This window comes from Triturus cristatus, chromosome 2_1 (assembly GCF_964204655.1).
Source record: "Triturus cristatus chromosome 2_1, aTriCri1.1, whole genome shotgun sequence".
Classification (NCBI taxonomy): Eukaryota; Metazoa; Chordata; class Amphibia; order Caudata; family Salamandridae; genus Triturus; species Triturus cristatus.
The window spans coordinates 326,783,509-326,855,597 of record NC_140581.1 but is presented as its reverse complement, the minus strand read 5'-3'; positions in this window follow the sequence as shown (position 1 = coordinate 326,855,597).

Below are 72,089 nucleotides of genomic sequence, written 5' to 3'. Positions count from 1 at the left end.
ACATCCTTAGCAGAGTCGGAAAAAGGGAAAAAAATAATTAGAAAGACCGTGTGTGCAGCAGTTTGTGTGTAATTTTGTAACACATAAAAAGAGAGATATAGTCACATGAGAAGATAGCATAAAGCCTCATCATTTTCAAACCAGGACCATCGATCTTTTTGATGCTGTTACATCATAAATCAGCTGCATTTCTCTCCAGAGGGACATGATGTACCTGGATGCTGGTATTTTGATATCAACCATGACAGCTGATGATTTTTTATTGACTATATATTTCGGGACAAAATACATATGTACCTAAAAATAGCCTGCTTCCTCTTTAACTGCAGCTGTTTGAGTATGAATGCAAGCATCTCGAGCAAAGCTTCAACACGGCTGCTGCTTTGAGTGGCAAGTGGTCCACGAAAGAGGAAACATGCAGCCTAACTCCCATGTGACTGGTGACTTGAATGTCAGACCTTGGATAATGTCAGAATTTGGCAAGAAGATTCTATTGTCCTTCACGTTCTTGTTAGTGAATATTAATCAATTGTTTTGGATTTTCACGCAAATTAGTGTAATTTAAAATTAAGTAAATATCAAAGGAGGGAGTGGAGAGAGGAGGTGTCCGGAGGGACACTGGGAGTGGATTCAATCTCCCCTGACTATAATTACTAAACAAGTAGAATCCACCCACAAGAATTCAAGGTATGACAAGATGTGTGGTCTTGCGGGTGATGTGTTTCCTACAGTGGTAGGAAGTACATTGTGTTTCTTTAAATACCCCTCACACAACAAAAGGGCCATTGGTGTCATGCTTCATCATAGGGGTCTTCGCACCCCTCTACGGAGCGCGGCGTGCTACTAACCAACGGATACGCGGGAGCACTTGATGTAACCTCTATGTGTAGTGTGTGAGGGTGTGAGTGGTAGGGTCAGCAGTGATAAGAGAGTGGATATTAAAAAATACCTGGCCAGTGGGGACTAGAAAGATTTTTATTAAACCCCCTTGCTGGTATTGTTAAAAACAGTGATATGGAGGTCTAACGTATTAATGTACAACACCTCCTGTGTGTCTGTGTCAACATGTTTCGAAGCCAAATGCTTCTTCTTCAGGATGGGTACACAGATCCCTACCCTACTCACAAAGGACAGTGAAATACCGTCCAGAACATAGGTAATGCTATGTGTAAATTATATGTATAGTGTGCCTATTATGCTCAATTGGTTTGGTGACAAAGTAATATCTCTATCTCCTCTTGCTATCTAGAAGTCCAAGGCCTCATGAGCCTTCTGAGAAAACGCAGGGGACTCTGTGCTATTGAGCACTATGCGTGAGGATACTACCTCACCCGACCGTCCCCTCCGTGGTTCCGTGGATGTCCACGGATGTCCAAGGGACCTTGATCACATGACAATGCCATCAGTGTCGATAGACCATTTAAATTGCTACACTTTTGCACGGGATTGATGATGTATAGTGAAAATAGAAGAAATATTCACATACTTTCATTGTCAGAAACAGAACTCCGTTTTTTCTCTTAAACAGCACAAGTAATTACCATTCATTTTGGATGTAACTTGCCCAAAATTATATTTCCAAATCAAAAAGGAAATAGTCACAATTTGACAAATGGTTAATAAATAACCTTAAATAAAGTTCAACATTAAATAATTAAAATGTCTTATGAGCCATTTAAAAACGTTTTTGAATATTGTAAAAACATTCATAAATATAGAGATCTTTAAATGGCATTATTTTCCTTATAGGAACATACGAAGATATTAGTTAAGTGTAAACAATGTCAGGATCAATCCTAGACTTAGACGGAATCATCCTTGAATGAGTGCAAAACATCATAAATAGTAATTGAAAGTATGCAGCCTTCAGTTTAGAATAAATGTAATAAAGTGCTTTGTGCTACCTAAAATATATAATAATTCACCCAACATCCTATTCATCTAAAAAATAAATAAAAAACCTTATGTGCTAAAACATGAAGTGCATCTTAGTGTAGTGCAATAAAAAAAAACATTATGTTAACTGGTTCGGGTGATTTGGTAGCCTCAATTTACGTCATAAGTGTGTGTCCCATTGGTTTCAATAAAAAAGCTTTTCAGTTGGAAACACAGATAGATTTGCTATAGGACAACGTAAATATAGTAAATAGAGCTAAGTAGATTTAATATGAAGGCTAGAAAATACTACAAGTTCTCAGCTTGGTAAAAGGACGCGCGGTGTCTGGGAACAAATCAAGCCAATTCATAAACAAGTGTATAAATCTTCAGTGTTGTTAAGCCCTCCTGGAGACTTGCTGTTCGTATTGAAGATATAGCGAGTTTCGAGTTTTCCCAGCAGGTATTCCCTGTCACCACTTCTTTTAGTCTTGGGTATGGCATCTATCACATAGTATGAGAAGTCCTTTAGATTGTTCTTATGGACTTCAAGAAAATGCCTGGCGACAGTTTAAGTGGGGTCCCTGATGTGTTGCAAGATTCTTTTGCTCACTGGTAATTTAGTACTACCTATTAATTTGAATGGGCATGTGCATTCAAGTACGTATATAGCAAATTCCGTCTTACAGTGGAGAGGTTTGTTGATTTTTACCTCTTGCTCACTGAAAGCAGTGCAATAACCTTTTTTTATTCGTACCATATTGACATGCCTTGCAAGACTTGCACTTGGTGAATCCATTGGGGACAATCAACCAGTTAGTAGAGTTGGATGATTTGGGACTGCTGGAAACTAGACTGTTATACATTGAGGGAGCCCTTTTATAAGTGATACTAGGTTTCATTAGAAGCTCATGACCTATAACAGGATCGCTTTGACAAGAGCCCAATTCTTGTATACATTTTTTTAATGGATTTTTCTTGGGCGCTATAGGTTGTAATGAGTCTCAAGTCATCAGGGCTGGGATTTTTGGTTTGAATCTCTCTTCTGGATTTTTTGGGAATTAGAAGTTCATTTCTGACCAAGTTATGGGTTTTATTAATAGCATCGTGTATGGTCTTGAGGGGAACCCTCTGGACAAAAATCTCTTCTTTCTTTGCTGTTGGGCTTGGACCAGGTCTTTTTGGTTACTGCAGATTCTTTTTAAACTTAACATTTCCCCATAGGGGATCCTGTGCACAAGATGTCGGGGATGGAAACTAGAAAAATGTACACATATATACATATATATGATCTACTGGCGGTCGCCAGTAGATAGTTATAGTTAGGACCTAGTTTCCATAGGAAAAGCATTTTTTCTTTTCCCAATAACTTTAGCACCGGTTGACGAATCTTCGCGAATGTTTCAAAACTAGTGGGCCGCTCCGGTCAGCTCCTATCCCAAAAGTTTCGGGGTGATTTGCCAAGCGGGGGCCGAGAAAAAAGGGGGCTCCCAAAACGTGTTTTCTCCATGTTATTTTCCATAGGAAACTTTAGACACGGCTACAGCCCGAACTGCTGAACGGAATTACACCAAATTTGGCAAAAAGGTAGCCCTTGGTTCAGAAAGATCCCTTTTTAGGTCGCGCCTAGTGACGCAGCGCATGCGCACTGCTCGCCTTGGCGAGATCTATTGTTGTCGGTTTCTTGGCCGAAGGGGGACAGGACATGTACGCGCCTGGACAGGCGATGTGCACGCGCACGTCGTCTCGCCGCGTCTCTTCCACTAGCCAAATGCAAATCATTTAGCCCTTACATTGTCCATAAAAGGACAGTCCAAAACTTTACATTGTGTCTGAAACTTGTTCGGTGGAGCTCGTGTTCTAAGGGTGTAGCCCCAGTGCAGATTTGCATGTGTTTGTTTGCACCTGATCCCGGTACGCTGAGTTTTCCAACATATTTCACGTGGACTCTCCCCCTCGCATATTTTGCAAGGTAATACTTTAGAAGATTTACACTGGAAACTCGTGCGGAATTGAGGAGGGGACTCAAAACAAGTGCGCTGCCCCCCATTCCGAGCTTAACAAGTGCGACAAACGCACCTCCGTGAAAAACAACTTCGGTCCAGTAGCGTGTTAAAATATTATTTCTCCCTACAAACTGCAGTTTTAGAATGAGAGCTTGATTTCGGAGGTTATTTGTGTCCTTCTTTTAATCTCCGGTTTGCGATCAATATTATGGTGAATCCCTTTTGTGTATGCATTGCAGAGGTGAGGTAGTCCGCAGGGCCGTGGTTCTGGCGCCAGACTTTAGGCATTGCAGTGCTGTTGTCATGACTTGCCCCTCACTGAGGGAGAATTATTAGCTCCATAGTAAGGCGTTTCGTTACTTGAACGTAGGTTGATTGTGGGCTCTCTTTATCTAAACCCCTCCTTTGCACTCCCACAATGTTTCCCTGAGTCATCATCCCGATCTCTACTTTACCTCACGCGTCGATACCTCGATCTCACCCGTCCCTTTCAGTTCCTCCCTCACCATCTCGCTTTTCCTCACTTCCCCTCCTTTCTCCTCCCAAACAAACCCTTTTCTCTCGCATTTACCTCCAATCTCCACCCTGCCACCTCGTTTCTCATCCTATGAAACCCCGGATTTACCTTTTCCTTGTATTATCCCTCCCATCAAAGTGCCCTGCATCTGACTCATCCATATTTCCGCCTCACGGTCTCCGAGCACAAGTCTTCTTTCTCTCTGTTCTCACGTTCCCTCCACCCCTATTTCAAGTGCCCTCTTTTTGCCATAACCAGTGCCTTCTATATCGCTGTCCTTTTCCCACTTTCTTACTTCCTCTGTACCTAATTTCTAACGGTCTCCTTTCCCGAGTCACCAATACAATATAGACTACGTTCGTTTCTATTCCTTTCCTTCGCCCCGTTACCACTTCTCTCTTGTCTGTCTGTGCTCTCCCCCTTGGGCCCCAACGGCATGTCCCTTACTCCTCTTGTGCAGAAATTCTCCCTAAAGAATCTTTCCCAGCGTTTTTGTTGTATTCTACTCCTACAAAATTAATTGTCCTGCTAGAACAAAAGAACAAGATTTGCAATGCAATACGTCTTGCCTTTGCGATAATTTAAGCTATTGGCATTGTTAATGACAATACCTTTTATTTATCTGTTTTGATATTTAACACATAAATAAAAGGCATTGTCATTTACAATGCCAATAGCTCAAACTCGGGTAAATGCGAGACCTATTGCATTGCAAATGCTTGTTGTTAAATGGTGTAAATCCGTTCAGTAATTCCTGAGAAATTTTTTTAAAAAGAGGTCAGAAAATCATTTTCCCATAGGAAACTTTAGACACGGCTACAGCTCAAACTGCTGAACGGAATTACACCAAATTTGGCAAAAAGGTAGTGCTTGGTTCAGAAAGCGCCCTTTTTTTAAAATGGTGTAAATCAAAAAATAAAAGTTTCGATATCTAGAGGCGCGGTGGATCCGCAGACCCTCACGACCACAAGCTTTATTCTAATTGGCTGTCAACACTCCAAACCAGGAAGTGTTGGCAGCCATCTTGTGACTCGGTAGAACCGAGTCACAAAAAAACAGGGAAACAAAGGTAAAAAAAAGAAAAGGTGGCAGGGTAGAAATACCCTGACCCCTAGGCCTGCTCAGGGGGTCCCACAAGGACCCCCAGGGCCAAAAAAAGCATTTTTTTTAAAACAAAATCAGTGAGATTCGTGCACCCAGTTCTTCGTTATTATTTAGCCCCCGGGTGGGTCAAGTCCCAGGGGCATCCAATATTGTAATTGCGGGGGCCCAAGGAGGCCCCCGCAGCCCCGGGGACCGCCACCCCCGGGGCTTGTTTTTTCTAATGTGTGGGGGGTCTCCAAGGCCCACCCAAGCCCCGGTGACCGCCACCCCCGGGGCTTTTAAAAAATATTTGCGGGGGGCACATGGCCTCCCCGCAGCCCCGGGGACTGCCACCCCTGAGACTTGTTTTTCAAAAAAAAGAACCTGTGTGGGGGGGCTCGAGCCTCCCCACACGCCCCGGGGACCGCCACCTCTCCAAGGTACTAAGTATGTAAATGTGGGTGTCCGTACCGGACCCCCGAGCCCCAGGGACCACCACCTCCCCAAGGCTGTGCACATGTTGGTAGGGGGGCCGCAAGGCCCCCCTCCTGGAGCCCTTGATGGCCCTGGGGACCGCTACCCCCCAGGGCCGGCTCTTGCAGTGTCCCGGGGTGCCTCAGTGTCCCGGGGTGCCTCAGTGAAGCAAAGCAGAATTGCTTTTCCACAAGGGAAGCTGCATGTCAGCAGCTCCCCATGTGGAAAAGCAATGCCAGCTCCTGTAGGACTCAGGGAGCCCGCGGGACCATGGGGGCATTGGGGCTACCCCCACGGTCCCCAACGGATAGGGCCTGCCCGAGGGATGCGGTCCCCGGGGCTAGCAGTGGCCCGGGAGGGGGCCACGCGGCCCCCCTCACCAAAAATAAAAAAATAAAGTCCAGCCCCGGGGATGGGGTCCCCGGGGCCAATAGAGGCCTCAGGAGGGGGGCCACACAACCCCCCTCCATAAAAAAGATGTGGCCATACCCCGGGGATGAGGTCCCCAGGGCCGGAATTGGCCACGGGAGGGGGTCCCACGCGGCCCCCTTCCCGTTCATATTATTTATTTATTTTTAAAGAAGGGGTCAGGCCCTGGGATATGGGGTCCCCAGGGCCCAAAAAAAGGAAAAAAAAGGGGGGCTTCACAGCCCTCCTTTTAAAAAATCTTTTTTTTTAAAAGACAGCGATCGTGCCGGAGGCCCCGCCCCCTCCCAGCAACACTCTGCAAACGCTCCTTGTGGTGCGTTTTAAATTGGGGAATAAATTCCCCTTCAATCCTGAGGGCCCCTGGGGGCCAACTAGCCCACCAGGTACCTCCAGTAAGCACCACAGGCCTGCGTTGCAGAGAGGTGGTCCAGACCACGTCCCTTTTTACACCTCTATGCAAAGCAGCTCTTTGGCACTTACTGGAGGTACCTGGTGGGCTAGTTGGACCCCAGGGACCCTCAGGATTCACGGGGACTTAATCCCCCAACTTACAACGCGCCAGCGCAGTAAGCCGAGGTGTTGCCTCTTCGGCACCAGACGTGGCATCGGTGGAGCCATCCGTCCTTCCTCCTGCTTTTCGTGCATAGTAACATAATGTTGGGGGGTAATGGAGAGTTTTTCCAGCCTGTTTCTGATACCGTTCAAACTCCTGTATATATCAATGCCTTGAAAACATCAACGGAAATGACTGAGTTGCAGAGCTTTTTCAGGTCGCAAATGGGCATGTGTACATCAAAAATACTAAGTTTATCATGTTTAAACTGTCCAAGACTTATCAGAAAAGAAGCACGCGATGTGGCACTGCGTCAAGTACCGCAAGAGCATCAAGCATGCTGCGTGTGTGCAAACGTGCCCTGCAAGTGGGTGACTTTTGTATGCCCAGAATGGATCTGGCTGGCAAAAATGAGCACAGCTACAAATCACACGCTTGCTTCTTTGGTTTGACTTGGTTTTCTTATTTAGTGATTCGCTAATTGGTAAGTACCCCAATCGCAGACTCCTCGTCCACCCTACACGCGTCGGATTGTTCACGTGAACACGTTTTTGAGGGATGCCTGTCAGAAGTGTGCAAAAGTACAATGTTGTTATTTTGATTTGTGTGAAAGCATTTCCCCTGCATAAATCCGCACCATAACACATGAGGGAATAATCACTCCCGTGCAGCAAGGGAAATCTCGAACTTTTACTTTTTACATGTGCGTGATTTCAGGGGGTAAATACGTGAATATCGAAATCTGAATCAGCCCGAGCAAAAATGTTCAAATTAGCTCGTCCCACGCTTCAGGAGTCCGAGACAAGAATGGGCTAGGACTGTGAGGGTGTTGGCTCGTGGCTGCAAAGCCTCCTCTACAAGTAGCCCCCTAGTCTGCAGTCTCAGGATGGCCGAGATTGGCATAATAGCCAGCCTGGCCCAGGCACACCTACGAGCTTATGGGCATTCGCCAGACTTTCCACGACAGCCCTCATATTCCTAAAATGCCCTCCATACCCCGGCAAAGTCACTACAATTCCAGTTGCGATCATTTCAACCCATGGCAGGTTCTCTGAGTGCCTGTGTTTCTAGATTTGATATGTGAGTAGAAATTTGGATAGGTCCTGATTGTGCAAAGGCTTAGAACACGTATGTTACGCTTCCGTGAACAAACAAGTGAACAAACAACTGGTGAATTTCGGTCGAACGTGAATGGGAGGAAACATGAAGGGAGAGGCCTGCGGAACTCGAAGACCATCTCATTTGCATGTGCCCTGGGTGCGCCCCCACAGTAGACTGGCTACAACGCACATTAGACCAGCACACACAGTGGAGCAATGGAGGTCTCCCCAAACGTGGTTACGAGGGGGACCCCAACCATGACTTCTTAGTGAGTCGTGCCATGCCCTATTAACCTTCAAATGATTTAGAAGTGAATGCGCGCTTTTAATTTCTGGTGATTTGGGGTTGTATTCACACTGCCCTGCTGCAGTGCACTATCGCGTGTGATTTATGGAAAGGCGATGATCACTACTACTTGAAAATTAGTGTTATGAGGAATCTAGTTTTTTAATCTTCAACACATGTTACCAACACGTATGTTTGCTAACACGTAAACGTCCCCCGTCCCCCCTAACTCACGCAGACTTGCACACAATCACGCACTTATTCACACATCCCCTCAAAAATCCTCACACTTACACAGTCACCCATTAGAAACTCGGGTACACTTCTTTCCACTCGCACACGGATTGGCTCACACACTCCATCAGGCCTAATTAGTCACATATTAACCTACCTATAATTCCCTCTCACTCACACTTGTTCACCCACACACTCACACACTGCCTTAGACATTCTCGATCTCACACTTCCACTCTCATTAATAGATCTGGTTACTTTGACCCCGGCTTTTACGGTAGCTCAGGGCTTGGAGAAAAAAAGCCTTTATATGTTAGATCCGAGGGTCCACTATGAAATAGGTCTTTACAGGTAGAATCTGATTTACAGCCTGATCCCCCTTAATATTATTTGTTGTTTGCAGGGGTGTGGCCCCGAGATATCAGAGCTCCGAGAAGCCAAGGGCCCAGTGTCCAGGTCGGGCTCCGCTGCATTAATCGTGAACCATGGGTTCTCGCAGAAGGGGTTTATGTCCTCCACGGGGCGCTTTTACACATCTCCGTCCACAAGGCTTGAAGTATTTGCCCGGGTTCGGGAAGCAGAAGTATGGAATGGTACCCCCGGGGTACAGGAGAGGGAAGGAGACCGGCAGCAAGCACCTGCTCAGGAAAGAGCTGTCCTTGTACATCCCCGGGACTGACCCTGCTTGCACCATCTCGGCAACATGGTCCGCAGAGCCTGGGCCCTCCATCTCCGCGGACATCTGTCTCTTGAGCTTGTTCCTAGGGTTCTGGAACCAGATCTTGACCTGGGTCTCGGTGAGCTGCAGAGAGCTGGCCAGGCAGGCCCGCTCGGCGCTGCTCAGGTACTAGGGTGACCAGACGTCCCCGTTTTCCCAGGACGGTCCCCGTTTTTGGGGAAGTGTCCCCGTGTCCTGACACTTTTCTCCAAGTGACTCAAATGTCCCTGTTTTCAAACAGTGTCCCCGTTAAACACAGAAATGTCCCTGTTTTTCATTGTTCCGGTTAAGCATGCGCGCGCATGCTCTCTTGCACTGTTTATGGTATGTGTCGTCACTGAGGTGAGCGCTGTAGCAAGAAGGGAAATCCTTTGAAGAGAGACATTTTACACGCAGCGCCACCTACGTCATCGTCACCTTCGACATGAAGGGGTACCTGACAGGTACCCCTTCATGTCGAAGGTGGACTCCAGCTGGAAGATCTGGCTCTTGGAGAAGTTGGTCCGCGTCTTCTTTTTGGTGACCACGCTGCCCGGTGTGGCGGCGTCGCAGGCTGGGGGTGCATCATCCAGGCTGTCGGGGCTGCCGGCCCTGAAGCCCAGCAGGCTTCCATTGGGAGCGAAGTCTCTGGTAGTGTCGAGGCCTTGATCCAAGCGTGTGAAGCAGAGTCCGCGGCCTGCAGGGGGACAAAGACATCAGCTTAGGCCACAGTGATGCACCCGTAGATTACCCCAATCATGCACACACACAGATGCACCGACCTGGCAGTGTGGCCTTTACAACTGTACGTAACATCCCAGCATCCCTGTGCCTTAGCAGAAACACGTCCAGCAACATCATACAGTTGACAAGCTTCCCCATTCTATGTTTCACACATTCAACATCGCCTTTTAGATAACGGTACATTGCGCGCGGCCAGGGACTTACAGACTCGCCTTTGCTAACACGAGCACGTGTTTAAAAGCAGCAGCATGCACATTTGATGGTGGCTAAAATGTCAGGGCTGCCTGAACGTGACGTATGACACACAGTCACTGCATGTACATTATATGGCAAAGAGCACAGTGAGACCCGACTTCGGATGCACTTCTTCACAATGCCGCATAATAGGTGCAAATATAGTGGCAGAAGAAATGGAAATGTAAGGAACACATTACAAAACGAACGCGAGTGGAGAGTACAAATCATGGACTGAGCCTAAGACATGGAAATATAAAATGACACATGCGTGGGACTGTGAGTTAAGAGATCGCTGCTGAAATCTGGCGTGCTCTGCAGGTCACGACGAGGTATCCGAGCATCCATGCGAGGTCGGTAAATTGAGTACCACAACAGGCTGCTAGTAAATCTAGGGGGTGGATTGCAAGAGCGCAAACATTCGTGCGCTACACGTAATCCGGCGCTGTTATTTACATCAGTAAACAACTGCATACGAAGCGCTAGATGGAAGGAAAGGCTATTAGAATATTTGAGATTGCATCTGTAATGAATCAGCATGAAAGACAGATCTCATAAAACCACTGTGTTTCATGAATATAAATATTATATTATAATATTATATTTAACCAAGCCCCCGGGACTTGACCGACCCGGGGGCTAAATAATAACGAAGCGCGGGAGCCCGCTCTTTTTTTTTTCAGCTGGATTTGCGCACCCAGCGTGAATTCGGCCTATTTTCAAAGAAAAAAATGCTTTTTTTTGGCCCTGGGGGTCCTTGTAGGACCCCCTGAGAAGGCCTAGGGGGTCAGGGCGTTTCTACCCTGCCCCCTTTTCTTTTTTCACCTTTGCTTCCCTGTTTTCTTGTGCCTCGCTTACCGAGGCACAAGATGGCAGCCAACAATTCCTGGTTTGGAGTGTTGACAGCCAATTAGAATAAAGCTCGTGGCCGGGAGGGTGCGCGGATACACCGCGCCTCTATATATCGAAACTTTTTTATTTTTTGATTTCCTCTACTGAACGGATTTACACCATTTAAAAAAAAGGGCGCTTTCTGAATCAAGCACTAACCTTTTGCCAAATTTGGTGTAATTCGATTCAGCAGTTCGAGCTGTAGCCGTGTCTAAAGTTTCCTATGGGAAATTGATTTTCCGACCTCTATTTTTTGAATTTCTCAGGAACTACTGAACGGATTTACACCATTTAACAAAAAGGTCTCTTTCTGAACCAAGGGCTACATTTTTGCCAAATTTGGTGTAATTCCGTTCAGCAGTTCGGGCTGTAGCCGTATCTAAAGTTTCCTATGGGAATTAACATGGAGAAAACATGTTTTGGGACCCCCTTTTTTTCTCAGGCCCGCTTTCTGAATCACCCCGAAACTTCCAGGATAGAAGCTCTTCCACGTGTTTTGAAACTTTCACGAAGATTCGTCAACCAGCGCCAAAGTTATTAGGAAAACAAAAAACGCTTTTCCTATGGAAGCTAGGTCCTAACTATATAGGTAATATATATATATATATTCACCTAAAAAACCATAGGTTTCACACATGTTATAGTTAGGTGGATATTTCACTTGTAAAAAACCAATGAAATTCCCCCATTATAGTTAGTTCAGATAACTATAACTAGCGCACCCGCAATCCTGCTCATGATGTCACGTATTACATCACTCATGACATGGTCAGTGGCATCACTCACGACATCACTGATGACATCATCCTTGTGATAGAGTGGTGGTCGCACAAGTTATAGTTATCTGAACTAACTATTACGGGGGAATTTCATTGGTTTTTTACGAGTGAAATATCCACCTAACTATAACATGTGTGAAACCTATGGTTTTTTAAGTGAATTTTGCAAGGTTTTTTAAATGCCAATTCCTAACTATAACGTGTGTGAAACCTATTGTTTTTTCAGTGAATTTGTACGGTTTTAAGTATGTATTTTTTTTTAATATATTCATTTTACAATAAACTACGTATTGAAAATGTATTTATTTGGTTTTTCACCGTGCACGCACGGTGCGCGCACACCTGTGATTTAAAAAAAAAAAAAAATTTAAATGTTTTTTTCTGCCTTCGGGGTCCTTCAGGGACCCCCTGACAAAGGCTAGGGGGTCAGGAACTCTCTACCCTGCCCCTTTTTCACGTTCGCCACCTTCCTTTTTCACTCTCGCACTGAAAACAAACAAAATGGCGGCTGACACTTCCTGATTTCGACCGATTCGAACGTTGACTGACATGTAACCACCAATCAGAATTACGCTCGCGCACGTTAGGGTGCGCGCATGGTGCGCGCACGGTGCGCGGCTATAGATATTTATGTGCTTTAACAGATTGACTCCATATATGCAAAAGGCACATCCCTGACCTGAGGACTACCTCTCTGCCAAATTTCAAGTAAATCTTTTCAGCCGTTCGGGCTGTACCTTCGACTAAAGGTCCTATGCATGGGGAAAACGCGTTTTGGGACCCCCTTTTTTCTCGGCCTCCACTTGACGAATCCCCCCGAGACTTTTAGGGTAGGGGCTGAGCGGAGCACCCCATTAGTTTTGAAAATTTCGTGAAGATTCGTCAACCGGCGCCAAAGTTATTCAAAATAGAATTTTTAGATTTCCTATGGAAACACGGTCCTAACTATAACTATATATATATATATATATATATATATATATTACCTACTGGCAGTCGCCAGTAGGTAGTTATAGTTAGGACCACGTTTCCATAGGAAATCCGCAACATTCTATTTTGAATAACTTTGGCGCCGGTCGACGAATCCTCGCGAATTTTTCAAAATAGGTGGGGCGCTACGCTCCGCTCCTACCCTGAAAATCTCGGGGGGATTCGTCAAGCGGGGGCTGAGATAAAAGGGGGGTCCCAAAACGCGTTTTTCCCATGCATTTTCTATAGGACCTTTAGACAGGGCTACAGCCCGAACGGCTGAACAGAATTACTAGAAATTTGGCAGAGAGGTAGTCCTCAGGTCAAGGAAGTGCCTTTTGTAGGTTTGGTGTAAATCTGTTCAGTAGATTCTGAGAAAATAGCCTTTAAATCAATATATATATCTGAGCCAGCTTACGGTGCGCTTACGGTACGCTTACCGTACGCGTACGGTGGCGTGCGCGAGCGCGATTCTGATTGGCTCTTAGATCTAAGTAAACATTCGAATCGGCCCAAGAGTGTCCACCAAGTTTCAAGGGCCACAGAAAGGCAGCACACCAAAGCAGCAAATCCAGGTCAGTTTTAGTCAGTTTGCTCAATTCATTTATTTTGGTTTCCTTCTTTCTTTTCTTATTTACAAAAGACAAAGTGTAGGATGCATCAGGGAACAAGTAAAGCGACCTACGCATTTCGGCCATGGGCCTTCGTCCGGGTCATGTGATAGACAGTGAGGGGTGTTTAAAAAGAGGTTGGTTTGACCCGCCCCCAATTTCACCAAAAAAAACACCCAAATTCTTTTAAAGAAAAGGTGCAGCCCACGGGGAAAGTAATTAAGGTAATTGTTTTGAAATACAAACATTTTTCGAGATGCGGCATAAATGCAAAAATAAACATGTAAAGTACTCAGTTCTGATTACATTATGTGGCATCTGTATTACTCATTGCAACGGAAAAAGGGAGAAAAAGTAAAAGGTAAAAGGAAAGGCATCTCATGAAGTCAAGATTGCAAACATGAGACATCGCGTCAGTTCTAAGCACAGTATAACAAAACTAAAGTGTATCAGAGACATTATAATGACTATGTAGGATTCTAGCTATAAAGTATAATAGTTGTTTAGTAATCCAAAGGTGGATGGTGGTAGTGAAAATATTGGATTCTATTTATGAAGTATAGTAATGTTTGGTCATCCACGGGTAAGTGGTACGTGGAATTTATAATTACCCAAAATGGTCCAATTGTGGTAAAGTACCAATATATATATATATATATATATATATATATATATATATATATTCACTGAAAAAACCATAGGTTTCACACATGTTATAGTTAGCGGAAATTTTACTGATAAAAAACCAATGAAATTCCCCCGTTATAGTTAGTGCAGGCAACTATAACTCACGCGACCGCAATCTTCTGCTGATGACATATGTGTCTTTATGAAAAAAAAATATTTGTAATATATGTATAGCTAAAAATGTATGGAAGAAGACATGGGCAAATAAGTGTCTAAATACAGTATTAGCATCAGCAGAGGATTGCGGTCGCGTGAGTTATAGTTGCCTGCACTAACTATAACGGGGGAATTTCATTGGTTTTTTATCAGTAAAATTTCCGCTAACTATAACATGTGTGAAACCTATGGTTTTTTCAGTGAATTTGCAAGGTTTTTTAAATGCTAATTCCTAACTATAACGTGTCTGAAACCTATGGTTTTTTCAGTGAATTTGTACGTTTTTTTAAATGCTAAGTTATGTATTTATTAATATATTTTTTTAAACAAAACTTTTTGAAGCGCGCACGGTGCGCTTCGAGCACCGTGCGCGCGCGGTGGGCACGCGCGCCCTCTTTACGCAGTTCGTGCCTTGCGCGCATGGAGCGCTTCGCGCACCGTGTGCACGCGGTGGGCACACAGTGCGCTTCGCGCACCGCTCCGCCACTTATCAAAGTTTGTACCGTGCGCACACGGAGCGCTTCGCCCCCAAGGGCCAAATACGCGCGAACTTCGCAGAATTTTTTCCGTTTGGGTGGTGCGCGCAGGGTGCGCGCACTCGTCGATTTTTCGATAAAAATAAAAATTGTTTTTTGGCCCTTGGGGGTCCTTCTGGGACCCCCTGACCACGGCTAGGGAGTCAGGAACTGTCCACCCTGCCCCCTTTTCACGTTCTCCACATTTGTTTTTCACCCCCTCAGAGTGCGAGAGACAAAATGGCGGCAGACACTTCCTGGTTTCGACCGATTCGAATGTTCTCTAAGATCTAACAACCAATCAGAATTGCGCTCGCGCACGGCAAGGTGCGCGCACCCAGCGCGCACGCTGCGCGCGTACAGATATATATATTGATCTAAATGCTATTTTCTCTGGAAATACTGGACAGATTTACACCAAACCTGCAAAAGGCACTTCATGGACCTTATGGCTACCTCTCTGCCAAATTTCACGTAATTCTGTTCAGCCGTTCGGGCTGTAGCTGCGACTAAAGTCCCTATGGAAAAATCCATGGGGAAAACGCGTTTTGGGACCCCCCCTTTTTCTCAGCCCCCGCTTGACAAATCACCCCGAGACTTTCAGGGTAGGAGCAGAGCGGAGCGCCCCATTAGTTTTGAAAATTTCGCGAGGCTTCGTCAATCGGCGCCAAAGTTATTCAAAATAGAATTTTGAGATTTCCTATGGAAACTCGGTCCTAACTATAACTATCTACTGGCGACCGCCAGTAGATAATTCACTGAAAAAACCATTGGTTTCAGGGGCGTTATAATTAGTTGGACATTTCACTCGTACAAAACTATAGAAATTCCCCCATTATAGTTAGTTCAGCTAACTATAACTCGTGCACCCGCAGTGCACTGCTGATGACGTCACATATTACATCACTCATGACATGGTCAGTGACATCACTCATGACATCACTGATGACATCTCAAATCACATCACTGATGACATCATCCAGTGAATGTGTGTTGTTTCTGAAAATTAAATATGTTTTATATTTTTTTTCAAATTCAAATTTCTTTATTCGATAAAAAGTTTTATCATAAAAGAAGACAATAAGCAATACAATACAATAAAATATACAGAACAGGGAAACATCGGTATAAAATACATCCATCAACTCCCATTACACCATAAATGAATAGAATATGAAGACAATAAGAACAATGTCGGGCAGGGTGGAAGTCCTAACCATTGTCTTTACACTGTTGGATGGAAGTGGGGGAGGCTTTACAACGCCTCATGCGTGACCGCCAAGCAATACCCAAAAATTTTGCGACTCCGCAAACCATAGCAATAGAAGAAGTATCAGTGCTGAGTATCCGCAGAGCCATTCGGTGGCATCTAAGGCCCATCCCCTTACATAGCGGTTTTAACCAGGTCCTCCTGGCTACCCTATATGCTGGGCAGGCAAAAAAGGAATGCGCCACGGACTTTGTAGGTGCTGCTCAACCAGGACATGAGTTCGATCGGCCACTCTGCTTTTTCCATCCCGAAGTGAAATCGTTGACTGGGAGGATCCCAAACCTAACCTTCAGATAAAGAGCTCTGTCCAAGGGTAACTCAATATAGTCCAGGAACGGTTCAAAACTCCTACCCCATTTGAATGACAAGAATCGCTCTGTTAGAGAACTCCCTAAACTACTGGAGAGGGTCTCCTTCTGAACTAGATCCCAATACAGCTGTTTAATCACTAACTTGGGTGGTGGTGTTTGACTTTCCCAAGAGTCACCTAAACCCAAAAGGACAACCATCCGCTTCAGATTACTCAGCCACTTAATCCTATTGTTAGAATTGAGCAGGATTAGTTCGTCTAAGGCGGCGGCATATGTCTGTAGCTCCCTAGTCCTTCGCAAGCGGACCCAAAAGAGTAACAGGCGCAAGCGCACTAGGGCCTTAAGAGGACGCCTGCCCATATCTGCCCGTAAGGGGATTAACGGGGTGGAGGCCGGAAGGGCAACCGCGTCTCTCAGGAACTTATTTTCCGACTTATCTAGCTCTGTGGTGTTTTCAAACCCCCATAATTCAGAGCCATATAAAGCAGATGGAAGAACTTGGCCCTCATAGATAGCAAGGAGCGGTGCTAAGGGCTTGCTCTTGGATTTCCGATGTTCTCTCAAGACCGCCCCTGAGACTCTTTTATGATTTAGCAGCATTTTGGCCAGATGGTCTTTCCAACTCATGCAATTATTAACCCTAATGCCCAAATAATCGAAGGAATCTACCAACTCCAAGGGCTCCCCGTTAAGCAGGAAATTATTCCTGAATCTAGTGGAAGGTGCTAAGGCCATAAGCTTTGTTTTTAAAGTATTGATAATAAGGCCTCTATCTCTACAAAATGAGCTAAAACGATTCAGAAGCTTTTGGAGACCTGCCGGGGACTTGGAGATCAAGATGGTGTCATCCGCGAAGAGGAGAGTGGGGATTTTTTCACCTGCCAGGGATGGAGCATCAGCCGGATCCCCTCTCAGATGGTCCACCACTCCATTCACAAAAAGAGAAAACAGCGTTGGAGCCATAACACATCCCTGGCACACACCCCTCTTCACGGGTATCTTCTCGGTCAATTGACCTTGGGTACCCCACCTGATCCTAGCATAGTTCCCCTCGTGGAGTTGCACAATGAAGCCCAGAAGGGAACCTGGGAAACCCATTTGCTTCAAAACTACCCATAGCCTATCGCGAGGGACCAGGTCGAAGGCCATCCTGAGATCTATGAATGCCAGGTATAAACTACCTTTCTTGATGGTAACTGTCTTCCAATAGATCGCAAAAAAGCGAAAGACCTGGTCCATCATGCCCACCTTTTGGCGGAACCCAGCTTGGAGATGGGACAAAACATGCTTCTCTTCCATCCAGGTGCCTACCCTCATAATGATGACCCTGCCGACCACCTTCTGTAACACATCAATCAAACTGATTGGTCTGTAGTTGGCAGGGTCATCTCTGGCACCCTTCTTAAAGATCGTGATTACCTCTGCTCCCTTCCATGAGTCTGGGACGGGGAATCCCCTGGAGATCAGGTTCATTATTTTTGCAATGAGTTTGGCCCATAACTCCGGATCTTCCAGAAGGAGGTCTCCTGGTAACCCATCTGGGCCAGCAGCTTTTTTCGGAGTCAGGTGTCTGATAGCCAGCACCACCTCAAAAGGCAAAAAGGGGTCCTTAACCGGTTGTAAGGGAGGGGCCCTGGAAACATGGTCAGGGGAGGAAAAGGGCACTTCTGACCCACCATATAATGCAGAAAAATGAGAATGTCATTGCTGACTGGTTATGTGGCTATCTAGGGGGTGAGAGCTACTCAACTTAGCTTTGTTAATCAGGTCCCAAAACAGGATCGAATTCTTCCTTTTAGAAGCTGCTTTGAGATCCTGCCAGTGTTGTTCCTCCCACTCACGTTTGGCCTGCTCCAGAGCCCTTGCGTATTCTTTCCTGGCTACGCTGACCAGGGGTTGACTCTTTTTACGCAGGGTAATTCTAATCTCATTTCGTTTTGCCTTACAGTGAGCCGAGTACCATGGATTACTTGCTATTGTCATATTATTTTTCCTAATATCTCCCCTGCCCTTTTTGTTTTCAGTTAAAAAGAAATTCCCAACTTCCTCAACCGTGTTGTTATACGCCTGTATAAAAGACATACCCTGGGCGGTCGCTGGTTCCTGGTCGAGCGCCGCCAATTCTGTGGTCAAATCTTTGACATGCGCTCTAATCCTTGCCAAATTGTAAACCTGCGATTGAACTTTATCCCATTTCAACCTGCGGTTACCCTGAGTTGGTACCACCTCTTTGGTGGACCTCGGGTGCAATAACCTCCGGTTGACATTACGCTTCCCCCATCTCAACGTCATACATAAAGAGTTGTGATCACTATCCTGTGAAGGGATCACCTCCATATCTATTAAGTCGCACCACAGTGTCACATCTATTAAGATGTAATCAATTCTTGATGGACTACTGAGCCTATTAAAGGTCATCGCACCATCGGGGTCGGAGGGAGTCCTACCGTTAAGAGCTCTAAGGTTATAGTCCACGGTGAGGGAGTTGATCTGTATAACCTTTGTTGACCATTTTTTAATTGGGGCCAAGGACAGGGCCGGAATAGACCATCTGGAGTCCGCCTCCTCGGTACCCAAAGGGTCAGCACCATCTAGGGGTTCAAAGGTGCAATTAAAATCCCCTCCCACAATGATTTTAGAGTTGGGGGGACAGTTGGCTAGTGCCTGATCTAAGATCGATACAGTGCTTAAATTTGTAGCCCCTGTGTTCCCTCTTACATAAATATTAAATAACTCTATCCTGCTGCCCTTGTTTGATCCCTCCAATGAAATGTGTTGAATATCCCAACACCCAGAATCATGAGTAATTATTACCCAGTTCAGAGAGATCTTTATCCATACATGTAAACCCCCGGCTGGTCTACCCCTTCCACTACTCTGGGCTGGTAGAAAAAAAGTGGTGTATCCAGATTTATGTATTGGAAGAGTGTTCCAAGTTTCTTGGAACATGCATACATCGAATTTCTCGATGAAGGAGTTCCATTCAGGGAGTGCCAACTTTCTTTGCAGCCCGGCCACATTCCATGAGACCAGATGTACAACCTTATTATCTGCTAAATGCAAATTGGAAGAGACCCCCACATTCATATCCAGAGCTTGCGGAGTAAGGGAATTTATGGAATCTGTTTGATGTGGTGGATTTATCAGCCTAAGGTCTACGGCACTGAAGCCCGGGAGCACTGGTGAGATGGAGTTTACAGTCCTACCAGTGGCAGATCCAGTTGGCGGGGTTAAACCTGTAATCCTGGGATCAGAACTAGTGGCCTCTATACACAACTCGCGAGAGGTGGCCTCAGAACTAGCTGAGCCTGCTCGTCCCTCCCGACCCAGGGGAGTCATTAACCTTCAATCGCAGTCTTCCAAACTAGAGAGGACTTCGAACCTGTTCGCTGCCTCCAAGGGAGTAAAGGGCCTCGAGTGATCCCTGCCTCCCTTGTAGTTCCTAGAGGATCTAGGGGGAATAAAGTTCCACCGTAAGGGGTCAGCAGCTAGAGTAGTATAAGGGGCATTAGACTGGTGGCTAAAAGTAGATGCACCTGGTAGGTTTGGATACGATAAGGCCTGCTTGGTTATAAGAGAAGGGGGGAACACCAAGGATCTAGGATAAAAATATGTTAGTGCCCGTGGAGTAATGCCGTTGTTACCATATGTTTTATATATGTATATCTCAAGGTCAATGGAAGAATAAATGGGTATATAAGTGTCTAAATAGATGATTTTTTTTGTAACATTTATTGTATAACTGACTGATTAAGTGCATCTTAGTGAATACATGGGTTAGTGAGTAATGTTAAAATATGTAAATATCTGTATCAGTCTCTCACTTTGTGTATAAGTGGCTGCATGGGTTGGTGAGTAGCTACATGAGTGTCTATATGGGTTATTAGTTGGTTTTTTGAGTATCAGTATGAGTGTCTGAGTGTCTGTATGCTTCGGTGGGGGGTATTACTAAGTGCATAGATGCATGAATGAGTGACTCATTGTCTGTATGTGTTGAATACAGCATGTGTGCAGGACTGCATAGGTGGATGAGTGTGTGTATGGGTGTGTTAGTGAGTGAATGACTGTCTCAATAGTGTCTTAAACTAGTATATGTGAGTATTGGTGTACATAAGTGAGTATATGTGAGAATGAGAGATTGGAAGAGTTCCTGTACAAATAAGTAGGTGTTTCTATAAGTGATTGTTTAAGAGAGTAAGTATGTGTAAGTTTCTGTAGAAGTAAGTGTGGTAGTGTGTGTATAACTGTATATGTAAGTAAATGGATGTTTGATACTTTGTTTGCATGTGTGACTATGTGTGTGAGTAACTCTATGGATGAGTGGCGGTGTGTAACAGGATGTATAGGTGTATGAGTACATATGATGAGTGAGTACATGTATGAGTGACTGTATAGGGACTGTTGGTGAATGAGTGGATGTGTGTGTGGATCTTGGAATTACTGAATAGGTGTGTTGTAACTGGTAATGGTATGTCCATTGTTTTGAAAATGTTAGTTTGTATTTTTGAGTGTGTGTATCAAAGTTTATATTAGGGTGAGAGGAGGTCTGCCACTCTATCACAAGGATGATGTCATCAGTGATGTCATCAGTGATGTCATTTGAGATGTCATGAGTGATGTCACTGACCATGTCATGAGTGATGTAATATGTGACGTCATCAGCAGTGCATTGCGGGTGCGCGAGTTATAGTTAGCTGAACTTACTATAACGGGGGAATTTCTATGGTTTTGTACAAGTGAAATGTCCAACTAACTATAACGCCCCTGAAACCTTTTTTTTTTTTCAGTGAATATATATATATATATTTTCAGGCACTAATAATATATATACAGGACTTTAAGTGGGCCGGGTCTCACCGGTGCCGGGCACCGGCAATTTTTTAAAGGGGGGACTCGAAACGGGTCTCTATTGGGCTCTATTTTGTGCCCTGGCACTGGCGGTCCAATTTTTCCCGGACTGCAGTGACAGCAGACACACCATGTGCACGAGCTCACACTGCTCACTTCTCACTAGTGGAGAAGTTACGGCATGACGTCATGCCAGGTAAGCATTGGAGGGGAAGGAAAATCCTTTATAGAGAGTCATTTTCTCTTTGGATATCCCTTCTCTTTTTGAATCTCAGGAGCAGCAACGTTGTTGTGGTGTCACCAGGGCTTTAAGAGGAAGCTTTTTCAATATTATATACAAGCCATAGTGGCTGCTTATTTATCTTGTGCAACTAACAACCATTGACAAAGCCAATAGTCCTGATTTGTATTTATAATGTGACTTGTTGTATAATATATTTGGATGCAATGACGGAAACAGCAAAATAAAAGTCGGGCGGCACACTATGCTAAGCACATGTTTTTAGCTTACCTGTTTTTAATCCAAGTGCCCTTAATTACATTGACCACGCCCCTTTGAAAGACCCCCAGTGTTTTCATCCCACTCAAAGCCCTGTGTATATATATATATATTACCTACTGGCGGTCGCCAGTAGGTAGTTATAGTTAGGACCACGTTTCCATAGGAAATCCTCAACATTCTATTTTGAATAACTTTGGCGCCGGTTGACGAATCCTCGCAAATTTTTCAAAATAGGTGGGGCGCTACGCTCCGCTCCTACCCTGAAAGTCTCGGGGGGATTCGTCAAGCGGGGGCTGAGATAAAAGGGGGGTCCCAAAACACGTTTTTCCCATGCATTTTTCCATAGGACCTTTAGACACAGCTACAGCCCGAACGGCTGAACAGAATTACTTGAAATTTGGCAGAGAGGTAGTCCTCAGGTCAAGGAAGTGCCTTTTGTTGGTTTGGTGTAAATCTGTTCAGTAGATTCTGAGAAAATAGCCTTTAAATCAATATATATATCTGAGCCAGCTTACGGTGCGCTTACGGTACGCTTACCGTACGCGTACGGTGACGTGCGCGAGCGCGATTCTGATTGGCTGTTACATCTAAGTAAACATTCGAATCGGTCGAAACCAGGAAGCGGCGGCCGCCATTTTCTCTCTCGCACTGTGAGGGAGGGGCTGTAAACAAAGGCAAAAAACATATAAAGGGGCTGTTTAGACAGCGCCCATGCACATAGCCATGTTAGTTGAGTCCTCAAAGATCCCCCAAGGCCAAAAACGGTAAATTTTTATTTTTTGAAAATTTCGCCGATTACGCTTACCGTACGCGTACCGTGCGCTTACGCTAAAAAATATTTAAAAAAAAAACCACACTCTCTGTGCATGGCATATTATTGTCATCACTTACAAATTAAATTTAACAGATTACCTATCACAAGGAAGCGCATAATATGTCCTCCATGTGCGCACGGTGCGTAACGTGCCCACCTTGCGTGTACGGCACTAACTGCGTAAAGTGGGCGCGCGGTGCGCAAAGCGCACCGCGTGCTCACTGTGCGCGCACGGTGCGCGAAGCGCACCGTGCGCGCACGGAACGAACTGCGTTAAGTGGGTGCGCACGCCACGAATGGCGTAAAGTAACTTAGCATTTAAAAAACCGTACAAATTCACTGAAAAAACCATAGGTTTCACACACGTTATAGTTAGGAATTAGCATTTAAAAAACCTTGCTAATTCACTGAAAAAACCATAGGTTTCACACATGTTATAGTTAGCTGGAAATTTTACTGATAAAAAACCAATGAAATTCCCCCGTTATAGTTACTGTAGGCAACTATAACTCACGCAACCGCAATCCTCTGCTGATGACATATGTGTCTTTATGAAAAAAAAATTTTTGTAATATATGTATAGCTAAAATTTAATGGAAGAAGACATGGGCAAATAAGTGTCTAAATACAGTATTAGCATCAGCAGAGGATTACGGTCGCGTGAGTTATAGTTGCCTACAGTAACTATAACGGGGGAATTTCATTGGTTTTTTATCAGTAAAATTTCCAGCTAACTATAACATGTGTGAAACCTATGGTTTTTTCAGTGAATATATATATATATATATATATATATATATATATATATATATATATATATATATATGTATATTTACTGAAACAACCATAGGTTTCAGGGGCGTTATAGTTAGCTGGACTTTTCACTCGTACAAAACCATTGAAATTCCCCCGTTATAGTTAGTTCAGCTAACTATAACACGCGCGCCCGGAATGCACTGCTGATGACGTCACATATTACATCACTCATGACATGGTCAGTGACATCACTCATGACATCACTGATGACATCTCAAATGACATCACTGATGACATCATCCAGTGAATGTGTGTTTTTCTGAAAATTACATTTGTTTTATATATGTATATCTCAAGGTCGCTGGAAGAATAAATGGGTATATAAGTGTCTAAATGGATGATTTGTTTTTTAAAATTTGATTGTATAACTGACTGATTAAGTGTATCTTAGTGAATACATGGCTTAGTGAGTAATGTTTAAATATGTAAATATCTGTATCAGTCTCTCAGTTTGTGTATAAGTGGCTGCATGGGTTGGTGAGTAGCTACATGAGTGTCTATATAGGTTATTAGTTGTTTTTTTGAGTATCAGTATGAGTGTCTGAGTGTCTGTATGGTTCGGTGGGGGGTATTACGTAGTGCATAGGTGCATGAATGAGTGACTCACTGTTTGTATGTGTTGAAGACAGCATGTGTGCAGGACTGTATGGGTGGATGAGTGTGTGCATGGGTGTGTTAGTGAGTGAATGACTGTCTCAATAGTGTCTTTATGAGTAACTACATATGTTTTAAACTAGTATATGTGACTATTGGTGTATATAAGTGAGTATATGTGAGAGTGAGAGATTGAAAGAGTTCCTGTATGAATAAGTATGTGTTTCTATAAGTGATTGTTTAAAAGACTAAGTATGTGTAAGTTTCTGTAGAAGTAAGTGTGGTGGTGTGTTTATAACTGTATATGCAAGTAAATGGATGTTTGATTCTTTATTAGCATGAGTGACTATGTGTGTGAGTAACTCTATGGATGAGTGGCGTTGTGTAACAGGATGTATAGGTGTATGAGTACATAAGATGAGTGAGTACATGTATGAGTGACTGTATAGGACTGTTGGTGAATGAGTGGATGTGTATGTGGATCTTAGAATTACTGAATAGGTTGTTGTAACTGATATTGGTATGTCCATTTTTTTGAAAATTTTAGTTTCTATTTTTGAATGTGTGTATCAAAGGTTATATTAGGGGAAGAGGAGGTCTGCCACTCTATCACAAGGATGATGTCATCAGTGATGTCATTTGAGATGTCATCAGTGATGTCATGAGTGATGTCACTGATCATGTAATGAGTGATGTAATATGTGACGTCATCAGCAGTGCATTGCGGGCGCGTGAGTTATAGTTAGCTGAACTAACTATAACAGGGAAACTTCAATGGTTTTGTACGAGTGAAAAGTCCAGCTAAATATAACGCCCCTGAAACCTATGGTTTTTTCAGTGAATTTCTAAGGTTTTTTAAATGCTAATTCCTAACTATAAGATGCCTGAAACCTATGTTTTTTTCAGTGAATTTCAAAGGTTTTTTAAATACTAATTTCTAACTATGCCTACAGAGATAGGACATGTGAAGAAAGAAGAAAAAAGGCACAGAAAGAAAAAAAAGAAATGCAGAAAGAAGCAACAGAAGTCCTCAAAGACGAAGAAAAGTGCAGGAAGAAGGATAACGTGCAGAAAGAACAAACAGAAGAGCAGAAAGAAGCCTTGTTGCAAAATCATCCTGTACCCTCAACTTTTTCAGCTGGATACTGGTGGTAACTGAGTCTGACCAACCAGTCCTAGAGCCAGTGCTATGTTAAAAAAAAGACACTCAGAATACAGTGAAAATACATACATACACTAGGGAACACTATGCGTTGGGGTACCCCTTTGATCAGCATGACCTCCTCTGTAAGCCCCTAGTATATAATAGGGCAGTGGATTAAAACTACCTCTTAAAACGCGCCACAGGGCGTGTTTGCACACGTCACCTCAGGCCCCGTCCCCTCACTTCCCCACTGTGTAAACACGGCCTGTGGCCGTTTTAAGTTGGGAGATTAAGTCCCCTTGAATCCTGAGGGTCCCTAGGATCCAACTAGACCACTAGGTACCTCCTGTAAGCGCCACAGAGCTGCGTTGCAGAGAGATGTAAAAAGGGGCATGGCCTAGACCAGCTCTCTGCAACGCAGCACAGTGGCGCATACTGGAAACACCTGGTGGGCTAGTTGGCCCCCAGGGTCCCTCAGGATTGAGTGGGAATTATTTCCCCAACTTAAAATGCGCCACAGGGCTTGTTTGCACATGTTAACTCAGGCCCCGTCCCCTCCCTTCACCCTTGTGTAAACACGCCCTGTGGTCGTTTTTAGTTGGGAGATTAAGTTCATTTGAATCCTGAGGGTCCCTAGGGTCCAACTAGCCCACTAGGTACCTCCAGTAAGCGCCACAGAGCTGCGTTGCAGAGAGGTGTAAAAAGTGGCACGGCCTGGACCACCTCTCTGCAAAGCATTTCAGTGGCGCTTACTGGAAGCACCTGGTGGGCTAGTTAGCCCCCAGGGGCCCTCAGGATTGAAGGGGAATTATTTCCCCAACTTAAAACGTGCCATAGGGCGTGTTTGCACACGTCACCTCAGGCCCCGTCCCCTCCCTTCCCCACTGTGTAAACATGCCCTGTGGCCGTTTTTTAAGTTGGGAGATTAAGTCCCCTTGAATCCTGAGGATCCCTAGGGGCAAAATAGCCCACTAGGTACGTCCAGTAAGCGCCATTGCAGAGAGGTGTAAAAAGGGGCACGGCCTGCACCACCTCTCTGCAACGCAGAGCAGTGGCGCTTACTGGAAGCACCTGGTGGGCCAGTTGGCCCCCAGGGTCCCTCAGGATTGAAAGGGAATTATTTCCCCAACTTAAAACGCGCCACAGGGCGTGTTTACACATGTCACCTCAGGCCCCATCCCCTCCCTTTACCACTGTGTAAATGTGCCCTGTGGCCGTTCTAAGTTGAGAGATTAAGTCCCCTTGAATCCTAAGGGTCCCCAGGGTCAAACTAGCCCACTAGGTACCTCCAGTAGGCGCCACAGAGCTGTGTTGCATAGAGGTGTAAAAAGGGGCGTGGCCTAAGAACACCTGTCTGCAACGCAGCTCCCTGGCGCATACTGGAGATACCTGTTGGGCTAGTTGGCCCTCAGGGACCCTCAGTATTGAAGGGGAATTAATTCCCCAACTTACAACTGGCCAGGGGGCGCGTTTGCAGAGTGCTGCAAGGAGGGGGCGTGGCCTCCGGCGCGATGCTGGACTTTTATTTATTTTATTTTTTTAAGAAGGAGGGCTGTGTGGCCCCCCTTCTTTTTCTAATTTACTGGCCCTGGGGACCCCATCCCCCAGGGCCTGCACCCTAATTTTTTTTGTTGAAAAAAATTAATTTGGCCCTCTCAAGGCCTTAATCGGCCCTGGGGAACCCAACCCCCGGGTCATGACCTTTTTTAAAAAAAATTCTTTAGGAGGGGGCTGCGTTGTCCCCCTCCTCAGGCCACTTATGGCCCCGGGGACCCTATCCCTCGGGGCCGGCCTTTGTTTTTTATTATTTAAAAAAAAACATATATTTATAGAAACACCTAGGACATGCTGGACAAACCGTATGTACCTATCACCATGACGATTTGCGTGATATTCATTAAAAGGCGACTATGCATAGAATGAATCCACATGGAATGTATTTACACCGCTAGTGAAGCTCTGACGTGTCTGACGCCCTACCGTGCCTAATCTCGGCACCCCTGCCGGTGGGTACTCTCCATGTAGACACCCTTGTCGTTTATTTATACAAAGATGGGTAGCTTTTGACGGGCACATTTAATACACACGCACACCAAGCCATTCAAAGGGGAATCGACAAAAATTCGACCAAACTATGCAAGAAATCCCCCTCACGGTTAATAAAACATACATCCATCGCCGGATGTGTAATTCTTTTTATTTTACTCTCTGGAAAGGAGACGAACCTCACTTGAGAGTCACAGCGTGCTCCTGGCTGAGCCCAGTGCTATGTTACACCCACCAGTGCCCGACGAGTGCCTCACACCTCTGTGTTGTATTCCACCAGCTAGTGCATATGCTATTACACTCTCTAGCCCATGTGCACTGTAACACCACCCCGTGACTATGTCATGCCACACTTGCCTTCGCACGGGTTATATTGCCCCATCTAACGTGCCTTCCTCGATGCCTATGTTATAACGCACAGCGCTATGCCATACATATTACAATCTGGGATCCATATCTTTGTCACAGTGCATATGCAACATTACACTCCCCAGCACATATTTTATATTACAACTTTAGAGACTAGTTAGGTTACACAACACTGCCCTGTGCATATTACACTCCAAGGCGCATATCGCATAGCACGCGCTAGTGCTTGTGCTATCTCGCGCTCTCCAATGAATCTGTCATTGCTCACAATGTATTGCATATTATATTTCATGCCCTGGTTCATCTTATATCACACTTTTTGGTGCATAGTTTATACCAAAAACTATATCTAGTTTTCATTTTCAATCGTGCTCTCAGGACTATGTTCTATTTAACACTGCGTCCACCTACCCTTTTCACGGGCATTACATTTTGCGATGGGGGTGGAGGGTCAGGGGGTGTTTCTGCCAAGTGAGCCCGGAGTCACAGTCACAAACATCCTCTTCTTCCTGTATAAAAGTGAGATTATGCGGCATACTTGTTCATATTTTAAGTAGTTCGCACAGACACACATTTTAAAAACAATAAAGTTCCTAATTCCCACCTTCTCTGAACAGTTAGCTTGCTGCCCCATCCACCTCCTCCCTATCCTCTGTTGTCTGAATCCATGGACTAGCCTCCTCCGTCCTGCCATGCATGGTCTGATGTGCTGCTGCTGGAGAGGGTTATGCAACATTTTTGTATACCCATCCCATTTTGCATGTCGTTTTATTAATTAGATTAATTAATTAATCATAACCGTACTAATGGTTTGGAGTGATGTGGAAATAACTAATCAACCTTATTAATGACCGAAATACACGTGGGATGTGCATCTGCATGGCCTAATTAATGACGTGAACTAAATTTCGTACGCATATTAATGATAGATAATTAGAACATTGCTTGATATATGTTGCTTTGGTGATGAAATTGTGATTCATGCTTTATTTAGTAAGTTTAAACCGCATTGAGTGTTGCTTTTGGCTAAATAAATACACACACATATGGGTATTAGCGAGGGAATAACATTTAATTAGTCTTTTCTATGTATTAATTACGTTTTTGTGTTTCTTTGCTTAAGTTGACTATTCTGGCCTATCAAATGATGGCTGCTTTTGGTGCCTAACCCAACTGCCGACGCTGAACCAGGCTTGGTTGAAGTGCGCCTGCGCTAAAAGATGAGCAACAATGGCCTTGTCTTGACCCCAGGCAAGCTGTACTTATCAAGGCCACTGGGAAAAGGTGCCAGCGCTACAGACAAAAGGCTTTATTAAAGAACCGGAACCAGCAAGTAAGCTGACAACATGGACTAAACCTTATGGGAACAGAGAGGTTGACCCCTGATCAGCCAATCAGAACAGTTTAAAGCTCAATATTGTTACATTTTGCTATTGAAATTATTATAAAACCCATAGAATAGAGAGGTTGGAGGGTCGCTCCTTTGATTTCCTGATGATATGCTGACGAAGAGGACGGTGACACTGCAGAACAGCTGTTAGCCTGAATCTTTGACGGACTGAATTAATGCCCAAAATCCTGATGAACTTAATCTGCTAAATTGATGGGCATAGATTTGCGAGATTGCCAGATTTGACATAGAGGACGACTTTAGCCAGAATAGGTAAATATGAATGGCAACTTGATCAAATGAATGATTTAATCTGCAATATTAATATAAATTTGGATTTGAACATCTACAGAAATGAGTTGGGTTGTTTATTCATTGAAATGTGTTAATGAAAAGGTTAATTAGAGTATTAGAAATTCACTTAAATCTACAACTAACAGATCCATCCCGGTCATGAGGGGAACACCAAATGTAGAATCTAGGGCCTAATGAGTATAAGAAGGGTTTGTAGGTTTGTTGCTCATTAGGGTAAAGTGGTATCTTCCTCCCTCATTATCTAGCACTTGGAAGGGTAATCGCCTCTCGTACGGACTGATGGTGAGTGTGTGTTGGTGTTATGGGCCCCACCAGCGAATGTATGGATAGTGTGCGTGTGTGAGATCTTTTCGTCCGCAACGGTAGGGAGGGATTTTGCACTCTGCGCTGGAGCACTGCCACTGCCCTCCATTTAGCATGATGTACCAGTCCACTCCTCCTACCCTCCATTGCCCAATTCTATGGCCCATCATTGACCTCCTGATTAGCCTCTGTGCTTAGCTTGCTGCCCCTATTCTCCTTCCCCCTGCCCTCCGATGTCTTTGTGCATGCCCCTGCTCCATCCTTTTTGCCCACCATGTTCCATGGACCTGCCACTCCTATCTACTCTGAGTGTTCTGTTGAGCTGCCACTCCCCTCCCACCTGCCTAGCATTATCAGATGACTGTAACCTGTCCCTGCCACCTCCACCCTGCCTGTCCACATGCCGTGCCCCTATCCCCTTCCTCCTGTCCTCCATGGTCCATTTTACTGCCACACCCTTCTGCCCTCCCTGGTCTGTTGTGCTGCAACTGCTCCTCCTGCCTGCCCGCGCGGTCTGTTGTGAGGCCCCTTCCCCTGAACTCTCTTGTCTGTGCCCAGGTCCTGACCCTCCCTTCTATCCTCCATGGTCCTTTGTGCATGCCCCTGCACCCTCCTTCTTGCCCATCATAGCCATTGTGCTGCCACTAACCCTCCTGCTTGCCATGCATGTTCTTCTGTGCTGCCATGGCCCCTCCCACCTTCCCTGTGTGGTCAGCTAGCTGCCCCTGACCCCCTCCCATCTTCCCTCCATGGTCTGTGTGTATGCCATCATAGTCTCATTGTTGCTCTCCATGGTGTGTTTTGTTTCTAGTGCCCAACCTGCCTGACCTCCATGGTCATCTTGCTGCTCCTGCCATTCCCCCTTGTCCCCAGCCCTCTGTTTCCATGTGCAGACCCCTATTCCCTCCCTCCTGGCTTGTCTGTTCCATTGTAATGCCCCTGATCCGTCCCTCCTGCCCTTTATGGTCTGTTATGCTGCAGCTTTCTCTCTGTGTCTGCCCATTATGGTCAGCTAGCTACCATTGCCTCTTTCCCCTCTGTTCCTTGTTGTCCATGTGCATGGTCCTGTCCCCTCCCTATTGCTTTCTATGGATTGTTGTGCTGCACTCCTGTCCCGCATGCACTGTGTGGTGTATTGTGCTGCTGCAAACCCTGATGCCTGCCCTGTAGGGTCAGTTTGGTGCACCTCTCCATGTCCCTCCTGTCCTCTGTTATCCGAGTCCATGTCCCTACCCCAATTCCTCCTGCCTACCATGATCCAATGTACCATACTTGCGAACATTTTGAACTTGGTAAGAGGGAGATTTTGAAAAAAAACTGGGGTATTGAATTTCCCCTTTGAGTTACATTGAAAAAGAGGAGATTGTAGACTGGAGAGAGATCAAATAAAGCCCATTTGAGCTTAAAAACATTGGACGTTTCCTGGCTGAAACGGGTCTGTTGGCATGTATGGTTGTACTACCACTGCCTCTTCCTTCTGCCCACAATGGTGTATTATATTGCCACAGCCTCTCTTGCTAGTCCTGTATTGTTGGTTTGTTGTCCCTGCCCCCCTTTCCACTGCCCTCCATAGTCTGTTGTGCTGCCACTGCCCTTCCTGCCTGCCCAGTGTGGTCAAATTGTTGCATCTGCACTCTCCTACCTGCCTTCAATTTTCAGATTCCGTGCCCCTGGCCTCTCAACAGTATCCCAATGAACAACTAGATTGCTAACATTCTATATTTATTACAAAAGTGTGGAACGCCTGACGTCATCTTGATGTAATCAAAACTGTAATACCTAGAGTATTTCCTTTAGAAATTACATATATGAGAGGGTCTTATTTGCATCAAAATTATGGTTAGTGCTCTAAAAAACTAAAATGAGGACATATTTTCTGAGTTTTCAAATAGCGACAAAGAACTTTTACATTATTTGTATTCTTTATGTTTTTTTATCCAGTTGATGACTTGATTAAATGTTGCACCTAGGGGAGAGGATGTGGTGTTACTTCCAGAGCTGCAGACTTTGCAACTGGGGAACCAGGTTGGAGTTTCTGCTTCAGCTCAACATTCTGTGATTCTGGTCAAATTACTTAATCTCCCCATGTCTACAACCAAAATGAATTTGGTCTTGTGTGATGTAACCAATGCTCATGTAAAGCACTCAAATACCTGACAAGTCTGCACTATATAAAACTGCAAATACTCAAAAAATAAGTGTTTTGCACACTTCTGTCATTGGGCTACATGTGGGCTACATCTGGGTGATATTTGTGCTGCATTTGGGCTCTTTTATCTCTGGTGGCCATCTTGGGAGATTTATTTGTTATGAAGTTTCCTAATTTCCTCATTTACTGCAGTCTCCTCAGTAGGAAATGCTTTCAGTTTTTTACTTTGATTCCATCAAGAAGGTATTCAGATATGTCACACATTTGCCATAAATTCTGAATGTTAGCACTCTAGTTGCTCATTAGATCACTGTAGTAAAGCTACTGCTCACCACGGAAGTCTGCTGCTGGTATTAAAAGTGCATGTTTCAGTCTGCATATCAGAAGTTTTTAATGAAATAGAAGAGGATTTGAGAAGTCAAAATGTGCCCTAATTTTTCTTTCTACAGCACTAATCATAATTTCTATGGCAAAATGAACCCCCTCATTTTGTTCCTTTGTAAAGTAAATGTTTTAAGTGTTACCACTTTATTCCAATCAAGATGGCTTCAGGTGTGCCATACTTTTGTCATAAGTAAGACTGTTAGCGCTCTAGTTGTTCGTTAGAACACTCTGGGACATTCTGTCATTGGGCTATACTTGGGCTACATCTGGGTGACATGTGGGCTACATTTGGGCTCTTTTGTCTCTGGTGGCCATTTTGGGAGACTTATTTGTTATGATGTTTCCTAATTTCCTCATTTACTACAGTATCCTCAGTAGGAAATACCTTCAGTTTTTTACTTTGATTCCATCAAGAAGGCATTCAGATGTGTCACACATTTGCCATAAATTCAGAATGTTAGCACTCTAGTTGCTTATTAGATCACTGTAGTTAAGCTACTGCTCACCAGAGAAGTCTGCTGCTGGTATTGAAAGTGCATGTTTCAGTCTGCAAGTCAGAATTTTTTAATGAAATAGAAGAGGATTTGAGAAGTCACTCAAAATGTGCCCTAATTTTTCTTTCTGCAGCACTAATCATACTTTCTATGGCAAAATGAACCCCCTCATTTTGTTTCTTTTTAAATGAAATTTTTTAAGAGTTACCACTTTATGCCAACCAAGATGACTTCAGGTGTGCTATACGTTTGTCATAAGTAGGACTGTTAGCGCTCTAGTTGTTCTTTAGAACACTCTGGGAAGCTGCAGTAGAACACAAAAGAATCCACTGACAGTCTCTGCCCTTGTTGGATGTACATGTTTTACTGAGAATGTCAGACTTCATTCTCACATGACTGAGAAAGATAATGTGAATTTACAGAAAATATGCTCTCAGTTTTGCTTATAGATCACCTTCCAAACCTCTGTGGGAAAAGCATGAGAAAATAGTTTTCTCTCAAACATGATTCATGATATCACAGCAGAAGGCTTTTTCACATGGTAAAATCACCTTAGAACACACCACAATTCCTAAAATGAGTATGGTACCATCAACAAATGATATATAATGTAACTAAAGTCTTAAAACCTTCTATTAACTGCAATGCTTTTTAATGAGGTGCTATCATGTTTATTGGTCCCAAGATGGCTGCCAACACTTCTTGGATGAAGTGCTGACAGCCAATCAGATCTCACGATGAGATGTTTGGGTAGGCTCCGCCCAGATATATATGTGATTTTACTTTTGATTTTCTCAGGAACTACTGAACGGATTTACACCATATATGCAAAAGGCACATGCCTGACCTGAGGACTACCTCTTTGCCAAATTTCAAGTAATTCTGTTCAGTCGTTCGGGCTGTACCTTCGACTAAAGGTCCTATGAGAAAATGCATGGGGAAAACGCGTTTAGGGACCCCCCTTTTTTCTCGGCCCCCGCTTGACGAATCACCCCGAGACTTTCAGGGTAGGAGCTGAGCAGAGCGCCCCATTAGTTTTGAAAAGTTCACGAAGATAAGTCAACCGGCGCCAAAGTTATTCAAAATAGAATTTTCTGATTTCCAATATTAACTCGGTCCTAACTATAACAATCTACTGGCGACCGTCAGTAGAAGATATATATTATCGGCAGAAACGAGAACGCCACCCACATGGGGAGGAGGTACTTACCTGAGGCGCCCAGAACTCTGCCACGCCCACTGTGTAATCCTCGCCTATCGTAGCGAAGCAGGCGCCATATAATGTTGGACCCCGGAAGCACTGTCTTGTTGGAGGAAGGCATCTGAGGAAGGATTGACTCCGAAATGCATAATGCCATGCCAATAAAGCTGCCGGTCTCATCAAATCCATTGTGTGTGCCTGGTCTTTCCATTATGAGGGGCCGTTGTTGTGATATTTTGGTGCGAGGCCACTGAGCACCTTGGGCACCCCATCCAAAGTAGTACGGCAGGTAAAGTGGCAAACTTGTACTGTTTTTAAAGAACGTGGAATACTGCCGTACCGCCGCTGCTGAAACATCAAAGCAACTTTGCTTGTGACTGACTCCAGTCCAGGATTTCCTGAAAGGCTCAATAGCGGCGGATGTTGGATTCTGGGACCGGGAGTGTGGTGCTAGATTCAAAAGTGACACCGGCAGAAATGAGAGCGCCACCCCCAAGGGGAGGAGGTACTTACCTGAGGCGCCCAGAACTCTGCCACGCCCACTGTGTAATCCTCGCCTATCGTAGCGAAGCAGGCGCCATATAATGTTGGACCCCGGAAGCACTGTCTTGTTGGAGGAAGGCATCTGAGGAAGGATTGACTCCGAAATGCATAATGCCATGCCAATAAAGCTGCCGGTCTCATCAAATCCATTGTGTGTGCCTGGTCTTTCCATTATGAGGGGCCGTTGTTGTGATATTTTGGTGCGAGGCCACTGAGCACCTTGGGCACCCCATCCAAAGTAGTACGGCAGGTAAAGTGGCAAACTTGGACTGTTTTTAAAGAACGTGGAATACTGCCGTACCGCCGCTGCTGAAACATCAAAGCAACTTTGCTTGTGACTGACTCCAGTCCAGGATTTCCTGAAAGGCTCAATAGCGGCGGATGTTGGATTCTGGGACCGGGAGTGTGGTGCTAGATTCAAAAGTGACACCGGCAGAAACGAGAGCGCCACCCCCATGGGGAGGAGGTACTTACCTGAGGCGCCCAGAACTCTGCCACGCCCACTGTGTAATCCTCGCCCATCGTAGCGAAGCAGGCGCCATATAATGTTGGACCCTGGAAGCACTGTCTTGTTGGAGGAAGGCATCTGAGGAAGGATTAACTCCGAAATGCATAATGCCATGCCAATAAAGCTGCCGGTCTCATCAAATCCATTGTGTGTGCCTGGTCTTTCCGTTATGAGGGGCCGTTGTGATATTTTGGTGTGAGGCCACTGAGCACCTTGGACACCCCATCCAAAGTAGTACGGCAGGTAAAGTGGCAAACTTGGACTGTTTTCAAAGAACGTGGAATACTGCCGTACCGCCGCTGCTGAAACATCAAAGCAACTTTGCTTGTGACTGACTCCAGTCCAGGAAGCCAGGCCAGGATTTCCTGAAAGGCTCAATAGCGGCGGATGTTGGATTCTGGGACCGGCAGTGTGGTGCTTGATTCACAAGTGACACCGGCAGAAACGAGAGCGCCACCCACATGGGGAGGAGGTACTTACCTGAGGCGCCCAGAACTCTGCCACGCCCACTGTGTAATCCTCGCCTATCGTAGCGAAGCAGGCGCCATATAATGTTGGACCCCGGAAGCACTGTCTTGTTGGAGGAAGGCATCTGAGGAAGGATTGACTCCGAAATGCATAATGCCATGTGTTAGAATGGGGAACCTCTGGTTGGCACAGGTAGGTACTTGTGACAAGCAGTGGTCCCTTCTATTCAGGGCGAGAGAATTACCCCTTCAGAACAACCCCTGCTCACTCTATAGGTAGTGTGGCGTGAGCAGTCAGGGCTAAACTTCAGGGCGCTAGTCAGTTAAGCATTTATGATCACACACAGTAAACCACAACGATCCCCCACAAATGGACACCAGGCGTAAGTTGTATCAAAAATACGGATGCTTTATATAAAAGATTCTTTGTTACGCAGGCATGTACAAGACCATCAATAACGGTTGCGAAATGGAAGCCACAAGATGATAATTAGGCACTGTTCTTTTCTTTGGTAACTTATTCGATCACAAGCGCTTCACAGGGCTCGGTTGAGTCGGTCCAGTCACGATGATGCGCAGTGCACCCGGGGTACAGTGATACGGGGAAATCAGAACGTTGCGGACCCCGAGTCCGATAGAGAGTTCACTGTACCTGGGAACGTGCGGTGTGCTGGGACGAGTCTTTGGGGGAGATACAGGTTCTGCACCTCGCGGGTCTCCGGATCAAGAATTCAGCGGGCGGCTCTCGGTAGACAGGTGCGGCCCAGGGCCTCCGACACGGACTGTGCGGGAGGTCACTGCGGAGGGCGGCACGGTCAGACTCAGGCTGGGAGGTGAAGCGAGGCGGCCGGATACGTTACGACGTACGGGCGGCCGTCCGAGGCTTGATTTCACTTCCCAAGTAGAAATCCGGCGGGAGGGCGAGAGGGCACCAGGCACGCTCCAGTGGCAGGCAGGTGACAGGGAAGCGGGGCGGCCAGCCCCGATGGGTCCAGAGCGACTCAGGTAGAGCGGGGCTCTCGGCGAGGGGAGGCGGCCAGGCTTCTGGGTGTCACGGCCCTAGGAGGGGTGGCAAGGTGCGCAGGGCACTCCGGCGGGAGAAGGCACACGGCTCGAGTTCTCAGACGAGCGGAGACACGGTGAACCCACTGGTCCTGGGGTTCAGTTCAGGGGGCAAGCTCTTCTTCCAAGCCCTTGGAGATAGTTGAAGAACAAAGTGCAAAAGTCTCTTTCAGTCTTTTTCCTCTCCTTCCTCAGCAAGGCACCTACTGCAGGCCAATCCCTCAGGTCAGGGAATGTTACTCTTCCTACAGCTTCTTCCAGGTCCTTCTAGTCGGGCAGAGTTCCTTCGTGGTTCAATCTGGATCTGATTTCTTAGGAGCCAGGCTCCTACTTTTATACAGTGATTCTTTTGTTCTTTAGCGCCAGGGGGCCTGGCTCAGTCCAGTTCTGGAGTACTTTGTTTTGGGTGACTCTGCTCTTTCCTTTCAGCAGCAGGGCAGAGACATCAGCCGCTCCACAGGGGGGCGGAGCCGGCTTTGTGGTGGCAGAGCACAGGTCTATTCAAGAGTCAAGGTGTACTCCTCCCACCCATCCTGGTGTAATCTCTCTACCCACCACCTGGCAGCCAACCTGTCTCCTGGAATCCCCCAGCCCTGCTCCTGTACTGTTGTTAGGCAGAACACACACCCACAGCAGAGGCGGACTGAGATGGTCAGGCACGCAAAGGCTAACTTTCTAAAAGTAGCATTTGCAAACCCAAGATACCCAGGATATTAAAATAACCTTTACTTAAAGATGTATTTTATTATCCCGAGTTTAGGCATAATAAACATGACTTTCAACCATGCTCTCTGAGTCCACTGGGGTCACAGCGTGTAGTGATCCCAGCAGCCCATTCTGGCCTATGGAGAGCAGGTAGCCTTCAATAGTGAAAAACGAAAATGGCTGTAATTCACTATTAAGACATGCCACACACATCAGGGCATGTCCTACCTTGTGCCTACAATGCACCCTGCGCTTGGGCCTACCAGAGGGGTGACTAACATGTAGTTAAGGGAAGGTTTAGGGACTGGCAAGTGGGGACACTTGCTCAGTCAGCGCGACGGTACCGGACCGCGCGCAGGTTCTGCAGTGGCAGATCCTAGACGCTGCTTCGGTGGGTGGCACAATCAGTGCTGCAAGCCCACTAGCAGCATTTGGATATACAAGCCCTGGGCACCCCTGGTGCACTCTACTAGGGACTGATAGTAAACCAAATATGCCAAACGTGGAAGTCAATTCACATGATACATTTTACCATAGGGAGCACTTGCACTGTGGCACTGGATGGCAGTGGCACAGTGCCCTGAGCAGCTAACACCAACACAAAACACATTAAGGCACAGACAAAAAATGGGAGGGTGACCCACGCCAATGGTGCCAGGTCTAACACGTGTCCCCTCCAGCTGAAAAGTGGGGAGAACTACCCTACCCCAGGGAGTTCTGCATCACTAAGGCGGAAAAACCTGGACAGACCGTCAGCATTGGCGTGATCTGTGCCAGGGCGATGCTCCACCGTAAAGTCCATACCCTGTAGGGAGATGGACCACCTCAACAGTTTTGGGTTCTCACCCCTCATTTGCATCAACCATCTGAGGGGCCTGTGGTCGGTCTGAACCCGGAAGTGAGACCCAAACAAGTAGGGTCTGTTAGAACCGGCGGTCTCTAGTTGGCAGAGGTATACACTTCTGACAAATAGGGACCTACCAACTCTAGTCAGGGAAAGGGGATTACACACTCAGATAACCCCTGCTACCCCCTTGGTAGCTTGGCAGAGCAGACAGGCTTATCTCAGAGGCAGTGTGTTAAGCATTTATGACCACATACAGTAATAAAGTGAATACACTACAGATGGACACGACACAGAAGTTATTATAAAAAATAGTATTTTTATATAAGGCTTAGCACAAGACCAACCAACGACAAAAATATACCACAGTCTTAATAAATACTCTTTGGAAGGAAAAATAATAGTTCAAATAAGGTTTCTTCTTGGCAAATAGTTCTTTAGCAAAGTATTCTTCTGAACACAGTTCTTTGGCAACAATGTAACCCCCACAGGAGTCACACGACGTCGAGTCTACAAGATTCCCAAGGTTCGGCGTCGACCGCGAGGAGCGCTACGTCGAGCCTGGAGTTGCAACAGACCCCACAAGTACAGTACCTTGAGAAACGAAGAAAACGAGGATCCACGGCGTCGAGATGTCGGCGTCGAGGTCGGCGTCGATCGTGCCTCGGAGTCGGGTCAATCCGCAGCGGTGTCGAGGGATGTCGGGCCGGAGCAGCGCTCACGGCGTCGAGAAGGGCGTCGAGTCGATGCGATCAGCAGCGGCGTCGGGACGGGGTCGCTTAGAGGTGGAGCCGATACTCACTCCTCACTGGCGTTGATACCGGCGTCGAGACGGGGTCACTTGGAGCCGGGGCCGATACCCACTGCTCACTGGCGTTGCTGCTGGCGTCGAGACTGCAGATTTTCCCTTGTGTACTGGAAACAACACTTTCCAGCAATTCAGCAAATGGTGAAGTCCTTTGGCCCTGTGACTTCAACAGGAGACTGGCACTCTTCCAGTCCTTGGAGATTTCCTAGCAAGTGTTCAGAGAGTACACACCAAGTTCCTCTCTCCTTGTTCCTTGGCAAAAATAAAGAAGCAGCTTTCAGGTTCCTCCACAGCAAAACAGCACTCTGGCAGAAAGGGGAGGCAAGTCCTTAGATCAGCAGGCTTCTTGTCCTTGGTACAGGTTTCCTTGTCAGGAGTGATCTGAGTTCTTGGTTCAGGGGTCCTTCTCTTATACCCCATTTCTCCTTTGTTCCCTTTGTCCAAACAGGGAGATTCCCACCATCTCAGGTTTGTTGTGGGTGTTGCCAGGCAGAGGCACCTGGCCCATTCACTGAGCAGGGCAGAGTCCTCAGCCGCCCAGCAGGAGGCGGAGCCAGTATTGTCACTGGCAGGAGCAGGGCTATCAGTCGCCCAGCAGGAGGCGGAGCCAGTATTGTGTCAGGCAGGGCAGGCTACTCTTCCCTCACTCTATGTGTAAACGCCCCATTCACCCCACACTGACTCACTCAGACCTCTGGAGCCACCCAGCCCCTGACACACACACCAAACCAGCAGAGACCGGTAGATAGTTGGACAAGAAAATAGCCACTTTCTAAAAGTGCTATTTTGAAACATAGAATTTAAAAACCATCCATCCTAAAGGGTGTGTTATTAAATTCTGAGTTCAGGGATACTAAACTCGACTTGCTACCATGCTCCCTGAGTCAGATAGATTATAATGGAGTTAATAATCAGTCTGCCCAGTCTGGCCTATTGGAGGCAGGTAGCCCTTCAATAGTGAAAAACGAAAATGGCTGTAATTCACTATTAGGTCATGCCACACACATCAGGGCATGACCTACCTTTTACCAACAATGCACCCTGCCCTAGGGCCTACCATAGAGGTGTCTGAAATGTGGCAAAGTGAAGGTTTAGAGACTGGTAAGTAGGTTTCCTTACCAAGTCGACATGGCAGTCAGGGACTGCACGCAGGCGCCGCGGTGGCAGGCCTGAGACCCATTTTGCACGCTGCTTCTGTGGGTGGCACAACCAGTGCTGCAAGCCCACCAGCAGCAGTTAACTTACACGCCCTTGGCACACGCAGTGCACTAGACTAGGGTCTGAACAGTAAGTCAACCAAGCCAATCATGGTAACACCAATCAATATAACAATTTAACATAGGGAGCACTTGCACTGTGGCACTGATCAGCAGTGGCACAGTGCCCAAAGCAATAAACCAGCAAAAACATCGTAAACAGAGGAGGCAAACAGAAAAAATGGAGGAGAGACTCATGCCAATGATGCCAGGTCTAACACGTGTCCCCTCCAGCTGAAATGTGGGGAGAACTACCCTTCACCCAGGGAGTCCTCATCACTAAGGCGGAAAAATCTGGACAGACCATCAGCATTGGCGTGATCTGTACCAGGGCGGTGTTCCACCGTAAAGTCCATCCCCTGTAGGGAAATGGACCACCTCAACAGCTTTGGGTTCTCACCCCTCATCTGCATTAACCATCTGAGGGGCCTGTGGTCTGTCTGAACCCGGAAGTGAGACCCAAACAAGTAGGGTCTTAGCTTCTTCAGCGCCCAGACCACAGCAAATGCCTCACGCTCTATCGCACTCCACCTTTGTTCCCTGGGAAGTAACCTCCGGCTGATGAAGGCTACAGGTAAGTCTCGGCCCTCCTCATTCATCTGTGCTAGAACAGCCCCCACACCATGCTCTGAAGCGTCCGTCTGGACAATGAATTCTTTTGAAAAGTCGGGTGCCTGGAGGACCGGTGCTGTACACATTGCAGTTTTCAGGGTGTCAAAGGCTTTCTGACAGGCGTCAGTCCAGATCACAAGTCTCGGCTGCTTCCGGGAAGTCAGCGAGGTCAAGGGGTGCACAATGTTGCCATACCCCTTGACAAACCTCCTGTAGTAACCCGTGAGACCCAAGAAGGCTCTCACCTGTATCTGGGTCTTGGGCGGTTCCCAAGCCAGGATGGTATCTATCTTGGGTTGCAGGGGGGCCACCTTGCCGCTCCCTACTTGGTGCCCCAAGTACACCACGGAACCCTGCCCAATCTGGCACTTACTAGCCTTGATTGTGAGGCCTGCTCTGCGCAGGGCCAACAACACTTCCTGGAGGTGGCGCAAGTGTTCCTCCCAGCTGGCGCTGAACACTGCTATATCGTCCAGGTAGGCGGCGCTGAAATCTTCCAGCCCGGCCAATACCTGGTTAACCAACCTCTGGAATGTGGCAGGGGCATTCTTCATCCCAAAGGGCATCACACGGAACTGGTAGTGCCCATCTGGTGTGGAGAATGCAGACCTCTCTTTTGCCCCATCAGTCAAGGCGATCTGCCAGTACCCAGACGTTAGATCAAACGTACTAAGGTACCGGGCAGCCCCCAACCGATCGATGAGCTCATCAGCTCTGGGGATGGGGTGCGCGTCAGTCTTGGTGACCGAATTGAGTCCTCGGTAATCCACACAGAACCGAAGTTCTGGTGAAGCACCAGGCGCTGCAGCCTTTGGGACCAAGACCACTGGGCTGGCCCAAGGACTGCTAGAGGACTCAACCACCCCTAAGGCAAACATCTTGGAGACCTCCTCCTTGATATATGCTCTGACCTTTTCAGTCACCCTGTAGGCCTTGTGCCTCACAGGAGTGCTGTCCCCAGTGTCCACATCATGGACACACCACTGAGTGACACCAGGGATCAAGGAGAACAGATCAGGGAATTGTACCAACAGATGGCGACAATCTTGCTGCTGCTCAGGGGTCAGTGTGTCAGAGAGGACAACACCATCCACTGACCCATCTTTTTCTTTTGCACACAGGAGGTCAGGAAGAGGCTCACTCTCCTCCTCCATCCCAGCATCTGTGGCAAGGAGCATGCCCACTTCGGACCTTTCTAAGTGGGGCTTTAACCGGTTGACATGCAGGACCCTTAAGGGGTTCCTGGGAGATTTCAAGTCCACCAAGTAGGTGACATCGCTCTTCTTCTCCACAACCTCAAATGGTCCAGTCCACCTGTCCTTGAGCGCACAAGGTTCCACAGGGGCCATGACCCAAACTTTCTGACCAGGTTGAAGCTCAACCAGAGTGGCATTCTGATCGTACCACCGCTTCATCTCTTCCTGGCTGGCCTCCAGATTTGCCTGAGCAAGATCTCTGAAGCGCCGAGTCTGGTTCCTAAAGGCCAGCATGTAACTATATACATCCTGGGGAGGTTTCCTGGGAGATTGCTCCCAGCCTTCTTTGACCAGACTCAAAGGTCCTCTTACCGGGTGACCATACAAAAGCTCAAAGGGGCTGAACCCTAGAGACTTCTGTGGTACCTCACGGTAAGCAAACAGCAGGCATGGCAAGAGGACGTCCCATTTACGCCTCATTGGTTCTTCAAGACCCATGATCATGCCTTTTAGGGTCCGGTTGAATCTCTCAACCAGCCCATTACCTTGAGGGTGGTAAGGAGTGGTAAACTTGTAGGTTACCCCACACTCCTTCCACAGAGACTTCATATAATTCGAAATGAAGTTGGTGCCCCGGTCTGACACCACCTCTCTGGGGAACCCCATGCGGGAGAAAACACCCATCAGTGCCCGTCCCACCACGGGGGCCGTCACTGTGCGGAGAGGGATGGCTTCCGGGTACCGGGTGGCATGGTCCACCAAGACCAGGATAAACCTGTTGCCCATGGCTGTCTTGGGGTCCAGTGGCCCCACAATGTCAATTCCCACTCGCTCAAAGGGGGTACTGACGACGGGAAAAGGTTGGAGGGGAGCCTTCTGCTTCCGCCCGCTTTTCCCACTTGCCTGGCAAGTTTGACAGGTCCTACAATGGATTTCTGAATCCCTTCTCATCTGAGGCCAATAAAAATGGGTGACAAGCCTGTCATAGGTCTTGTCCTGCCCCAGATGTCCAGCTAACGGAACGTCATGAGCCAACCCCAGTAGGAAGGCTCTGAAGCGCTGGGGTACCACCAGCACACGGGCTGACCCCGGTTCAGCAGCCTTAGGCTCGCTATACAGGAGGTCGTTCTCCCAGTAGACCCAATGTGATCCTGACTGATCACCTGTTGTTTGGGCTGAGGCCTGCTGCCTCATACCCACAAGAGAAGGGCACACTTTCTGTTCAGCACAAAATTCCTCCCTGGAGGGACCACCATCCTGCTGCCAATGGGTCAGCTCGGGCAGGTCTCCCAGTTCGGCCACTTGTTCTCCTGTCGGTTCCAGGGCATCCCCCTCAGGGTCTGCTCCCTCCTGGACCGCGGGAACGATGGGGGACGGTTTCCAGCGCCCCCTGCCCCTTCTCTTCACGGTTGGGACCTGGGCCATACTTTCAGGCTCCAGGGCCCCATCAACACCCTTACTGACTGACATGGACCGGGTGGTCGCACACACCCACTCAGGCAGACCCAACATTTCCAGATGCGATTTTCTCTCCACCTTAGCCCAAGGGGAGTCCTCCAAATCATTGCCCAAGAGACAATCAACAGGCATGGCGGGCCTCACAGCAACCTGAAGAGTACCTGAGACCCCCCCCCACTCAAAGGGAACTTGAGCTACCTCACACTGACTCTGTGAGTTGTCGGCAGCTACAACGGGGTAGAATGCATGCGGGACCACCTGCTCTCTGGACACCAAGTGACACTTGACAGCTGTCACACTCGCTCCGGTGTCTCTGAGAGCTTCCACCCTATGGCCATTAATGGTCACCCACTGCCTATATTTCTTAGTGTTACTAGGCAGAGGGGTTGGAGGGACCATTTCCACGTCTCCTAAAGAGACCAGGGACATTTCTGCGGGACCCCACCCACCGGGGGCACCCATCTCCTCCCCTCCCAGGGCTACACTCGCTACCTGCCGAGGGGGTGCACGCGGCGGTGCATTCGAATCCTTCATGGGACACTGGGGATCATAATAACGGTGTCCCACCTGCTTACAGGCATAGCAGGTCAGGGGCCCCTGTGAACAGGTTTACCTGTCGGGGCCTCTGGCTTCTTTACAGGGGGAGGCTGGGAACCCTTCCCTTGGTTCCCTTGGGGACTACTTTGGGGCCCTTTCTGAAACTCCCTCTGTTTACCCCTGTCCCCCCCACTCTTCTGCTGGGGACCCTGCCCACCTTTGGCTGAGTCTCCCACTGGACCCTTGTGGACCCTGGTACTGACCCAGCGGTCCGCCTCCTCAGCAAGTTTTCTAGGGCTAGATAGCTTGCTATCAACAAGGTGCTGGCGTAGCTCTGGAAAACAGTTATTAGATAAGTGCTCCCAAGCAAACAAATCATAAAGAGCATCATAACTATCAACCTTGCTACCCTTTATCCAACCATCCATGGTTCTGCAGAAAAAAGACACATATTCAACCCACGTAGTACCAGGCAACTTCTTACATTCTCTAAAGGTTTGTCTGTACTTTTCTGGAGTTAAGCCATATCTCAGCATTAAAGCATCTTTCATATGAGTATAAGACATCCTATCCTCAGCAGGAAGGCTCAACAAGGTATCTCTCCCCTCGTTTGTAAAGCGGCTCCACAACCCTGTTCCCCAATCCTTCTCAGGGACCCGGTGGGCCAACAATGCTAACTCATACGCTTTAAACCATTGGCTAATATCTTCATTCTTACTGTAATCCTTGATCACATCCTTAGGAAAATAAAACCTATTTTCTGCAGGCACGGATGGAGTGCTGCCACCAGAGGGATTCAACTCTAAACTCTTAGTTTTAAGCTCCATCTCCCTCACCATCTTCTCACGTTCAAACGCTAATTTCTCTCTCTCAAAATCTAATCTTTTGCTCTCCATTTCAGCTTCTCTCTTGCTTCTCGCATTCTCTAATTCCAACTGCCCTCCTAATTTAAGTTTTGCCATGTCTAACTTGTACCCCCTCTCCCTCTCCCTGTCTTCTAATTCTTCAGGGGAAAGGCTCCTAGAGGACGCACTACTGCCTGGAGATGACACTGGCCCATCTGCGGGCTCTTCCTCCTCTTCTTCCTCTTCCGGTACCACCACCGGATCAGAGGGATTTCTGGCCTCTAACCAGGCCTTCAGCGCTTTGAGGAAGTCGTCTTTCCTTGTGAGACCTGTGGTAGGAACTTTAAACTGCTTGCAAAATCCTTTTAGATCCTTTAGCACGTAGGAATCTATCTTCTCCTTATCAAATTCCCCCACAACAATCTCCACAGGTGTAGCAGCTCTGGCATTCTCCATGGTCAAAACTGGCAGTGTTTAAAAAAATAAGCTCCAGGAAAGCGGAGAACAAAAATAGAATATCCTACCAAACGGACTGTGGCTGCGTTATGGTCTGCTTTCACTATGTAGCGTACACTAATCACTGCACATGAGTCATAAATGCAAAGTTCAAATCCTCACCGCTGACCACCAATGTTAGAACCGGCGGTCTCTAGTTGGCAGAGGTATACACTTCTGACAAATAGGGACCTACCAACTCTAGTCAGGGAAAGGGGATTACACACTCAGATAACCCCTGCTACCCCCTTGGTAGCTTGGCAGAGCAGACAGGCTTATCTCAGAGGCAGTGTGTTAAGCATTTATGACCACATACAGTAATAAAGTGAATACACTACAGATGGACACGACACAGAAGTTATTATAAAAAATAGTATTTTTATATAAGGCTTAGCACAAGACCAACCAACGACAAAAATATACCACAGTCTTAATAAATACTCTTTGGAAGGAAAAATAATAGTTCAAATAAGGTTTCTTCTTGGCAAATAGTTCTTTAGCAAAGTATTCTTCTGAACACAGTTCTTTGGCAACAATGTAACCCCCACAGGAGTCACACGACGTCGAGTCTACAAGATTCCCAAGGTTCGGCGTCGACCGCGAGGAGCGCTACGTCGAGCCTGGAGTTGCAACAGACCCCACAAGTACAGTACCTTGAGAAACGAAGAAAACGAGGATCCACGGCGTCGAGATGTCGGCGTCGAGGTCGGCGTCGATCGTGCCTCGGAGTCGGGTCAATCCGCAGCGGTGTCGAGGGATGTCGGGCCGGAGCAGCGCTCACGGCGTCGAGAAGGGCGTCGAGTCGATGCGATCAGCAGCGGCGTCGGGACGGGGTCGCTTAGAGGTGGAGCCGATACTCACTCCTCACTGGCGTTGATACCGGCGTCGAGACGGGGTCACTTGGAGCCGGGGCCGATACCCACTGCTCACTGGCGTTGCTGCTGGCGTCGAGACTGCAGATTTTCCCTTGTGTACTGGAAACAACACTTTCCAGCAATTCAGCAAATGGTGAAGTCCTTTGGCCCTGTGACTTCAACAGGAGACTGGCACTCTTCCAGTCCTTGGAGATTTCCTAGCAAGTGTTCAGAGAGTACACACCAAGTTCCTCTCTCCTTGTTCCTTGGCAAAAATAAAGAAGCAGCTTTCAGGTTCCTCCACAGCAAAACAGCACTCTGGCAGAAAGGGGAGGCAAGTCCTTAGATCAGCAGGCTTCTTGTTCTTGGTACAGGTTTCCTTGTCAGGAGTGATCTGAGTTCTTGGTTCAGGGGTCCTTCTCTTATACCCCATTTCTCCTTTGTTCCCTTTGTCCAAACAGGGAGATTCCCACCATCTCAGGTTTGTTGTGGGTGTTGCCAGGCAGAGGCACCTGGCCCATTCACTGAGCAGGGCAGAGTCCTCAGCCGCCCAGCAGGAGGCGGAGCCAGTATTGTCACTGGCAGGAGCAGGGCTATCAGTCGCCCAGCAGGAGGCGGAGCCAGTATTGTGTCAGGCAGGGCAGGCTACTCTTCCCTCACTCTATGTGTAAACGCCCCATTCACCCCACACTGACTCACTCAGACCTCTGGAGCCACCCAGCCCCTGACACACACACCAAACCAGCAGAGACCGGTAGATAGTTGGACAAGAAAATAGCCACTTTCTAAAAGTGCTATTTTCAAACATAGAATTTAAAAACCATCCATCCTAAAGGGTGTGTTATTAAATTCTGAGTTCAGGGATACTAAACTCGACTTGCTACCATGCTCCCTGAGTCAGATAGATTATAATGGAGTTAATAATCAGTCTGCCCAGTCTGGCCTATTGGAGGCAGGTAGCCCTTCAATAGTGAAAAACGAAAATGGCTGTAATTCACTATTAGGTCATGCCACACACATCAGGGCATGACCTACCTTTTACCAACAATGCACCCTGCCCTAGGGCCTACCATAGAGGTGTCTGAAATGTGGCAAAGTGAAGGTTTAGAGACTGGTAAGTAGGTTTCCTTACCAAGTCGACATGGCAGTCAGGGACTGCACGCAGGCGCCGCGGTGGCAGGCCTGAGACCCATTTTGCACGCTGCTTCTGTGGGTGGCACAACCAGTGCTGCAAGCCCACCAGCAGCAGTTAACTTACACGCCCTTGGCACACGCAGTGCACTAGACTAGGGTCTGAACAGTAAGTCAACCAAGCCAATCATGGTAACACCAATCAATATAACAATTTAACATAGGGAGCACTTGCACTGTGGCACTGATCAGCAGTGGCACAGTGCCCAAAGCAATAAACCAGCAAAAACATCGTAAACAGAGGAGGCAAACAGAAAAAATGGAGGAGAGACTCATGCCAATGATGCCAGGTCTAACAGGGTCTTAGCTTCTTCAGCGCCCAGACCACAGCAAATGCTTCTCGTTCTATCGCACTCCACCTTTGTTCCCGGGGAAGTAGCCTACTGCTAATAAAGGCTACTGGTTGGTCAAAGCCCTCCTGTGAGAGAACAGCCCCTACACCATGCTCTGATGCATCCGTCTGCACCAGGAACTCTTTGGAGAAGTCAGGAGCCAAGAGCACGGGCGCCGTGCACATGGCAGTTTTCAGGGTGTCGAAGGCTTTCTGACAGGTATCAGTCCATATCACTTTTCTGGGCTGCTTCTTCGAAGTCAGCTCTGTCAAGGGGGCAACGATGCTGCCATACCCCTTGACAAACCTCCTGTAGTACCCTGTGAGTCCTAAAAAGGCCCTCACCTCCATCTGGGTCTTTGGGGGCTCCCAAGCCAGGATGGTTTCAACTTTGGGTTGGAGGGGCGCCACCTGGCCGCTCCCCACTTGGTGTCCCAAGTACACCACTGAACCCTGCCCGATCTGACACTTGCTTGCCTTGATCGTGAGGCCTGCCTTGCGCAGCGCCATCAACACTTCCCAGAGATGTTGCAGGTGTTCTTCCCATGTGCCGCTGAACACTGCGATGTCATCCAGGTAGGCGGCGTTGAACTCGGTCAGCCCAGCCAACACCTGGTTGACCAACCTCTGGAAGGTGGCAGGGGCATTCTTCATCCCAAAGGGCATCACCCGGAACTGGTAATGCCCATCTGGTGTAGAGAATGCGGACCTCTCTTTGGCCCCATCAGTTAAGGCGATCTGCCAGTACCCAGACGTTAAATCAAACGTGCTGAGGTACCGTGCAGCCCCTAACCGATCGATGAGCTCATCAGCTCTGGGGATGGGGTGCGCGTCAGTCTTCGTGACTGAGTTGAGTCCTCGGTAGTCCACACAGAACCGGAGTTCGGGCGTGGCACCCGGCGCTGCAGCCTTTGGGACCAAGACCACTGGGCTGGCCCAAGGACTGCTGGAGGACTCAACCACCCCTAGGGCAAGCATCTTCGAGACCTCCTCTTTGATGCAGGCTCTGACCCTGTCAGTTACCCGGTAGGCCTTGTGCTTCACAGGTAAGCTGTCTCCTGTATCTACATCATGGACGCACCAATTTGTGATACCAGGAACCAGGGAGAACAGGTCAGGGAACTGCCCCAGCAGCTGGCGGCAGTCACCCTGTTGCTCAGGGGTCAGGGTGGGTGAGAGGTTAACTCCATCCACTGACCCGTCTCGCTCTGAGGCTACCAAGAGGTCAGGAAGAGGCTCGGACTCCTCTTCCGTCCCATCATCGGTGGCCAAGAGCAGGCCCACTTCGGACCTCTCCAAGTGGGGCTTCAGTCGATTGACATGCAGGACCCTTAAGGGGTTCCTAGGAGACCGCAAGTTCACCAAGTAGGTGACAGAACTCTTGCGCTCCACAATCTCAACCAGCCCATTACCTTGAGGGTGGTAAGGAGTGGTAAACTTGTAGGTTACCCCACACTCCTTCCACAGAGACTTCATATAATTCGAAATGAAGTTGGTGCCCCGGTCTGACACCACCTCTCTGGGGAACCCCATGCGGGAGAAAACACCCATCAGTGCCCGTCCCACCACGGGGGCCGTCACTGTGCGGAGAGGGATGGCTTCCGGGTACCGGGTGGCATGGTCCACCAAGACCAGGATAAACCTGTTGCCCATGGCTGTCTTGGGGTCCAGTGGCCCCACAATGTCAATCCCCACCCGCTGGAATGGGGTACTGACCACAGGGAAAGGTTGGAGTGGAGCTCTCAGCTTCCTTCCACTCTTGCCACTTGCCTGGCAAGTCTGGCATGTCCTGCAGTGAGTGTCAGAACTCCTGCGCATTTGGGGCCAATAAAAGTGGGTGACAAGCCTTTCAAAGGTCTTGTCCTGCCCCAAATGTCCTGCTAACGGTACGTCGTGAGCCAGCCCCAGTAGGAAGGCTCTGAACTTCTGGGGTACCACCAGCGCACGGGCTGACCCAGGTTCAGCAACCTTAGGCTCTGAGTATAGGAGGTCGTTCTCCCAGTAGATCAAGTGAGTTCCGGACTGATCACCATTGGCCTGGGCTGCAGCCTGCTGCCGCATACCCTCTAGAGAGGGGCACTCTTTCTGCTCCCTGCAGAATTCCTCCCTGGTGGGGCCTCCTTCTTGCTGCCAATGGGTCAGCTCAGGCAGGTCCCCCAGTTCGGCTATCTGTTCCCCGGTAGGCTCCAGGGCATCCCCCTCAAGGTCTGCTTCCTCCTGGGCCGTGGGAACTTCAGGAGCCGGATTCCCGTGCCTCCCTTGCCCTCTCTCTAAGGCCGGTTCCTTGGCCTCTCCCTCAGGCTCCAGGGTGCCTTCAACACCCCTACTGGCTGCCATTGACCGGGTGGTCACGCACGCCCAATCAGGTAAGCCCACCATCCGCAGGTGAGTTGTCTTCTCCACCTTTTCCCAAGGGGAGCTCTCCCTTACCTAGGAGACAATCAACAGGCATGGCCTCTCTCACAGCCACTTGCAGAGTACCAGAGACCCCCCTCCCACTCAAAGGGAACCTGAGCCATTGGACACTGACTCTCTGTGTTGTCGGCGTTGACAACACGGCAGAATGCGTGTGGGACAACCTGCTCTTGAGACACCAGGTGTTGCTTGACAGCAGTCACACTGGCTCCTGTATCTCTAAGAGCCCCCACCCTCTTGCCATTTATTGTCACCCACTGCCCATACTTTTGAGTATTGGGGGGCAGCTGGGCCTCAGCGACCATCTCACTGTCTCCTAAGGAGACTAGGGTCATCTGTACGGGATCCCCCGCCCCTTGGACATCTATCTCCCTCCCCAAGGCTACACTATTCACCTGCTTGGGGGGTGGAGCACCAGAGGGTGCTGGTTTACCATACAGGGGGCACTTGGGATCCATGGAAATGTGCCCCAGGTTGTTACACTTGTAACATCTGAGGGGCCCTCTTTGAACAGGGTTACCTGTCGGGGCCCCGGTCTGCTTCGGGGTGGGGGTGGCTGAGAACCTTTCCCTTGGTTCCCTTGGGAATTACTTTGGGGCCCTCTGTAGAACTCCCTCTGTTTACCTTTGCCCCCCCCACTCTTCTGCTGGGGACCCTGAACACCTTTGGCGGGGCCTCCCACGGGACCCTTGTGGACCCTGGTGCTGATCCAGCGGTCCGCCTCCTCAGCAAGCTTCCTCGGGTTGGACAGCTTGCTATCGATCAGGTGCTGGCGTAGCTCAGGAAAACAATTATCCGACAAGTGCTCCCATGCAATTAAATCAAACAGCCCTTGGTAATCATTCACTTTGCTACCCTTCACCCAACCATCCAGCGCTCTGAAAAAAAAGGTCACATATTCTACATAAGTGGTACCAGGTTTCTTGGTGCAATCCCTAAATCTCTGTCTGTACAATTCAGGAGTCAACCCATACCTTGTCATAAGAGCCTCCTTCATGTGTGGATAGGATGTCTTGACCTCCGAGGGGAGATCCAGCAGTGTGTCCCCCCCTTCACTCAGGAACCTTCCCCTCAACCCCGCTCCCCAATCCTTCTCAGGGACCCGGTGGGAGGACATGGCTACTTCATAGGCCCTGAACCACTGCCCAATATCATCCTGCTTATAATATTCTTTGACTACATCTTTAGGAATGTGCACCCTTGACTCTGTTGAATTGCTGCCACCAGAGGGTGAGTTGTCTAAACTCCTGGCCTTGAGATCCAACTCCCTCATTTTTACCTCATGCTCCATGGCCAGTTTCTGCCTTTCCATCTCCATTTGCAGTTTTGCCATCTCCACCTCATGTGCTCGTGCAGCACTCCTGTCGGCCATCTCCTCTGGCGACAGGCCTCTGCTAGGCTCAGAAACACCTTCTGGGGGTATCACCTCTCGGGCATTCTCTGGAAACTTTGATTTGTGCCAGGCTCTCAGCACCTTTACGTACTGATCCTTAGTGGTTAGTCCGCTTTGTTTAATTCGGTACTTGGAGAGATATCCTTTCAAGATATCATTGTTGCACTTCCGCAGTGCGCCTTCCTCCCAATCGATGTCATCAACTCCAGAGAATACAGAGGACGCTCTGCTCCCACTGACTGAGCTAGGCATGGTTTCTTAAGGTGGAGATTCTTCTTTAGCAACAACTGTCAATCAATCTGTGGCTGCGTTATAGGTCTGCTCTACGTGGTGATCAATAATTCACTGTATGTAAATCATAAATGCAAATTCGAAAAATCCCACCGCTGCCACCAATGTTAGAATGGGGAACCTCTGGTTGGCACAGGTAGGTACTTGTGACAAGCAGTGGTCCCTTCTTCTATTCAGGGCGAGAGAATTACCCCTTCAGAACAACCCCTGCTCACCCTATAGGTAGTGTGGCGCGAGCAGTCAGGGCTAAACTTCAGGGCGCTAGTCAGTTAAGCATTTATGATCACACACAGTAAACCACAACGATCCCCCACAAATGGACACCAGGCGTAAGTTGTATCAAAAATACGGATGCTTTATATAAAAGATTCTTTGTTACGCAGGCATGTACAAGACCATCAATAACGGTTGCGAAATGGAAGCCACAAGATGATAATTAGGCACTGTTCTTTTCTTTGGTAACTTATTCGATCACGAGCGCTTCACAGGGCTCGGTTGAGTCGGTCCAGTCACGATGATGCGCAGTGCACCCGGGGTACAGTGATACGGGGAAATCAGAACGTTGCGGACCCCGAGTCCGATAGAGAGTTCACTGTACCTGGGAACGTGCGGTGTGCTGGGACGAGTCTTTGGGGGAGATACAGGTTCTGCACCTCGCGGGTCTCCGGATCAAGAATTCAGCGGGCGGCTCTCGGTAGACAGGTGCGGCCCAGGGCCTCCGACACGGACTGTGCGGGAGGTCACTGCGGAGGGCGGCACGGTCAGACTCAGGCTGGGAGGTGAAGCGAGGCGGCCGGATACGTTACGACGTACGGGCGGCCGTCCGAGGCTTGATTTCACTTCCCAAGTAGAAATCCGGCGGGAGGGCGAGAGGGCACCAGGCACGCTCCAGTGGCAGGCAGGTGACAGGGAAGCGGGGCGGCCAGCCTCGATGGGTCCAGAGCGACTCAGGTAGAGCGGGGCTCTCGGCGAGGGGAGGCGGCCAGGCTTCTGGGTGTCACGGCCCTAGGAGGGGTAGCAAGGTGCGCAGGGCACTCCGGCGGGAGAAAGCACACGGCTCGAGTTCTCAGACGAGCGGAGACACAGTGAACCCACTGGTCCTGGGGTTCAGTTCAGGGGGCAAGCTCTTCTTCCAAGCCCTTGGAGATAGTTGAAGAACAAAGTGCAAAAGTCTCTTTCAGTCTTTTTCCTCTCCTTCCTCAGCAAGGCACCTACTGCAGGCCAATCCCTCAGGTCAGGGAAAGTTACTCTTCCTACAGCTTCTTCCAGGTCCTTCTAGTCGGGCAGAGTTCCTTCGTGGTTCAATCTGGATCTGATTTCTTAGGAGCCAGGCTCCTACTTTTATACAGTGATTCTTTTGTTCTTTAGCGCCAGGGGGCCTGGGCCTGGCTCAGTCCAGTTCTGGAGTACTTTGTTTTGGGTGACTCTGCTCTTTCCTTTCAGCAGCAGGGCAGAGACATCAGCCGCTCCACAGGGGGGCGGAGCCGGCTTTGTGGTGGCAGAGCACAGGTCTATTCAAGAGTCAAGGTGTACTCCTCCCACCCATCCTGGTGTAATCTCTCTACCCACCACCTGGCAGCCAACCTGTCTCCTGGAATCCCCCAGCCCTGCTCCTGTACTGTTGCTAGGCAGAACACACACCCACAGCAGAGGCGGACTGAGATGGTCAGGCACGCAAAGGCTAACTTTCTAAAAGTAGCATTTGCAAACCCAGGATATTAAAATAATCTTTACTAAAAGATGTATTTTATTATCCCGAGTTTAGGCATACTAAACATGACTTTCTACCATGCTCTCTGAGTCCACTGGGGTCACAGCGTGTAGTGATCCCAGCAGCCCATTCTGGCCTATGGAGAGCAGGTAGCCTTCAATAGTGAAAAACGAAAATGGCTGTAATTCACTATTAAGACATGCCACACACATCAGGGCATGTCCTACCTTGTGCCTACAATGCACCCTGCGCTTGGGCCTACCAGAGGGGTGACTAACATGTAGTTAAGGGAAGGTTTAGGGACTGGCAAGTGGGGACACTTGCTCAGTCAGCGCGACGGTACCGGACCACGCGCAGGTTCTGCAGTGGCAGATCCTAGACACATTTTACCCCGCTGCTTCGGAGGGTGGCACAATCAGTGCTGCAAGCCCACTAGCAGCATTTGGATATACAAGCCCTGGGCACCCCTGGTGCACTCTACTAGGGACTGATAGTAAACCAAATATGCCAAACGTGGAAGTCAATTCACATGATACATTTTACCATAGGGAGCACTTGCACTGTGGCACTGGATGGCAGTGGCACAGTGCCCTGAGCAGCTAACACCAACACAAAACACATTAAGGCACAGACAAAAAATGGGAGGGTGACCCACGCCAATGGTGCCAGGTCTAACACCATGCCAATAAAGCTGCCGGTCTCATCAAATCCATTGTGTGTGCCTGGTCTTTCCATTATGAGGGGCCGTTGTTGTGATATTTTGGTGCGAGGCCACTGAGCACCTTGGGCACCCCATCCAAAGTAGTACGGCAGGTAAAGTGGCAAACTTGGACTGTTTTTAAAGAACGTGGAATACTGCCGTACCGCCGCTGCTGAAACATCAAAGCAACTTTGCTTGTGACTGACTCCAGTCCAGGATTTCCTGAAAGGCTCAATAGCGGCGGATGTTGGATTCTGGGACCGGGAGTGTGGTGCTAGATTCATAAGTGACACCGGCAGAAACGAGAGCGCCACCCCCATGGGGAGGAGGTACTTACCTGAGGCGCCCAGAACTCTGCCACGCCCACTGTGTAATCCTCGCCTATCGTAGCGAAGCAGGCGCCATATAATGTTGGACCCCGGAAGCACTGTCTTGTTGGAGGAAGGCATCTGAGGAAGGATTGACTCCGAAATGCATAATACCATGCCAATAAATCTGCCGGTCTCATCAAATCCATTGTGTGTGCCTGGTCTTTCCGTTATGAGGGGCCGTTGTTGTGATATATATATATATATATATTCACTTAAAAAACCATAGGTTTCACACAAGTTATAGTTAGCTGTACATTTCACTCGTAAAAAACCAATGAAATTCCACGTTATAGTTAGATCAGGTAACTATAACTCACGCACCCGCAATCCACTGCTGATGATGTCACATATTACATCACTCATGACATGGTCAGTGACATCACTCATGACATCACTGATGACATCTGAAATGACACATTGTGCATTGCGGTCGCGCAAGTTATAGTTACCTGATCTAACTATAACGTGGAATTTCATTGGTTTTTTACGAGTGAAATGTACAGCTAACTATAACTTGTGTGAAACCTATGGTTTTTTAAGTGAATTTGCAAGGTTTTTTAAATGCTAATTCCTAACTATAACATGTGTGAAACCTATGGTTTTTTCAGTGAATTTGTACGGTTTTTTAAATGCTAAGTTATCTATTTATTGTTAATTTTTCCGCGGACGGTGCGCTTCGCGCGCCGTGCGCGCGGTGTAGGCACTTGGTGCGCTTCGCGCACCGAGCGCCCACCTTGCACATTTCGTACCGTGCACGCCACGCCATTTATCACAAAATATCAATAGTTTTTTTCTCCTTTGGGGGTCCTTAGATTTATATATTAAATGTGATTGTTAATTCTTTTTTATTTTTTATTTTTTTTTACCGTACGCGTACGGTAAGCTTACCGTACGCGCACTCCGCGATTTTTAAAAAAATTATTAAATTTATTTTTCATACTTTTTGGTCCTTCGTGAACGCTAGGGGGTCTGCAACTCTCTTCGTTGCCCCCTTTTCATGTTATCAACCTTTGTTTTTCAGTGCGAGAGACAGAAAATGGCGGCCGATACTTCCTGGTTTCGACCGATTCGAATGTTTACTTTGATCTAACAACCAATCAGAATCGCGCTCGCGCACGTCACCGTACGCGTACGGTAAGCTTACCGTAAGCGCACGGAGCGCGCTTACATATATATATATTGATTTAAATGCTATTTTCTCAGAAACTACTGAACAGATTTACACCAGACCTACAAAAGGCACTTCCTTGACCTCATGGCTACCTCTCTGCCAAATTGCAAGTAATTCTGTTCAGCCGTTCGGGCTGTAGCTGTGTCTAAAGGTCCTATGGAAAAATGCATGGGGAAAACGCGTTTTGGGACCCCCTTTTTTCTCAGCCCCCGCTTGACGAATCACCCCGAGACTTTCAGGGAAGGAGCGGAGCGTAGCGCCCCAATAGTTTTGAAAATTTGCGCGAGGATTCGTCAACCGGCGCCAAAGTTATTCCAAATAGAATTTTGAGATTTCCTATGGAAACATGGTCCTAACTATAACTATCTACTGGCGACCGCCAGTAGATAATATATATATATATCTTTCTTTCTTGTAACGCTGGACATTACAAGCTTGTATACAAGTATTAACCATGGCCAGGGGGAAATTGCTGTAAAATCCTTCTTGAAATCGAGATCATTGAAATATATGGAACATAGTGAAATGATCCTACAATTTTTGTCATTCTGTCTGAGAAACAACATTTTCACCTTTGGTGAACAACTGTACATTCAAAAACAAGGTACTGCGATGGGCACGTGCTTCGCCCCCAGCTACGCGAATCTTTTCGTGGGCTGGTGGGAGAAGCACGTGGCCTGGGCAGGAACAAATGAAGCATGGGCACAGAAAATAGGAATCTGGACCCGCTTCATTGATGATATTTTCTTTACATGGATGGGCAGCAGACAAGAATTAGACGAATACCTTGAAAGCCTGAACAAAAACGATGTTAATCTTCATTTTACGGGAACCATCAGTAAAAGGGAAGTACCATATTTAGACCTTATGGTATATGCTGAGAATGGTACACTCAAAACCAGATTATTCCGTAAACCCACTGCAGGGAATGCAACCTTGCATTTCACCAGCCAGCATCCACGCTGTCTGGTGAACAGTATACCATATGGGGAATGTCTGCGTTTATAAAGAAATAACACCACCAAAGAGAATTATGAAATTGCAACCAGAGAAGCGATGGAGCGTTTCAAACAGAGAGGGTACCCACAACAAATTCTCAAGGTAGCGAAAAGTAGGGCAGAAACTCGTAAACGAGAAGATCTTTTACACAAGGCCCCAAAAACCAATGATGATGATGTCACCAGACTCATTTTCACCTACTCCGCGGACTCAGGAGAAATTTATAAAATTCTCAAGAGACATTGGGGGATTCTCCAAGCAGATATAATTATCGGCAGGAGAATGACTAAACAACCTAGCATCACCTATAGGAAAAACGTTTCCTTAAAGGATATGTTAGTGCACAGTTACTTTTCCAAAAAGGACACATGCCACCATAATATCAAAGGCTACTACCCTTGCCTAAAATGTAAGGCATGTAAGAACAGCAAAGTCATAAAAACTTACCAGACCCCAGGAAGTAACCAACAAAAAAGTATAAACAAATTATTAAACTGTAACTCAGACTTCACAGTGTATTGTTTGGTGTGTCCGTGCAACCTTCAATACGTGGGAAGCACAATACACCAAACGAAGAAGAGAATATTGGAGCACATGCGTGCTATAACTAAAATTGACACCAACTACCCGGTAGCCAGGCACTTTGCCGAAAAACATAATAGCAATAGTAATCTCCTGAAATTTTTCTGTTTAGATCGAGTTCCACCGCTTAGGAGAGGGGGTGACAGGATAAGGACCCTCAGACAGCTGGAATCAAAATATATCCTAGAATTACGCACCCTGGCACCGAATGGTTTAAACTGTGAGGAAGAAATGTGGATTCATGTTGGTTAGAACATTAGAAGGAATTGTGAAACTGTTAGAGATAAATGTGACATAAGAGGATGTTAGGGTATCAGGTGAAAATGATGAAATACAATATGTGGGATAAGAGCTGATGGTGATAAATGAAGATCAATATTGGAAACAATAAAAAGGAAGATTGGCATGGTAAAACTAGAGCAACTCAAACGAATTAATGGTGTGCCACTCAGAACAAGTTCATATACTTTATAGATATATGTTTTGAAGAAAACTTCTCCCTCCTGAAATGAATTATATTTTGTTTAAAATTGTGAGTGATTTTATTTGTAAAATATCTGAACCTACAGATGAATCAACAGAAGTGTGGTTTAGCATAGACAATGGCCCATCCAGGGCGAGATGGAACATGAATGAATTAATTTCTGATGTCTATTATTATATACGTATGTCTCTGCCCATCCAGGGCGTAAGAAAACATTTAGCATTGGTATTCCGATAAATTTAGGGACTACCTGGATATGTAATTACAATGTTTGATTTATATATATGTATATATGATGATAAATTTGGGAAACTAGGTATAGGAATAGACATTTCCGTACTAGTCCAAAATGGCTGCCAATTAGATCTGCCCTTTGGAGGTTTCCACAAATGTAACAGTCCTCTTTCTGTTGTAACCTAAAATGACGTAGGTTGAATAATGATTATTTAAACCGTGCAAACAGAATGTGCGTTGACATTGACAAAGGCCAGCATGGCCGAAACGCGTTTGTCTGCCTTGAAAACGGAATAAATGGAAATTTGATTATCATCGAGAGTGTGCGCCACGTTCTTGTGTCTTTTGACGAGGTAACGCTTAAAGAAATATATATATATATATATATTATCTACTGGCGGTCGCCAGTAGATAGTTATAGTTAGGACCCTGTTTCCATAGGAAATCCGCAACATTCTATTTGGAATAACTTTGGCGCCGGTCGACGAATCCTCGCGAAATTTTCAAAATAGGTGGGGCGCTACGCTCTGCTCCTACCCTGAAAGTCTCGGGGGGATTCGTCAAGCGGGGGCTGAGATAAAAGGGGGGTCCCAAAACGCGTTTTTCCCATGCATTTTTCCATAGGACCTTTAGACACAGCTACAGCCCGAACGGCTGAACAGAATTACTTGAAATTTGGCAGAGAGGTAGCCATAAGGTCAAGGAAGTGCCTTTTGCAGGTCTGGTGTAAATCTGTTCATTATTTCCTGAGAAAATAGCATTTAAAAGCATATATATATGTGGGCGGAGCCTAACCACACATCTCATCCTGAGATCTGATTGGCTGTCAGCACTTCATCCAAGAAGTGTTGGCAGCCATCTTGGGACCAATATACATGATAGCACCTCATTAAAAAGCATTGCAGTTAATAGAAGGTTTTAAGACTTTAGTTACATTATAAATCATTTGTTGATGGTACCATACTCATTTTAGGAATTGTGGTATGTTCTAAGGTGATTTCACCATGTGAAAAAGCCTTCTGCTGGGATATCATGATTGAGAGAAAAATATTTTCTCATGCTTTTACCACAGAGGTTTGGAAGGTGATCTATAAGCTAAACTGAGAGCTTATTTTCTGTAAATTCACATTATCTTTCTCAGTCATGTGAGAATGAAGTCTGACATTCTCAGTAAAACATGTACATCCAACAAGGGCAGCGACTGTCAGTTGATTCCTTTGTGTTCTACTGCAGCTTCCCAGAGTGTTCCAAAGAACTACTAGAGCGCTAACCGTCCTACTTATGATAAACGTATGGCACACCTGAAGCCATCTTGCTTGGATTAAAGTGGTAACTCTTAAAACATTTAATTTAAAAAGGAACAAAAAGAGGGGGTTCATTTTTCAATAAAAAGTATGATTAGTGCTGCAGAAAGAAAAATTAGGGCACATTTTGAGTGACTTCTCAAATCCTCTTCTATTTCATTTAAAAATTCTGACATGCAGACTGAAACATGCACTTTCAATACCAGCAGCAGTTTTCCCTGGTGAGCAGTAGCTTTACTACAGTGATCTAATGAGCAAAAAGAGTGCTAACATTCTGAATTTATGGCAAATGTGTGACACATCTGAATGCCTTCTTGATGGAATCAAAGTAAAAAACTGAAAGTATTTCCTACTGAGGAGACGGCAGTAAATGAGGAAATTAGGAAACTTCATAACAAATAAATCTCCCAAGATGTCCACCGGAGACAAAAGAGCCCAAATGTAGCCCAAAATCACCCAGATATAGCCCAAATATAGCCCAATGACAGAATGTCCAAGAATGTTCTTAAAAACAACTAGAGCGCTTACTGTCTTCATTATGACAAAAGTATGGCACACCTGAAGCCATCTTGATTGGAATAAACTGGTAACACTTAAAACATTTAATTTAAAAAGGAACACAATGAGGGGGTTCATTTTGCCATAGAAATTATGATTAATGCTGAAGAAAGAAAATGAGGGCACATTTTGAGTGACTTCTCAAATCCTCTTCTATTTCATTAAAACATTCTGATATGCAGACTGAAACTTGCACTTTTAATACCAGCAGCAGACTTCCCTGGTGAGCAGTAGCTTTACTACAGTGATCTAATGAGCAAAAAGAGTGCTAACATTCTGAATTTATGGCAAATGTGTGACATATCTGAATACCTTCATGATGGAATCAAAGTAAAAAACTGAAAGCATTTCCTACTGAGGAGACTGCAGTACATGAGGAAATTAGGAAACTTCATAACAAATAAATCTCCCAAGATGGCCACCGGAGACAAAAGAGCCCAAATGTAGCCCAAAATCACCCAGATGTAGCCCAAATATAGCCCAATGACAGAAGTGTGCAAAACACTTATTATTTTGTGTTTTTGCAGTGTTATATAGTGCAGACTTGTCAGGTATTGGAGTGCTTTACATGAGCATTGGTTACATCACACAAGAACAAATTCGTTTTGGTTGTAGACATGGGGAGACTAAGTGATTTGACCAGAATCACAGAATGTCGAGCTGAAGCAGAAACTCCAACCTGGATCCCCAGTTGCAAAGTCTGCAGTTCTGGAAGTAACACCACATCCTCTCCCCTAAGTGCAACATTTATTCAAGTGGTCAACTGGATAAAAAAACATAAAGATAACAAATAATTTAAAAGTGCTTTGTCGCTATTTGCAAACTGAGAAAATATGTCCTTATGTTAGTCTTTTAGAGCACTAACCATAATTTTGATGCCAATAAGACCCTCTCATATATGTAATTTCTAAAGGAAATGCTCTAGGTATTACAGTTTTGATTACATCAAGATGATGTCAGGCGTTCCACACTTTTGTAATAAATATAGAATGTTAGTAATCTAGTTGTTCATTAGGATACTGTTGAGAGGCAGAGGCCAGGGGCACCGACTCTGAAAATTGAAGGCAGGTAGGAGGGTGCAAAGGCAACAATTTAACCACACTGAGCAGGCAGGAAGGGCCGTGGAAGCACAACAGACTATGGAGGGCAGTGGAAAGGGGGGCAGGGGCAACAAACCAACAATACAGGACTTGCAAGAGAGGCTGTTGGAGGGAAGATCTATTACGGGTCAAGGAAGCTAGGGGCGGTCCCCAGAGCCCCGGGAGCCACCACAGAACTGAGCAGGAGAGTGAGTCAGGGACAAAAGGGGCACCTTAATTTGAGCCGGGGTGCCTAGGAACGCTTGCTCCAAAAATGAAGAAAACAGACATGAGACATGGAATTGGAGGCAGAATACAATGGCAGTTTAATGAGAAGATGCAACTTCAAAGAAACCGCAGAATAGAGACATAAAGTACAAAATACAGAATCCAGATAATCATACAGCTGTCATGATATTCTCTGTATGTCAATTAATGTACTGACAGAGAGAGAGAGAAAACACATCTATAAATGCATCATGAGAAACAAGTTACACCAAGGAAAATGTTACCTAGGAACACTCACGTTTACTCTTAGAGCAAGCATTCCTGCAATTACAATACAAAATCTTTTAAACGCAAAAGTAAAGAGAACAATGGTTAAACATAACATGACATTTCATATAGGTAAAATAGAATAAGATACTTCAAGCAAAGCAGAGCAAGACATTTTAAGCAAAGGAAGACAAGAGCTCCCAGCTCTTGGGGAAAACCTGCACAGCCTGTTATTCTACATACAGACGGCGAGGTAGTCCGTCGATATCTGTGGGTGCTCCCTTTTTATATCATTTTGTGGGCTCCTTTGCACGCTACATCTACCTACGTATGCTACCCAAAAGCTTCGTCTGCAGATTTTACCAGACATTTCGTGATTTACCCACTTAATGCTGACAATGGACTGGGTGAAAAGGTTAGTCTCTCAGGCCAATCGCTTATCGTAAGTTCCATAGAGCAAGCAGAAAATAATGGGTATTGTACGGGAATTCAATATATTCATGTATAAAATCTCCTCAGTTCTCCTAACTTGACGCTCTGCGGTTGCCACTTCCTTAAAAGCGGGAAACCTGCCCAGGAAGCAAGTACCAGTGCAGGATGCAGCCTACTGTATGTCGACAGCTTCAGGGGGATGTTGAACTTTGATACCGAGCACGGAGCACTCGGGTAGGGTGGGGGCTACTAGTTTGGAGCAGAAGGCCTCGCAGACCTGCCTTCAGACTGCTATACACTAAAATTGCAGAGCTATGGTCAATTTAACAAAGAGGCCTACATATTGAACAGAAGGGCCTACACAGGGGTTTTATGCTGGCTGAGTGGTAAGGATGTCTCAGGATAATTATATAGCAACACAGGACCCGCTGGTCAATTTAATACGGCCTACAAATGCGGCTGGCAGGGCAAGGACAAGGGTCTCATACTTCAGGTGTGGACAGAACGGGCCAGGGGCCCCGTGTGATACAAAATCTACCATCCTTCAAGGCTGTGGCAATGTAATAGACCATTGTGGGCAGAAGGAAGAGGCAATGGTAGTACAACCATACATGCCAACAGACCCGATTCAGTCAGGAAACGTCCAATGTTTTTAAGCTCAAATGGGCTTTATTTCATCTGTCTCCTGTCTACAATATCCTCTTTTTCAATGTAACTCAAAGGGGAAAATCAATACCCCAGTTTTTTTTCAAAATCTCCCTCTTACCAAGTTCAAAATGTTCGCAAGTATGGTACATTGGATCATGGAAGGAAATGGGATAGGGACATGGACTTGGATAACAGAGGACAGGAGGGACATGGAGAGGTGCACCAAACTGACCCTGCAGGGCAGGCATCAGGGTTTGCAGCAGCACAATACACCACACAGGGCATGCAGCACGGGAGTGCAGCACAACAATCCATAGAAAGCAAGAGGGAGGGGACAGGACCATGCACATGGACAACAGAGAACAGAGGGGCAAGAGGCAATGGTAGCTAGCTGACCATAATGGACAGACAGGAGAGAAAGCTGCAGCATAACAGACCATAAAGGGCAGGAGGGACGGATCAGGGGCATTACAATGGAACAGACAAGCCAGGAGGGAGGGAGTAGGGGTCTGCACATGTAAACAGAGGGCTGGGGGCAAGGGGGCAGGGCAGGAGCAGCAAGATAGCCATGGAGGTCAGGCAGGATGGGCACTAGAAGCAAGACATACCATGAAGAGCAACAGTGAGACTGTGACGGCATACACACAGACCATGGAGGGAAGGTGGGAGGGGGTCAGGTGCAGCTAACTGACCACACAGGGAAGGTGGGAGGGGCCATGGCAGCACAGAAGACCATGCATGGCAAGTGGGAGGGTTAGTGGCAGCACAATGGCTATGATGGGCAAGAAGGAGGGTGCAGGGGCATGCACAAAGGACGATGGAGGATAGAAGGGAGGGTCAGGACCTGTGCACAGACAAGAAAGTTCAGGGGAAGGGGCCTCACAACAGACCACACGGGGCAGGCAGGAGGAGCAGTTGCAGCACAACAGACCAGGGAGGGCAGAAGGGTGTGGCAGTACAATGGACCATGTAGGACAGGAGGAAGAGGATAGGGGCATGGCATGTGGACAGGCAGGGTGGAGGTGGCAGGGACAGGTTACAGTCATCTGACAATGCTAGGCAGGTGGGAGGGGAGTGGCAGCTCAACAGAACACTCAGAGTAGATAAGAGTGGCAGGTCCATGGGACATGGTGGGCAAAAAGGATGGAGCAGGGGCATGCACAAAGACATTGGAGGGCAGGGGGAAGGAGAATAGGGGCAGCAAGCTAAGCACAGAGTTTAAGCAGGAGGTCAATGATGGGGCATAGAATTGGGCAATGGAGGGCAGGAGGAGTGGACTGGTACATCATACTAAATTGAGGGCAGTGGCAGCACATCAGACCATGCATGGCAGGAGGAAGGGGGCTAGTCCATGGATTCACACAACAGAGGATAGGGAGGAGGGGGATGGGGCAGCAAGCTAACTGTTCAGAGAAGGCGGGTATTAGGAATTTTATTGTTTTTAAAACATTGTGTCTGTGCGAACTACTTAAAATATGAACAAGTATGCAGCATAATCTCACTTTTATTCAGGAAGAAGAGGACGTTTGTGACTGTGACTCCGGGCTGACTTGGCAGAAACACCCCCTGACCCTCCACCCCCTATCGCAAAATGTAATGCCCGTGAAAAGGGTAGGTGAACACAGTGTTATATAGAACATAGTCCTGAGAGCACGATTGAAAATGAAAACTAGATATAGTGTATGGTATAAACTATGCACCAAAAAGTGTGATATAAGATGAACCAGGCGTGAAATATAATATGCAATACATTGTGCGCAATGACAGATTCATTGGAGAGCGCGAGATAGCACAGGCACTAGCGCGTGCTATGCGATATGCGCCTTGGAGTGTAATATGCACAGGGCAGTGTTGTGTAACGTAACTAGTCTCTAAAGTTGTAATATAAAATATGTGCTGGGGAGTGTAACGTTGCATATGCACTGTGACAAAGATATGGATCCCAGATTGTAATATGTATGGCATAGCACTGTGCGTTATAACATAGGCATCGAGGAAGGCACGTTAGATGGGGCAATATAACCCGTGCGAAGACAAGTGTGGCATGACATATTCACGGGGTGGTGTTACAGTGCACATGGGCTAGAGAGTGTCATAGCAAATGCACTAGCTAGTGGAATACAACACAGAGGTGTGTGGCACTCGGCAGGCAATGGTGGGTGTAACACAGCATTGGGATCTGTCAGGAGCGCTCTGTGACTCTCAAGTGATGTTCGTCCCCTTTCCAGAGAGTAAAATAAAAAGAATTACACATCCGGCAGTGGATGTGTGTTTTATTAACCGTGAGGGGGGTTTCTTGCATAGTTTTGGTCGAATTTTTGTCGAATCCCCTTTGAATGGCTTGGTGTGCATGTGTATTAAATGTGCCCGTCAATAGCTACCCATGTTTGTATAAATAAACGACAAGGGTGTCTACCGGGATTAGGCACGGTAGGGCATCAGACATGTCAGAGCTTCACTAGTGGTGTAAATACATTCCACGTGGATTCATTGCATGCATAGTCGCCTTTTAATGAATATCACGCAAATCGTCATGGTGATAGATACGTACGGTTTGTCCAGCATGTCCTAGGTGTGTCTATAAATATATATTTTTTAAAAATAATAAAAAACAGTGGCCGGCCCTGGGGATTGGGGTCAAAAAAATATAATTAGGAGACAGGCCCTGGGGGATGGGGTCATCAGGGCCAATAAATTAGAATAAGAAGGGGAACCACACAGCCCCCTTCTTAAAAAATTAAAATAAATAAAAGACTGGCATCGTGCCGGAGGCCATGCCCCCTCCGTGCAGCACTCTGCAAGCGCGCCCCCAACAGGCATCTCCAGTATGCGCCAGGGAGCTGCGCTGCAGACAGGTGTTCTGAGGCCAAGCCCCTTTTTACACCTCTCTGCAACGCAGCTCTGTGGCGCTTACTGGAGGTACCTAGTGGTCTAGTTTGACCCTAGGGACCCTTAGGATTCAAGGGGACTTAATCTCTCAACTTAGAAGAGCCACAGGGCGCGTTTACACAGTGGTGAAGGGAGGGGACGGGGCCTGAGGTGACGTGTGCAAACACGCACTATGGCACGTTTTAAATTGGGGATATAATTTCCCTTCAATACTGAGGGCCCCTGGGGGCTAACTAGCCCACCAAGTGCTTCCAGTAAGCGCCACTGAGCTGCATTGCAGAGAGGTGGTCCAGGCCGTGCCACTTTTTACACCTCTCTGCAACACAGCTCTGTGGCACTTACTGGAGGTACCTAGTGGGCTAGTTGGACCCTAGGGACCCTCAGGATTCAAATGAACTTAATCTCCCAACTAAAAACGGACACAGGGCGTGTTTACACAGTGGTGAAGGGAGGGGACGGGGCCTGAGTTAACGTGTGCAAAAACGCCCTGTGGCCTGTTTTAAGAGGTAGTTTTAATCCCCATGCCCTATTATATACTAGGGGCTTACAGAGGAGGTCATGCTAATCACAGGGGGACCCCAACGCATAATGTTCCCTAGTGTATGTAGGTGTTTTCACTGTATTCTAAGTGTCTTTTAACATAGCACTGGCTCTAGGACTGGTTAGTCAGACTCAGTTACCACCAGTATCCGTCTGAAAAAGTTGAGGGTACAGGATGATTTTGCAACAAGGCTTCTTTCTGCTCTTCTTTTTGTTCTTTCTGGACGTTATCCTTCTTCCTGCACTTATCTTCGTATTTGAGGACTTCTGTTGCTTCTTTCTGCACTTCTTTTGTTTCTTTCTGTGCATTTTTTCTTCTTTCTTCACATGTCCTATCTCTGTAGGCATAGTTAGAAATTAGCATTTAAAAAACCTTTGAAATTCACAGAAAAAACCATAGGTTTCAGGCACGTTATAGTTAGGAATTAGCATTTAAAAAACCTCAGAAATTCACTGAAAAAACCATAGGTTTCAGGGGTGTTATAGTTAGCTGGACTTTTCACTTGTACAAAACCATTGAAATTCCCCCGTTATAGTTAGTTCAGCTAACTATAACTCGCGCGCCCGCAATGCACTGCTGATGACGTCACATATTACATCACTCATGACATGGTCAGTGACATCACTCATGACATCACTGATGACATCTCAAATGACATCACTGATGACATCACTGATGACACCATCCTTGTGATAGAGTGGCAGACCTCCTCTCACCCTAATATAACCTTTGATACACACATTCAAAAATAGAGACTACAATTTTCAAAACAATGGACATACCAATACCAGTTACAACAACCTCTTCAGTAATTCTAAGATCCACATACACCTCCACTCATTCACCAACAGTCCTATACAGTCACTCATACATGTACTCACTCATCATATGTACTCATACACCTATACATCCTGTTACACAATGCCACTCATCCATAGAGTTACTCACACACATAGTCACTCATGCTAATAAAGAATCAAACATACATTTACTTGCATATACAGTTATACACACACCACCACACTTACTTCTACGGAAACTTACACATACTTAGTCTTTTAAACAATCACTTATAGAAACACATACTTATTCATACAGGAACTCTTTCAATCTCTCACTCTCACATATACTCACATATATACACCAATAGTCACATATACTAGTTTAAAACATATGTAGTTACTCATAAAGACACTATTGAGACAGTCATTCACTCACTAACACACCCATACACACACTCATCCACCCATACAGTCCTGCACACATGCTGTGTTCAACACATACAAACAGTGAGTCACTCATTCATGCACCTATGCACTACGTAATACCCCCCACCGAACCATGCAGACACTCAGACTGATACTAAAAAAAACAACTAATAACCTATATAGACACCCATGTAGCTACTCACCAACCCATGCAGCCACTTATACACAAAGTGAGAGACTGATACAGATATTTACATATTTAAACATTACTCACTAAGCCATGTATTCACTATGATACACTTAATCAGTCAGTTATACAATCAATTTTTCAAAAACAAATCATCCATTTAGATACTTATATACCCATTTATTCTTCCATCGACCTTGAGATATACATATGTAAAACATATTTAATTTTCAGAAAAACACACATTCACTGGATGATGTCATCAGTGATGTCATCAGTGATGTCATTTGAGATGTCATCAGTGATGTCATGAGTGATGTCACTGACCATGTCATGAGTGATGTAATATGTGACGTCATCAGCAGTGCATTGCGGGCGCGCGAGTTATAGTTAGCTGAACTAACTATAACGGGGGAATTTCAATGGTTTTGTACAAGTGAAAAGTCCAGCTAACTATAACACCCCTGAAACCTATGGTTTTTTCAGTGAATATATATATATATATATATATATATATATATATATATATCCACAAACAACAGGAAACCCATTTGAAGTGAAGCCACATGAAGGTAAGTTAGCGCTCACATTTATTGGAAGACAGCCTGCCAGCAGAACCATCAAAGGACAACAGGATTCAGTACATATACGCCAGATGCGTTTCAGAGGGTAAACCTTTCTTCAGTGGCGTTTGTTGCAGAACGACTGGAAGTGCAGCTGAGAGCCCTGCTATAATTACAGCACCTGCCTCAGTGGGCGTGACCTTCCTCGGGGCCTTGTGGGTGATGTAGTGCTCTTCTGGTTTTCCCATGTGGGTGCATAATCACAGTCTCTTAATTGCAAACGTATTAAATAATGCAAATGTCTGAGGCGGGACCTGCCACGCCTTGTGGCTAACGACCGGAGCTTTCGAACTGGCTCCCTCCCTGTAGGGGCTCCAGTTCACCTTCGTTCCAAGTGTGGCAGCGCCAGCGTCGTGCTGCCAAAGACCCGCAGGCAGCGGTGGGCTCCTCTTCGCGACCGGGAATGGGCCGCTTTAACATCCACAAACAACAGGAAACCCATTTGAAGTGAAGCCACACGAAGGTAAGTTAGCACTCACATTTATTGGAAGACAGCCTGCTAGCAGGAACCATCAAAGGAGAACAGGATTCAGTACATTTACGCCAGACGCGTTTCAGGGGTAAACCTTTCTTCAGTGGCGTTTGTTGCAGAACGACTGGAAGTGCAGCTGAGAGCCCTGCTATAATTACAGCACCTGCCTCAGTGGGCGTGACCTTCCTCGGGGCCTTGTGGGTGATGTAGTGCTCTTCTGGTTTTCCCATGTGGGTGCATAATCACAGTCTCTTAATTGCAAACTTGTTAAATAATGCAAATGTCTGAGGCGGGACCTGCCATGCCTTGCATTATTTAATGGAACGAAGGTGAACTGGAGCCCTTACAGGGAGGGAGCCAGTTCGAAAGCTCCGGTCGTCAGCCACAAGGCGTGGCAGTTCCCGCCTCAGACATTTGCATTATTTAATAAGTTTGCAATTAAGAGACTGTGATTATGCACCCACATGGGAAAAACAGAATTTCTTGTTTCCCACTGCATGGATCACCCCTAAAGTTTCCATACCCCACAGAACCTAGTATGACACTTTTTTGGTCCTAACTATAACTACCTTCTGGCGCTATGTATACACAGATAGATATGCAGGTATAAATCAATCAATCAGGGAATTGTGAAGTACGCTACTCACCTGTAAGGGTCTCAAGGCGCTATATATATTATCTACTGGCGGTCGCCAGTAGATAGTATAGATAGGACCGTGTTTCCATAGGAAATCCGCAACATTCTATTTGGAATAACTTTGGCGCCGATTGATGAATCCTCGCAAAATTTTCAAAATAGGTGGGGAACTCTGCTCCTACCCTGAAAGTCTCAGGGGGATTCGTCAAGCGGGGGCTGAGAAAAAAGGGGGGTCCCAAAACGCGTTTTTCCCATGCAATTTTCTATAGGGACCTTTAGTCCAAGGTACAGCCCAAACGGCTGAACAGAATTACTTTAAATTTGGCAAAGAGGTAGTCCTCAGGTCAGGAATGTGCCTTTTGCATATCTGGAGTCAATCTGTTCAGTAGTTCCTGAGAAAATTGCAGTTAAAAGTACATACATATCTATAGCCTCGCACCGTGCGCACGGTGCGCGCACGGTGACGTGCGCGAGCGCAATTCTGATTGGTTGTTAGATGTCAGTAAACATTCGAATCGGTCAAAATCAGGAAGTGTCGTCCGCCATTTTGTCTCTCGCAGTCTGAGGCAGTGAAAAACAAAGGTGGAGAACGTGAAAAGGGGGCAGGGTGGACAGTTCCTGACCCCCTAGCCTTTGTCAGGGGGTCACTGAAGGACCCCCAAGGATGAAAAAAACATTTTTTTTTTTAAAAGCGCGGGATGCGCGCACAGTGCACGCATGGCACGCACAACGCATCGTGGGCGCTCGCATGGTGCGTGAAGTGCATGGAGCACGCTCGTTGCGCGCACGGTGAAGACCCTGAAAAAAATATATATTAATAAATACATAACTTAGCATTTAAAAGACCGTACAAATTCACTTAAAAAACCATAGGTTTCACACACGTTATAGTTAGGAATTAGCATTTAAAAAACCTTGCAAATTCACTTAAAAAACCATAGGTTTCTCACATGTTATAGTTAGCTGGACATTTCCCTCATAAAAAACCAATGAAATTCCCCCGTTATAGTTAGTGCAGGCAACTATAACTCACGCGACCGCAATCCTCTGCTGATGACGTCAGATATTACATCACTGATTACATATGTGTCTTTCTGAAAAATAAATATTTGTAATATATGTATAGCTAAAGATTAATGGAAGAAGACATGGGTAAATAGGTGTCTAAATACAGTGACGTAATATCTGACGTCATCAGCAGAGGATTGCGGTCGCGTGAGTTATAGTTGTCTGCACTAACTATAACGGGGGAATTTCATTGGTTTTTTAAGAGGGAAATGTCCAGCTAACTATAACATGTGTGAAACCTATGGTTTTTTAAGTGAATATATATATATATATATATATATATATGCATATATATATATCTGTATCTATATCTCTCTATATATATATTCACTGAAAAAACCATAGGTTTCAGGGGTGTTATAGTTAGCTGGACTTTTCACTTGTACAAAACCATTGAAATTCCCCCGTTATAGTTAGTTCAGCTAACTATAACTCGCGCGCCCGCAATGCACTGCTGATGACGTCACATATTACATCACTCATGACATGGTCAGTGACATCACTCATGACATCACTGATGACATCTCAAATGACATCACTGATGACATCACTGATGACATCATCCAGTGAATGTGTGTTATTCTGAAAATTAAATATGTTTTATATATGTATATCTCAAGGTCGATGGAAGAATAAATGGGTATATAAGTGTCTAAACGGATGATTTGTTTTTGAAAAATTGATTGTGTAACTGACTGATTAAGTGTATCATAGTGAATACATGGCTTAGTGAGTAATGTTTAAATATGTAAATATCTTTATCAGTCTCTCACTTTGTGTATAAGTGGCTGCATGGGTTGGTGAGTAGCTACATGGGTGTCTATATAGGTTATTAGTTGGTTTTTTGAGTATCAGTCTGAGTGTCTGCATGGTTCGGTGGGGGTATTACGTAGTGCATAGGTGCATGAATGAGTGACTCACTGTTTGTATGTGTTGAAGACAGCATGTGTGCAGGACTGTATGGGTGGATGAGTGTGTGTATGGGTGTGTTAGTGAGTGAATGACTGTCTCAATAGTGTCTTTATGAGTAACTACATATGTTTTAAACTAGTATATGTGACTATTGGTGTATATATGTGAGTATATGTGAGAGTGAGAGATTGAAAGAGTTCCTGTATGAATAAGTATGTGTTTCTATAAGTGATTGTTTAAAAGACTAAGTATGTGTAAGTTTCCGTAGAAGTAAGTGTGGTGGTGTGTGTATAACTGTATATGCAAGTAAATGTATGTTTGATTCTTTATTAGCATGAGTGACTATGTGTGTGAGTAACTCTATGGATGAGTGGCATTGTGTAACAGGATGTATAGGTGTATGAGTACATATGATGAGTGAGTACATGTATGAGTGACTGTATTGGACTGTTGGTGAATGAGTGGATGTGTATGTGGATCTTAGAATTACTGAAGAGGTTGTTGTAACTGGTATTGGTATGTCCATTGTTTTGAAAATTTTAGTCTCTATTTTTGAATGTGTGTATCAAAGGTTATATTAGGGTGAGAGGAGGTCTGCCACTCTATCACAAGGATGATGTCATCAGTGATGTCATTTGAGATGTCATCAGTGATGTCATGAGTGATGTCACTGACCATGTCATGAGTGATGTAATATGTGACGTCATCAGCAGTGCATTGCGGGCGCGCGAGTTATAGTTAGCTGAACTAACTATAACGGGGGAATTTCAATGGTTTTGTACAAGTGAAAAGTCCAGCTAACTATAACACCCCTGAAACCTATGGTTTTTTCAGTGAATTTCTGAGGTTTTTTAAATGCTAATTCCTAACTATAACGTGCCTGAAACCTATGGTTTTTTCTGTTAATTTCAAAGGTTTTTTAAATGCTAATTTCTAACTATGCCTACAGAGATAGGACATGTGAAGAAAGAAGAAAAAATGCACAGAAAGAAACAAAAGAAGTGCAGAAAGAAGCAACAGAAGTCCTCAAATACGAAGATAAGTGCAGGAAGAAGGATAACGTGCAGAAAGAACAAAAAGAAGAGCAGAAAGAAGCCTTGTTGCAAAATCATCCTGTACCCTCAACTTTTTCAGACGGATACTGGTGGTAACTGAGTCTGACTAACCAGTCCTAGAGCCAGTG